General features: G+C 36.5%; 3 protein-coding genes and 1 long non-coding RNA gene across 4 annotated transcripts; 2 read left to right on the top strand and 2 right to left on the bottom strand.

The window, feature by feature from the left end:
- The first annotated feature begins 4985 nt into the window (after positions 1-4985).
- On the top strand, positions 4986-13702 carry LOC117339893 (dual specificity protein phosphatase 1-like). The gene is made up of 4 exons (XM_033901606.1): positions 4986-5554; positions 7976-8100; positions 8552-8771; positions 9428-13702. The coding sequence occupies exons 1-4, from the start codon at positions 5116-5118 to the stop codon at positions 9889-9891; spliced, it is 1248 nt and encodes a 415-aa protein (XP_033757497.1). The 5' UTR covers positions 4986-5115; the 3' UTR covers positions 9892-13702.
- LOC117339894 lies at positions 6022-6712 on the bottom strand. Its single transcript, XR_004535330.1, has 3 exons — positions 6590-6712; positions 6164-6411; positions 6022-6111 (listed from the first exon to the last, which is right to left on the bottom strand). It is a non-coding gene; the product is annotated as an uncharacterized LOC117339894 (long non-coding RNA).
- Positions 13703-22377: 8675 nt separating the features above from the next.
- LOC117339892 lies at positions 22378-31120 on the bottom strand. Its single transcript, XM_033901605.1, has 5 exons — positions 30999-31120; positions 27953-28194; positions 27122-27205; positions 23995-24121; positions 22378-22700 (listed from the first exon to the last, which is right to left on the bottom strand). The coding sequence occupies exons 1-5, from the start codon at positions 31105-31107 to the stop codon at positions 22603-22605; spliced, it is 660 nt and encodes a 219-aa protein (XP_033757496.1). The 5' UTR covers positions 31108-31120; the 3' UTR covers positions 22378-22602.
- Positions 31121-31210: 90 nt separating this feature from the next.
- Positions 31211-52956, top strand: LOC117339891. The gene is made up of 12 exons (XM_033901604.1): positions 31211-31231; positions 32335-32934; positions 33733-34194; positions 39093-39183; positions 42438-42464; positions 43712-43797; positions 44736-44859; positions 45323-45445; positions 47020-47150; positions 47823-47899; positions 48742-48869; positions 50803-52956. Exons 1-12 carry the CDS (start codon positions 31220-31222, stop codon positions 50955-50957), a joined length of 2016 nt encoding a protein of 671 aa, XP_033757495.1. The 5' UTR covers positions 31211-31219; the 3' UTR covers positions 50958-52956.
- Positions 52957-53767: the final 811 nt, after the last annotated feature.

The raw sequence follows: 53767 nt of genomic DNA, 5'->3' as shown, positions 1-53767 counted from the left end.
TATTGACAAATGTTTTAAAAACATGGATTTTAACTACATTAAAATGTTTACACAATATCTAATTTCAAAAAGCTTTCCTATATTTAATAATTGCGTTTTGAAACATTGCAACATGAAAGGCTATTTCCTGAACACAATCTTGAACAAACAAAAACGATATTCAGGTATTGATAGTTGTATGAGTGCAGTGAGAGAACATTGATATTATTATATTTTAATTTTGCTGTCAGAGAACTTTGTAAATCTGCTAGATCTAGTAAAGCACTAACAACTTTGTATTTAAATATTCACATGCCGGTGAAATGTCTTATTACGTATTTAACAAGTTATATATACAACTTTAGTTGAGCCAGTACTTTTTTATGGATGTGGATTATGGGATATAAATAAATACAGAGAGGTTTACTGTCATATTACATAAGGTAAGTAGATATTTTTTTGAGCCTCCCGTTGAGCGAATAATTTAGCACGGGATGGCACTCTTGCAATGTAAATCAGGTTTTAGAAACGATACGTTTATTTTAAGAATCAAATATTGTGATGATAGCAGCCTCATCAAAAAAGTGCATCGGTGGACCGTTAACATGAAGAAATCATGGGATTCTAGAATTAAAAAAAATTGACAACAAAAATTTGAATGAGATTGTAAGCTCAACGTTTTCTATCAAACACAACATTAGACGAGTGAAAGAAAAATTGGTTACCTCAGATGCTGATGATTGGTACAAATCTATATGGAATGATAGAAACAATATGAACGGTAACAAACTGAGAACTTACTGAACTTATAAATCGGAGCTATCTCCAGATCGTATGTAAAACTCGTTAGACAAAAGAGCAAACGAAGTGTACTTTCTAATTTAGATGTGGCTCTCTACCTCTAGCAGTGGAAACTGGCGGATACGTCAAACCTGTGATTCAATTAGAGGGTCGTCATTGATACAAATGTAAAAATATTTGCAAAAGAGGATGAACAACACTTTTTAATTGAATGTAATGTATATAATGACATCAGATCATCCTTGTTTAATGTAGCAAATAGTATAATACATGATTTTAGCAGTTTTGATAACACCGACATTTAAGTTTTTAATGTCTAACGAGGAATTACAATTTCCACTTGTAAATCATTTATATAACGTGTACAGACGACGTAGTAGCCTATGATCATTTTAAATATCTCGTAAGCCATGTTTGGCTGAATATCACATATAATTGCATTTTCTTTAACTTTTTAATAAATTTGAATATGATAATGGGGTAAATCATTTTTTAGTTGATCAGTTAGGTTCGAGTGAATTTAACACACCTCGCTGGTAGGGCTCTCCCTAGCCCGAGTTTCCTCTGGCCCTGACACCATGTCTGGTGTAGACATGGTGTCAGGGCCAGAGGAAACTCGGGCATGTCTGGTGTATAGACATGGTGTCAGGGCCAGAGGAAACTCGGGCATGTCTGTTGTAGACATGGTGTCAGGGCCAGAGGAAACTCGGGTTAGGCTCTCCTCAACCCTTGGGAAACTAAATTTCACTACTATGCAGAGCAAGAAACTTATATTTGTATGCATACTCATATATACATTTAGTGTGCATATTAATTCATTTTATTCAATACTTGTCTTTTAATCATTATGTATATGGCAGTACGATATAGATATATCATTGTAACAGTTCTTTTGATTGATTGATTGATTGATTGATTGATTACGTGGAGGAAGATATTGATAAAGTAATAAGTATTCAGACAAACAACAAAAGCTGATATGATATTGTCCTTCTATGCATTACCTTATATAAAGTTACAGTAATGCCGAAAAATGGGGTAATTTTCAATAGCTCGCTATTAAGGCTAGGTGTATTTGGGCCTATCACATTGTGTATAGCACATCGTCTGAAAAGGGGCCAAGTCCAAATAGCCGAGGTTCTCAAGTCCCTGTGCTCGCTATGAACACTGGTACGCGCGCCGCATTATATACAATGTGGGTTTTATTTTGCGGATTTGTTCTTCTCAACTTTGAAACCAATTGAAGCTTTTGATTTGCGATTATCAGGCTAAAGATTATCCAGAAATAGTCATTCGAACGGGAATCGTAGAGGTTGTAAATTGTGACTGAGCTTATAGTTTATTGTCTGAACTGAGTCATGTAGGCGGAAAACTAAATTAAGCAAATTAAGCACTGCTGTATATCCTAGCTTACGTCAGCATCGGTTTCTCAAATTTTCTAATTAGCAGAGATAGTTTCGTCCATAACTGTAAATTACATATCAGGTCATTCATCATATAAAAACTAGGATTACTGCAGTGATCCTTTGAAATATATGTTGTATATATAGTTTTAATTTCTTCACGTCTTCATAATGAAAATATAAAGAATCTCGTCCCGAGGTTTTCGTTGCATAATTGACATATTCTTTCATTTTTCATAATATTATGCCATCTTCGAGTCTCATTTACTTCTATCTCATCTATTTTTTTTTTTTTTTTTTTTTTTTTAGTATCCATCTAAACGTGTGAGCCCTTAAAAAGTAGCTTTGAGATTAATGTGTATCGTATTCTACCTAGTTTGTTTTCAATTTGTATAAATCTTTTCCAGAAAGACAACAATCTGAATTCGAAATTAATTTCAAGTGGACATTTTTAAGTTCCCCGTAAACCCAAAAAAATGGGAGTGCTATTTCTAATTTTTAATATTCTTCGGAAACCGGATTACGTGGGGGAAAACCCACGTGGTCGGACAAGTAACCCCACACGTTTTACTCAAGGCCACGTTTGCCGAGTGGATAGGGTGCCATAAGGTGCGTTTTATAAGACACTGTTATAAGTGTCCATGGTCAACTGATTATTGGTCGGAGATTTTTCCAAACAATGTTTTAAAACCAGTTTTTTTCTATATGTGTGTCCCATGTTTTCCCTGTGACCTTGTAGATGTCAATTATCGTCTTGTTGACAATGCTATCTTCACGAAGGAAACACCGGAGAAAATTGGTAAAGCTTAAAACAATATATGTATACATGTCCAGTATACAAACTTAAAATGGAGATATTGTAGCAACTGTTTTTGATTGCTCAAAACTTTCTACATTCCTCGAATATATTGAAACATTAACTAAGAAGCTTTTCTCTTGTGCTGATCAAAAATTATTGAAAGATTGTTCAATAAGAAAATTAATGTTTTGGGGTTTTACTTATAAGATTAAAAACACCAATACAAGTTTTATTAATTTCCTTCTGGATAGTGTACGCTTCTGTATTTTTAAAAGGCGGAATTTGTTTATTAATAATGTATCGCATACAAACATCAAGGTATTTTTCTGTTACACTCCCGAGAAGAATTTCGAGTATGTCCATGATTATTATTACACAATGAATGTCCCTGCATGGCTAGGTTCTATATTTGTGTAGGCCCTATATTGGAAACTTGATGAATTTATAACATGCCAAATAGCCCACACCTCACACATATGTAGAATGTACGTTGAATATAATATTGTTTCTACTAAGTAAACCTTTTCCGTAGATTTACTATATATTTTTCTACTTTCTTGATAATTTACTCCAACGTGTGAAAAATAATAACATGATCTGTCCTCCTTGATGAAAATGAAAATGTGTTGTTGTGAAACAGTGCCGTGTATCAACTACAGACACTACTATGATTGTATATTATATTGTAAATGTGTTCTTCTCTATACATCATATCAGTTTGTGAAAAGAGAATAAAATGTATTTGAATTTGTTTATGGCTGCCTGTTAAAATGAATGTTTTTTATTTTATATTTTAAGGACATCAGCCAATTTTTTAACCATCTCTCTCTAAAGTTTTAAAATCTTTGTTAGCCTCACTAATACTACTTTGTAGATTAGGTAAACACTGAACCTTGGGAAACAACGATGTGTTGTAATGCATTCCACAGAAGATTAAGAATAGTGAAAAAAGATGCCCATAAATATCGCACGCGATCAAGCCAGCATTCATTTACTAAAACTGACCATTTACTCTATCAAATTCCTTTGTAAAGTTTATGTTATTTTAATTATTGTTCCGTTTTTAGAACGTCATGTACAGGTGCGAGTTGGGAGTTTATGCCAAATCCTTTGTGCCAAGTCGTTACGTAACTCATGACCTATAAGATTACGGACTTACTCTGGTATAAGCCCGTGATTAAATATAATAAATTAAATATTAATGAGTAATATTACCATCTGGTAAGTATATCTACAGAAAATCTATGGTATAGTTTTTCTCTTTGTAAGTAATTATTTGTGCTGTGGTATGATACACTATCTTTGATATTGATCAGAATTTCTGAAATTACATAAAAGGTACGTATACACGCCATATTGACACGGGCCTATATACGGTCATACTTTAATTAAGAAATATGCACCGTAAAATATAGACGGGTCTGGCTATGAATGAGAAATCTATTATTACCTTACCTAGAATCTCCCACACCACGTAACTCGGGTGTGGGTTTTACGTCTCTGTTAATACTAATACATGTTAGTCACCCGCCTGCGCACACGTTTCAGGAACACACACTTTAAATGTGTGCCATATGATAGGTATGTACACATGCATAAGCCTGACCTAAAGAGATAGCAAACCCGTCCTCAATCATATCCCAAAATAGATTCACCCACTTTCAAAGAATAGTCGCACAGTGATGATTTATCACTGTAGACAGATAGGACTGTCAAAATGTCATTTGTCATGTCACAATAATCACTCGAGTGCATCGAGGCAACGAAAGTAATACCCATGTATGGTTACTATGTTTATAATGGAGGCGTGGCTACTAAGCAAATTATGAATGGGTCTATTTATTGCTACAACCATCCCAACCTTCTGACGTCACCGTAAACAGAAGCGTAGTGATATGCTTAAGTGTTACTCTTTATTTATCTAAAACATCAAAATTTTCTGATACAAAGCTACTATGAATACTACTTTAATTCCGTGTTGTGTGTAAATATTTAAACTTTTGACGTAACGGTTCGTCCCTTGATGCACTATGTTTTTAGCGGACGAGGGAAAAGTAGTGATGAGGTTTTTTGTGAATGAGCGTGATCACGTGATAGTCCGGAAGTATTTCATTGATTAGGCAGGATAAATGCATGCGAATTATATACTCGAGGGATACAGTCACGGCAAACCATTTAAGGGTTATTTTCAAGATGGAAGTGAACCTTGCTAGTGGTGTTACGTGTAATAAGGTCGCAGAATGGCTGGAAGACCGAGCAAGCTGTCGGGAATGTGTTCTCATGTTAGACTGCCGTCCCTTCATGGCGTTCAACGAAGGGCGCATACGAAACTCATTGAACGTACACTGCCCTCCTATTCTGAAAAGGAGGTCTGGAGGATTTGTGGCTTTGGAGAATATTGTACCATGTTCAGAAAAAAGAGAAATGTTGAAATCTGGACAGTTTAGTACAATTGTAGTATATGATAACGACACATCCGATTTGACTCTGTCTTCCAAAGACTCGAATTTATATTCCGTCCTCAAAAGCCTTCGACAGCAAGTGGAAAATTGTCCAGCGGTCTACATTCAAGGTATACATAATGTTTAAATAATGAAAATATGTGTAGTCTTACATACGACGGGGTAATACCGATGTGATCATATTCCAAATAAAATTTGTGAACGTGACCCCAATCGGCCATTTTTATTGCCCTGTTTGTGCCGGAAATAAAATTCACTGATACATTAGTGAATTATAATATTCGAATATATAAAAATAAGAATAGTAGACAAATTTAAATATAAAAACAAGAACAAAAACAACACCAAAACATAATTGTAGCATTGTAATACCAACTCTATTCCAAAACAAATACGTACGCAATAATGTTCATTTTACAATAAAACAATTCCACCATTGCTATATATGTATCCAAATATCACAACGCTATTAATTTCTCTCCATTTCAATTTAGATATCTACCACATTACTTGTTCATAACAGATTCGTTAATATATATTCAAAAAAAGAGGCTAATCATCTTGTCTCTATCCAAACACCATCCTCTCTTTATCCAAACACCATCCCTAACCATCCTCTCTCTATCCAAACACCATCCCTAACCATTCTCTCTATCCAAACACCATCCTCTCTCTATCCAAACACCATCCCTAACCATCTCTCTCTATCCAAACACCACCCTAACCATCATGTCTCTATCCAAACACCATCCCTAACCATCTCTCTCTATCCAAACACCATCCCTAACCATCCTCTCTATCCAAACACCATCCCTAACCATCCTCTCTCTATCCAAACACCATCCCTAACCATTCTCTCTATCCAAACACCACCCCTAACCATCCTCTCTCTATCCAAACACCATCCCTAACCATCCTCTCTCTATCCAGACACCATCCCTAACCATCCTGTCTATCCAAACACCATCTCTCTCTATCCAAACACCATCCCTAACCATCATGTCTCTATCCAAACACCATCCCTAACCATCTCTCTCAATCCAAACACCATCCCTAACCATCCTCTCTCTATCCAAACACCATCCCTAACCATTCTCTCTATCCAAACACCATCCCTAACCATCCTCTCTCTATCCAAACACCACCCCTAACCATCCTGTCTCTATCCAAACACCATCCCTAACCATCTTCTCTCTATCCAAACACCACCCCTAACCATCCTCTCTCTATCCAAACACCATCCCTAACCATTCTCTCTATCCAAACACCATCCTCTCTATCCAAACACCATCCCTAACCATCTCTCTCTATCCAAACACCATCCCTAACCATCATGTCTCTATCCAAACACCATCCCTAACCATCCTGTCTCTATCCAAACACCATCCTCTCTATCCAAACACCATCCCTAACCATCCTCTCTCTATCCAAATACCATCCCTAACCATCCTCTCTATCCAAACACCATCCCTTACCATCCTCTCTATCCAAACACCATCCTCTCTCTATCCAAACACCATCCCTAACCATCCTCTCTCTATCCAAACACCATCCCTAACCATCCTCTCTCTATCCAAACACCATCCCTAACCATTCTCTCTCTATCCAAACACCATCCCTAACCATCCTCTCTCTATCCAAACACCATCCCTAACCATCCTCTCTCTATCCAAACACCATCCATTACCATCCTCTCTCTATCCAAACACCATCCCTAACCATCCTGTCTATCCAAACACCATCTCTCTCTATCCAAACACCATCCCTAACCATCCTCTCTCTATCCAAACACCATCCCTAACCATCCTCTCTCTATCCAAACACCATCCCTAACCATTCTCTCTCTATCCAAACACCACCCCTAACCACCCTCTCTCTATCCAAACACCATCCCAAACCATCCTGTCTCTATCCAAACACCACCCCTAACCATCCTCTCTACCCAAACACCATCCCTAACCATCCTCTCTCTATCCAAACACCATCCCTAACCATCCTGTCTATCCAAACACCACCCCTAACCATCCTCTCTTTATCCAAACACCTATCCCTAACCATCCTGTCTATCCAAACACCATCCCTAACCATCCTGTCTATCCAAACACCATCCCTAACCATCCTCTCTCTATCCAAACACCACCCCTAACCAACCTCTCTCTATCCAAACACCATCCCTAACCATCCTCTGTCTATCCAAACACCACCCCTATAACCATTCTGTCTATCCAAACACCACCCCTAACCATCCTCTCTCTATCCAAACACCACCCCTAACCATCCTCTGTCTATCCAAACACCACCCCTAACCATCCTGTTTTTTATATATCCAAACACCATCCCTTTCCATACTGTTCGTTTCCAAACACAGATGTTTGGTCAGTGAGTCTGGCCAGTAATTTATCTATATATATATATATATAATTGTCATTGTAATATATATATTGTCATTGTAATATATATAATTGTCATTGTAATATATATAATTGTCATTGTAATATATATATTCAGAATTAATTATTTACCTGTTACAGGTGGGTTTGATGAGTTTAGCACCAGTTACCCTCACCTGTGTGATATCCAGCTGCAGGGGTCCATTTGTCGACAGACACTTTGTGTTAACCCAAGCGTACCTTCATCAAAGATGGCGTTTGTACAGGTATGGGAAGACAAAGATCCACAGCTAAACAATTCCAATTCAATCAGTAATTCAGTTTGAGTGTTCTGAAAACATCTGAAAAATTTTTGAAAATGTTTTTAAAAAAATATTTTTAAAAGCATATCAATATCTTAATTTTAAATAATATCTGTAATTTCAGCCTGTTACATTTATATTTTTCTTCAGTTTTTCAGTATACATTACATCATGCAGATGTATGATGTATACATTATGTGTGTATTGTATATATGATTATATAGACATCAGGCATAATGACACATCAATCAAATTGTATGAAAATACTATTTTTAGGCAATCATTTAAATCAGATTATTTTGAATTAAACAGGGAATTTTTATTTTGTTTGTCCCATTTACTGTAACAATATTAAAGTCATATTCTGTACAACAGTAACTGTTAATTATATGCTGTTTTTCATCTTCTGTTGCAGGGGGAACCAGTTGAGATCCTTCCCTATCTTTATCTTGGAAACTCCCAGCATGCATCACAACTTGAACTGTTGGAGAGGCTTGGAATTACCTCCCTTATCAATGTCTCAACCTCATGCAGGAACCATTTTGAAGAGAAGTTTATGTATATGAACATTCCAATTGATGACAATGATACTGCAGATCTTGCGGCCTGGTTTCCCAAAAGCATTACTTTTATAGGTAGGTACCATTTGTATAAAGAAATAAAATTCATTCCCGTCTTTTATGCGTTAGTTTGGCTAGGTCAAATTTGAACTTTCAAGTATACTTAAAGCTTGCAGGTGTCAAATTCAAATCTAATTCAAACACATGATTGCCAACTTCTTGGAATCTCAAAAATTGTGCATATTCAAATTTTCATGCCTCAGAAAAGACATTTATAGACAACTTATTTTAAACTGTTAAACTAATTGGATTTATAGTATTACTGACAATTGAAGTCAGAATTACAGAGGCTTGGCAAGTATGCAAATGTCGATCCTCAGAAGGGCAATGTAAAATTTTATATAATTATGAGTTTGTATTTCATAAAATTCATGTATGAAGTTATGTTTAATGTTATTGTTACTTCTGTCATATGATAGTATTATAGTATGTTTATAATTTTCTTTATTCATTAAAATCATAAGAAGAAAGGGGGTGTTAGTTTGTATAAGAACTTGTCTTTCCATGTTGCAAGGGTTTTGTCTGATTTCTTAGACATCTTGAGGTTGTTGGGTTGTACCTGTTTACGAATAGGAAGTCCTTATTATGTATAATTTGTGCAAGTATTTTCATCCATTTCTAAGTATTATGAAGAGGTATAAAAGAAATGATTTTTCAACCTTTTATTACAGACACAATTAAGGAGCAATCCGGAAAAGTACTCGTACACTGCCATGCGGGTGTAAGTCGCTCGGCAACCATCTGTCTCGCCTACCTCATGTTCACAGCCAAAATCGGACTCGAAGTAGCATTTGAACACGTGCAGTCTCGTCGCAGTGTGATTTCGCCAAATCTGAACTTCATGCGACAGTTAAAGACCTACGAAAGTGAATTAGGTGTGATTTGTTTATCTAATGATTCCTCTGTTACCCCATCCTCATCCGGAGCGACCTCAGCTTCATCAGCGTCCTCCATAGGCAGCTCCGATTCAATGTGTCAGGAAGATATGATCAGCTCCGGATCTCACCCAGGATTTAACTTTGCTCAGTGTCCCGACAGAGAGTTTTCCCATCAACCAAAATGTATGGTTACACCTAGTTCTTTTGACTTTTCGTTTCCATGTCCTCCAAGTGCACCTCTTCTCAGTCCAAGTTAAAGTCCTGAGGTTATTTGAGCTAGGAATTGATATTTACTTAATGATACACCGAAGAGAGAGGAGGGCTGACTTCTTGTAGGCTTCTAAAGCTACCTTATATATTAGGCCTCTTAACTATAACCATGTTGATTAAGTGGATCTCTACTTTGTCATCTTCTGACTAGCTGAGAGAATCTATCAGGCTATCTTATCAACTGCTAGGTAGATCTCTCTTCTTGGCAACAATAACTGACCATCTATTCTGACTAGCTGAGAGAATCTTATCGATCTCACTTATCAAGTAGATCTCGACTCTTGTCAACTTCTGACTAGCTGATGGAATCAATCCATCTCGCTTATCAGCTACTAAGTGGATTTCTGCTCTTGGCAACTATAACTGACTAGTTGAGAGAATCTATTAATCTCGTGTATCAGCTGCTATAAGTTGATTTCTACTCTTGTCAAATACTGATTTGACTAGCTGAAAGAATCTATCGATCACGTGTATCTTGACCAGAGAGATGTAGAGAGCTTCCATACACTGTTAACTACAGACTAACTGACATGCTTTCTGTAGTGACGCTTCTCTCGACGTTGACTGTAATGACCAGCTGTCTATGTACTAAAATCCTGTTATCTACATGATCTATCTTCCCACACACAAATGATAATTAATTAGCCCAATCTATATATATAAATGTTTACTATTTTTTGTTTTTAATGTTTTCTGGGATTAATAGTTTCCATATTGTACAAGACATAATAAGCACCGGTTACCTAGGCTCTTTTAAGAAGATAACTTATTTGCAGAATTTTTCAAAATTGATGAAAGTAGCCATATAAAGCAGACCTTCTTTTAATGGTTGAATTATGATGAATTCGAAAGGAAAGGTTTCTTAACGGACCAGAGATCTGGAGTGCTTATTACGTCAAATATGACATTGATGAATATTCACATTGTAAATTAAATTACACATCACAGATTTTTTTCTTTTTTTTGTTGATTTTTTGTGTGTACATGTCAGTGCTCCGTCTTTATTCTTGAATTGTGCCATCAGACAACTGTTTGTAGTTTAAACTGTTATTTTTTCTTTCACAAACAGGCGTTGAAATCCTTTAATTTATATATATATATGTTCAGATTTTTCCTGATGTAATGTTAATGGCTTGCATCACTCTCACCAGCTGTATATAAATGATATATTACTAAATACCTTTATAATTAACAAAATTTTATGAGAGAATTGTTTTTGTGGTACATCAGATGACTCAAAAATATTCAGGAACATTTAAAGACATAAGATATATGCAGTCAAAGCATCAAGTAGACCCTAAAAAGTATGTTTTTGACTCCCCAAAATAAGATTTTTGACTCTTGGGATTGAAGGAACATGTCTATTTGACATATATCTTGCAATTGACTCTTCAGATTTCTGAGAAATAGTTACTTGACTTCTGAAATTGCTTGAAATTAAGTAGGGGTCAATTTGATGCTCTGGCACAAGTATTTGTTTTCGGTTTTCATCAATCTAAATCCTCAGTTCATTGTTTGAACTATCATCAAATATAGCTATCTATTCTGTTTGTGTATTTGTAGAAGAAACTTTTTGTACAATTTTTTATTGTCTCCAGCAACAATTTTGTTTACAATGTTTGTTTTGCTTGTTGAGATGTGTATAATATTTTTTCTTGCATATACTCGTAGTTGATTGTTGACATGTTGACCAGTTATACATAATTAGTACTATATGCCAAAGAAAATATTTTTGATTTATGTTTATAATACAAGTTATTGAAATGTTGAATAATTATGTGTGTTGAATTTTATATGTGATAGATAGGGATCGATTGAAAGGGGAGGAGGGGGGGCGGGGCACATATATAGTTCTTTGGGAAAAAAATTTAATCCGGTACTGAGTTTTCTTAGTAACACATTTTATTACATATTAATCAGGATTTACTTTGTATATCAATATTGTAATATACGCTGGAACATTTTCATTGGCTACTTCAGTCAGAAATCCATTATATATGATCCCAGTACGATGATGTCATGTCTTCAATTGTGAATAGTACAACAAGACATGACTGTCTCCATTTGATGTAGTAGTTTTCTGAGTTATGTGATATAAACCTGTTTTCATACCAAGGCGAGCATAAGTTAAAACTTTAAGACGAGTTTCATAAAATCTCAAATGAAATGAAAGTTCATTTAAGATCCGGGGGATATCCACTCCAGTGATGTAAGACTCCAGGAACTATGTTATGATTGGCTTTATAGCAATTAATTAGGATGGGCTTATCCACAGTTATAAAGCATCAAATTGGCTATGTTATACTGATACAATGAATCAGTTGTCTGATGAATAAAATGTATGCCAAATTCAAATTTATACTTTTATTGCATACCTTTATATAAGGCCAAGTGGGGCTGCGTTGGCCGAGTGGTTAAGATGTCCCGACACTTTATCACTAGCCCTCCACCTCTGGGTTGCGATTTCAAAACCTACATGGGGCCGTTGCCTGGTACTGACTATAGGCCAGTGGTTTTTCTCCGGGTTTGGCTTTCCTCCACATCCGAAACCTGGCACGTCCTTAAATGACCTTGGCTATTAATTATATAATAGGATGTTAAACAATGTAAACCAAACCAAATGATTAGGTCAGTAAGGTTTTTATTGGTGAATGAAATGTATGCAGAATTCAAATTCATACAGAAATTTAGGTTTTTGTGACATTTGTAGAGGAGTTAATGCATGATTGGATAATGTGGATTTTAGTCCAAATGATCAAGATAGAACCAGGGTTGTCTCCCTTCTATTGCATACATTTAAATCAATTATAGGTCAATGAGGTTTTTACTGAAATGAACAAGCACTACCGAAACTTTCACTAGTAAACTAGTTGAACCTTGTTCTAGTGAACTTGATCAATTATCTTGAGTCCCATCTCAAGAAGTATTGTCACAATTTGTGAATTGTCAATAAAAGGGAGCTATCCTCCTTAATTAAATTCAACAAATGTACAAGACAAAAATAGACATATTTTTTATTTGTAGATAAAACATATTTTGTAGATATGAACCCTTTCATATGGTGCTTGATAAAACTATGATGAAAATAATTTCATTGCTTTAAAAGTTTTGAAGATGAATACAGGAAAATATATACATCCTGCAGTATTATTAGATTATTAGTCCACATTGTTTAGCCCTACTGAAGCACAAACATTTCTGTTACTATAGTTACTCTTCAGTAAGCCCATGACATGATTATCCATGATCGTGACTTAGTAGGGACTTGTTAATTCAAGGACAATGTTTGCTGTTGGTATTTTCTACTGAACTGAAACGGCTACAAGTGGGTAAGTGCTGGTAAGGTCAATCGGCATTCACATAGCAACTGTCAAGTCTCGGTATAGATTATAAAATGTTAATAGCATGGGGAAAAACTTTTTTTTTGTTCTTTAAATTTGTGTGCAATTCTCAAAAATTCTCAAATACTCAAATTGAGAATGAATACTTTAATTATATATAAACAATTGCTCTTACCTTTTTCAGCTATTTTAAAATTTAGACTATGCATCCATTAATGCCATGGCCAGACCAATATAAACTAAGTTGATAATACTTCTGAAAGATTAATTGAGACTAGTTAAGGTTTAATATTGACCGATGAACTAGCAGAGTTACCAAAAATCAATAAAAAGTGGACATACAAGTTATAATTAACTGTGAATAAAATTAGCACAAAGTGCTACAAAGTAATAGTGCAAACTTAAAAAAAAAAAAATGCTTGTAGATACGTAATTGCAGTGAAAAAAAAAGATTATATAATTATGAGTTGTCACTTTAAGTGATTTTCTTGAGAAAAAATTGTTGAAATATCGGAAAATGTATTATATGCAGGTGAGAGTGATATAATTGTCTTCATTATGGTATATATACGTAGTATATTGAGTTCGATATATTACCTGTTGTAAAGTTATCATATTCATCCCCAAATAAGTCCCCTCCGCTAGTGTAAAAGTTAAGTACTGTAATTATCCTCAAATAAGCCCATTCCTTTGTGCAATCTGATTGTACCTAGTGTAGTTTATTGCCATACTTATCCTCAAATCGACCCCCTCCTCTAGTGTAACAATTTGGTGTTGAAGTTTCGGAAGGTTTATTTGTGAAACACTTTTTAAGCTTACTATTTCAAAGTTGATGATTCTGCAAAAAATGAAGAAGAGGCTTATTTGTGGGCAGGGCTTATTGTGAATGAATACGGTATGTAGTAATAATGTTGCTGTACTTTCAGCAACAGACCCAGTCAAGTGCAAAATTTCATTACTGGAAATTAGTACATTAACAGTACATTTCTGTTAATGTCATGCTTCAGAGGAAAGTACCTATCATATAAAGGGGAATGTATTTAAAACAAGACATACTTATAGATAGTGTCACACCATATCTTAAATGTCAGGTTATAAGCTAAATGTTCGATAAGACATTAACAGGCTCATGATCAGTTATTAGTTATCATAATATTCAATGGATCATGAGTTGAAATGTTAAGTACTAGTGAATCATGTTAAATTTAATCTAGATAATAGTCTAATGGTGCATAATATCTTTTAAAAGATATGAATATAATTGTTCAGTTGACTATACTTGGCCAAATACTTTTGACATCACTGTCGTATTCTGATAAGGACAAAATAACATTTTACATTGTCTTGTGTATTGATGACCTTTGAACTTACATATTTAGTATTTGATTATATATGCAGATCAATTGTCCTTGAAAAGTATTTCTATCATCATTGTGATAATGATTAAGTTAATTAATGTGCTACATTTGATTGGGGTAATGCATGTTTTTTTGTTTTGTTTTTTTACTATCAGAGTTGTCTCCCTTAGAATACATTTTCTGAAAGAAAGAAAAATAAATTAAATATCAGTTGTCTCCCTTCGAATACATTTTCTGAAGAAGATATCTCATCCGTTTCCTTAAACAAACAGACTTGAAACAAATTTCTGCTTATTACAATGAAATTCCCAAATCTGGCTCAACTTTAATATTTCGACTGTAATATTGCCTGAGGTCCAATGGAATTGGCTATAAACAAGTTTTACAGGTGCTGTACGCAATTTCTAGTATGTACATGTTAACAGTGTTCTAGGTCGGGTTAGCAGGGCGCGGCGCCCTGCCCCTAATTCAAAGTTAGAAATGCGCCCCGCCCCGTTTCCTGTAGTACTGCCCTTTTTCTAAGTGTCATTGATGCTCATTTTGCCTCGTATACTCTAGATCCGATTTGCTGAAGCCATGCAATATACAGTCAGTCAGTCAGTCAGTCACTAATTGGCCACCTGTAACACCAGTCCCCTTACCTGTAGGCTTAGACCTTTATCCACGGTACTGATGGACGCTGCCCTAGGCAGAGATCGGTCAGCTGGGGATCGAGCTGGTGTTTTAATAGATTCATTTAACCATGACGAGTCGATAGGATCGATTGGTAATCCAATTAAATCATAATCACGAAGGCTTTTTGAAGATGGACAAAGTAATGATAATGGATGGAAATGTTGTTTTACTTATGTAAACAACTTTTGACAAGACCGAAAAGAGCCGCACGTTTGTCGTAAAGTTATCCCATAAGCACGTGTGCAATTGGCAATCGATCTACAGTATATATCTTTGAAATTTTCTTCACATGACAACACGAAATCCTTCTGGTGTAAACCAAGCAACTTTTAAGTAAATAATCATGAGATCACTTTCCAGTGATTTTCCAGTGATCAAAATTAGCTTTCGGTTGATTTTATTTGATGAAGTTTGGCGGGACGCCGGAAATGGTTCGTTGTAAATGCAGATGTCGCAAATTCCTTGTTGGATTGACGGATTTCTATACAAAATGTTTATTTTTCATAAATAAATAAAGGACACATAAAAATATCTGCTCATGTGAATAATGGTTTAGTTTAGTTTATATTGTGTTATTTTCGTATCTGAAATGCCGACTCTGCATTAACTGCGGGTCATGTGATAGCCAAGTGATTACATTTCTACAACACGCGGGGACCGTTTGTTTACGAGAGCAACAGAACAAATGTTTGATCAGAAACTTGCGAATCATGATCGGCCCTAATTCGTTTACCATTTCTTATAATTAATTCAAGAAAATGTTTACTTGCTATAATTTCCTGATTTTAGTTTACCGTTATTTCTAAAGAGTCTAAAGTGAAAGTAGAAATTTACCGCCGCTTACAAGATACATCGTTGTTATTTGGACGAAGTTTATTCAGATATTAAATAATATAATTTCTTTTACTTAATCATTTTTTTCTCGTATATGCTTGATAACCTTTTCTCTTTTGCTCTATAATATCTTCACTTACAACTAGTCGTCTTACAATCACAACGGACAGACTAACTTCTGGTTGAAAATATCGCTCTGTTGACTATAATCTGATAGTAACTTTTTGATTGGTCGTAATTATCGTATATGGATTCTCTCAATACACCCTTAAATTGAAATAATGCTAATATCATTTTATTTTTGAATTATTCTAGGTCATAACTTTTACCATCAAAATTTAAAACAATATTTGAAGAATATAGAGAAGAAAGAAGACATTTTTACACACAAACGAAATAATAAAAAAAAATCAACAGATTTCTATTTGTCTCTTATGAATCAGGTCATATGTAATGCATGGATGTACTTAAATTGTCCTGTAAAATAAGGTATGAGATAGATAGGCCCGGAAAAAATGTCGCGCACAAAAATGCCCTTTTTTTAGGCAGCGCCCTGCCCTTTTCAAATCCTAGCTGGAACACTGATGTAGTTGCATGGCTCTAAAAACTACATATGTAGGTGTCGGAGTTTGTATATTTCAGTCAAGTCCTATTTCATCTGAATAGGTATTTGAAGGAAGTATTAAAAACAACTTTTTATGTACACATAGCCTGCTTGAGAAGTTTTTGAAAATATTAATATTTTAAACATTCATATTTATCTTCAGGAATTTCTCTTATTTTACACGGTTTCTGTTTCCCCCAGCCCCTTCATCCTCACTGTATATAGAAATGGGATGCTACAATGCCAATTGAGACACTCACCGATGTAACTGAAATGCTGATGTACAGGTGACATGGCTGTTGTACAAATGTACGTGTAAGATAAGTTTTCTTCTTATGAATTTTAAGGTTATAGTTGTAACAAAATTTATTTTCCCAAAGTATGAATCTCTGTATGTTTCACACGTATTGTTAGTTTGAATAACCACCGAGGTCTAAATATGTATGCTTGTATAAAAGACAATCAAAACCTCATCTTTGAAATTGTTGATTTTTAGAATGTAATAACATTTATTTAGCTGTTATGTAATTTGTATGTTTTGTATATAGAAAGTTTCTGTTGATCCCCGTATGTAGAGAATTATATTTATGCGAGAAATTTGTTCATAAAGAATTGTCATTTTTTTTATATATATATTGATGTTATAAATTTATTCCGATAAATCTTCAGTGTCGTGATTATTAATTAAAAAGTTATATCATTGCATTCGAGATGAAAATTAAAACAGGTTTGTATAATTACGGTTCAGTGCAGCTAAATAATACAGATTATATGCATATTTATCCTAAAATAAGCCCCTTCCTCTTGTGTAAAATTTTTGTATCTCAGCTCTCTATTTCATAATTGATGATGAAGAGGGCTTATTTGTGAGCAGGGGCATATTTGCAGATACATATGGTATAAAAATCTCTTTTGTTATGTCAAAACAACATTTCAAACTTTTCATACATCAATTCAAATATTTTTCTTGGAAAAAACTTATATTTTTCTCTTTTGACAGATTTGAATTGTCGAGAAAAATTCCAAAAATTCAATTTTAATATACAAAAAAGGGGCCTCAAGGGAGGTAATCTAATAGTCCTTCTGTTGCATATTGCCAATAAGAAAAATATTACAAATGGCAGTCAGGATACTATGTCCATCTATGCAATACATCACAGGGCCCTGTATCTAGACTTGTTTCCCCCAATTTCTAAACTGTACCCCCTCTCCCCCAATCTAGACCTATTGTTATCACTCCTATTTTCTAAAATTTTACAAAACTCCATCACATATCTTTCCCTAGATACATTTTATGATGGCTATTATATATGTACCGCCTACTATTTCATATTTTAATTATTAATTATTAAATTAAGGCACATTTATATTCAAGATCAATTATTTACAATTATATCCTGTATGTTATGGGTATGACAATATATGTTTCATTTTTTGAATTTTCATTTTTTGAACAAGTTATTTGATTTAACCAAAATAGAAATTAACATCATAACACCCTGCCCCTTAACCAAGTACAATATATTAGAACCTATCAACCAAAACTTGAAACCATCAGCCATCCCCCTCCCTCCCCCCCCCCCCCCCCCAAAATATTGATGTAGAGTTGTAACTACCCCCACCCCCTCCCCCCTACCCTACCTCGTTTGAGACAACACAACAAGTCCAGATACTGGATTCAATGAAATAACGATCACAAAATTAGCTGCACTTTATCTCCGAATGACTTGTGGTATATGTTGTAGTTACCTCAACTTTATCGACTCAAAATTATCAAAGTTATGGATTCACCGTGTAAAGAAGAGCAGACCATTCTGTTCTCTTGTTCACAGTTACATAAAAAATGATCAAACTGAAAAATTGTCTTGGTTTTTTATCTCCTCAGAATAAGAGTACTGCCATGACAGGAAGAACCTCAGCTTACCTGATTTTTAGCCCACCATTAGATTAGATTAGATGCATGGTCCGTCCATACTCAGGCAGATATACTTGTGGGTTGAATTCACAATTCATTCTGTGCAAATATCTTTGTCTCCATTATTTATTATACATATACCTCTCAATGGAAAGAGTGGAATGTGAAATCTGTATCAAAGTCAAAAACTTTGGTTGCACCTCACAAGTTGTTGGACAATCCTTGATATCGCTTTTTCTGGAGAAGTATGTAACCAGTAAAACACTTTATTTCCAAAGAAAACAGATGGGTGCATATTGAAAAAGATTGTAGTTTCAATTTGAAATTAATAAAAGAACACAAAACACCTTAATAATTATATATTGCTTTTCATAGCAAAGTAAAGTTGGACAGTTATTTGGAATTGCAAATAACGGTACCCAACTTTACTTTGCTGCCTTTCATTTAACATGTCAGAGAGGTTATAATTGTATAACATTATATTTATCAAAATACCTCCACTCGGGATCTAACCTGGGGCCCCCTACTAGCCAGATTAAGTAACATTCTACCAGTTGAGCAGAAGAAAAATTCATTCTCGTGACTCTGTGAAGGAGTGAAGTCGGCCAAAATGGCATTTCACAAGAGATTAGGCCTGTCTAAAAGATTCCTCAAAAAAAAAGATGCAGCCCGATCCAGAAATTTATAACAGTTTACTTGAAAAAAAGTGAAATGATGAAAGAGAAACATAAAGATATAGCACAAAGAATAGGTACAGTGATTGAGTCTCCTGAGAATCAAACAGCATTCACATTGACTCAGAAGGAATAATTGCCAGCAATAGCTACCCAAATCCAAAGACCTCTTTAACACTGTCTCAAATTCAGAATGTTATGATTCCGGCAGACTTTGCATTCTTGTCCCTGAATACATAATGGAAATTTGACATAATTTGAAAATATTCAATTTATCCATGGATTGTTCTTGTAAAAAGGATTCCTATCACAGGTTTCCATTTGTAAAAGGGCATTATTAGAATACAGAGTAGCATGAGTGTTATTTCTTTGTATGGAGCACTACAACATGTGTAATACTATACAATCCAATATGGCTGACGTCAAAACGTTCCCTTCAAACACTGTACTCAGAAATAGATTTACATATCCCTGGTTAATCCGCAACTTTACTTATGGTATATATTGTCATGAAAAATAGTTTGTCATTAAATTTGCATCCTGATCCCAAATTAATAAAATTACTTTACCAGGTACCTGAAACACAAGTTATGAACTCAAAATACCTTTCTTTGAATTCTTACATCAATATTGAAAACAAAAATCTATTTTTCTCATATAAATTAAGAACTAATCTTGAGCAGTTTTTATTTAAATGACAATTTTGTGAATATGTAGTCTATCTGCAGTCTATTATAAAAGAACGTCTTTGTGACATATTTAGACAAGAATGTTTTGAAAAAATTAAATCTTCTCCGAAAGGAGCATTGTACCAATATGTGTGTAACTTTGGTCTCCAGTATTACTTATCAAAATCTGTAAATATAATTTATTTAAAGCAAATATGTAAAATTCGATTGTCTGCACATAAGCTAAATATCGAGTGTGGCAGATATATCAGAATCGAAAGACAAAACAGATTATGTACATTATGTGACTTGAATGATGTCGAAGATGAGTTCCATTTCATTTTGAAATGCCCCTGTTATATTGACATAAGGATAAAATTGATTAAGAAATATTATGTAAGACATCCAAGCATGTATAAATTAATTCAACTTCTTACGTGTGAGAATTTGTCGGAAATAAGAAATCTTGGCAAGTATTTGTTACAAGCAAACAAAAGGAGATCTGAGCTGATTACTGCGACTTAGTGTTTACTCTCCACTGTATGTGATGGTGTGGGTGGCGGTGTGTGTGTGTGTGTGTGTGTGGCGGTGTGTGCGAGTGTGTGCGTACGCGTGTATAACTGTTGTTGTCTTTGTATTATGTTGTTCTGTATATATGTTATAACTGATAAGTCAGCTGACTTAAAGTAATAAAGAACTTGAACTAGAACTTGAATCTGATTCTTGGTGATTAAATGGAGATACTGTGATTTTTAATGAATTGTGTTCCATAGGCCAATGAAACTCAATATGGTTTTGCATTTGAAAAGGAAGCCAAAAAATAACTACAAGAAATTTGGTTGAAATACTATTTGATTACATTTATATGGGGTACAAGAGACAACTCTTAAGTTATATTGATAATACCCATGAATACTTTCATTTATTTTAAGTATGTGATAGAATTTTATACATTCATTTCCATTGTGTGAATACGAGAACAAACTCGGTAAAATGAAAAATTCTTTGACTCAAACTCATCCCTCCTGCTGGCTACTTGGAACAGGTGCTTCCCTGAAATTGCATCTGGTTATCTTGGAGATGTGCAGTTGTTGCCAAGTTTGTAATTCCTATCAAGGATGTTCCGAGGGATAACGGTGTAAGTAGGGGAGTAGGTCAGTACTGTGGGTAGGGGAGTAGGTCAGTACTGTGGGTAGGGGTGTAGGTCAGTACCTTGGGTAGGGGAGTAGGGCAGTACTGTGGGTAGGGGTGAAGGTCAGTACTGTGGGTAGGGGAGTAGGTCAGTACCTTGTGTAGGGGAGTAGGTCAGTACATTGTGTAGGGGAGTAGGTCAGTACCTTGGGTAGGGGTGTAGGTCAGTACCTTGTGTAGGAGAGTAGGTCAGTACCTTGGGTAGGGGAGTAGGTCAGTACCTTGTGTAGGGGTGTAGGTCAGTACTGTGGGTAGGGGAGTAGGTCAGTACTGTGGGTAGGGGAGTAGGTCAGTACTATGGGTAGGGGAGTAGGTCAGTACCTTGGGTGGGGGTGTAGGTCAGTACTGTAGGTAGGGGAGTAGGTCAGTACCTTGGGTAGGGGAGTAGGTCAGTACTGTGGGTAGGGGAGTAGGTCAGTACCTTGGGTAGGGGAGTAGGTCAGTACCTTGGGTAGGGGAGTAGGTCAGTACCTTGGGTAGGGGAGTAGGTCAGTACCTTGTGTAGGGGTATAGGTCAGTACCATGGGTAGGGGTGTAGGTCAGTACCTTGTGTAGGGGTGTAGGTCAGTACCATGGGTAGGGGTGTAGGTCAGTACCTTGGGTAGGGGAGTAGGTCAGTACCTTGTGTAGGGGAGTAGGTCAGTACTGTGGGTAGGGGTGTAGGTCAGTACCATGGGTAGGGGTGTAGGTCAGTAACTTGGGTAGGGGTGTAGGTCAGTACTGTGGGTAGGGGAGTAGGTCAGTACCTTGGGTAGGGGTGTAGGTCAGTACCTTGTGTAGGGGTGTAGGTCAGTACTGTGGGTAGGGGTGTAGGTCAGTACCTTGTGTAGGGGTGTAGGTCAGTACCATGGGTAGGGGTGTAGGTCAGTACCTTGTGTAGGGGTGTAGGTCAGTACTGTGGGTAGGGGAGTAGGTCAGTACTGTGGGTAGGGGTGTAGGTCAGTACCTTGGGTAGGGGTGTAGGTCAGTACCTTGGGTAGGGGAGTAGGTCAGTACATTGGGTAGGGGAGTAGGTCAGTACTGTGGGTAGGGGAGTAGGTCAGTACATTGGGTAGGGGAGTAGGTCAGTACTGTGGGTAGGGGAGTAGGTCAGTACAGTATTTTTTAACCTTTAAATTCAGACGGATAACACTGATTCTTTTACAACTCAGACAGTTGCTGTAAAAATACTCTTGTCGAGAGTGGCCTCTGATGGTGAAACAATAAACAAATATTAAATGTTTATATGACTTTTATTATAGATAATTTTTTTACAATCAGTATAAAAGAATCCTAAAGCATTCCTGGAAAACTTTTGCTCCACACAACAACATACTGATTATCTTCATTTGTAACATGTATACACCAATGTATTTCACAAGGAAAAATTTCCAGATGTGACACTATTTTCCATCCCACACTTCAAAATTATGTGTTGACTTATTGTGAAAGTTTTTCATCATTTTTTGAAGTTTTCTTTTCTCTGTCTGGCAAATATATCGTAGAGCTTTGGATCATGTATAAAAGATCGATCTCTGTGCATTTTCGGCATGAATCCTGAAACAAGAAAAACGTTTTTAATGCCAACAAAACTAACACAAATCCCTGGCTAGTAAGGGGATGACTAAAGAGTAGACAGCTATCCAATGCAGTGCTATCATCAAAACTACAAAGACCTTTTTATTTACCACAGCAAATACCTCACAAATCCATCTATTTATAGATGTCTTACTGACTCTGATTAACCAAACACAAAAACCTGTTTGACACCTGACTATCTCCATGAAAACTGGGCACTGTCCTTATATGGACCTGACCACCTCTGTGGAGAATGGACACTACCCTTATATGGACCTGACCACCTCTGTGGAGAATGGACACAAACCTTATATGGACCTGACAATCTCTGTGGAGAATGGACACTACCCTTATATGGACCTGACCACCTCTGTGGAGAATGGACACTACCCTTATATGGACCTGACAATCTCTGTGGAGAATGGACACTACCCTTATATGGACCTGACCACCTCTATGGAGAATGGACACTACCCTTATATGGACCTGACCACCTCTATGGAGAATGGACACAAACCTTATATGGACCTGACCATCTCTATGGAGAATGGACACAAACCTTATATGGACCTGACCACCTCTGTGGAGAATGGACACTACACTTATATGGACCTGACAATCTCTATGGAGAATGGACACTACCCTTATATGGACCTGACCACCTCTGTGGAGCATGGACACTACCCTTATATGGACCTGACCACCTCTGTGGAGCATGGACACTACCCTTATATGGACCTGACCATCTCTATGGAGAATGGACACAACCCTTATATGGACCTGACCACCTCTGTGGAGTATGGACACAACCCTTATATGGACCTAACCATCTCTATGGAGAATGGACACTACGCTTATATGGACCTGACCACCTCTGTGGAGAATGGACACTACCCTTATATGGACCTGACCACCTCTGTGGAGAATGGACACTACCTTTATGACGATGCCCCAACCTCAAGTTTACCATCACCTGTCGTATAGTCTAGTACAGATATATACTCACTGAAACTGAAGGCGTCGGCATCTGGTTAGTATTTACAGGATAAAATATCAATCCCTACTCTTACTACACCAACAAGGTGTAACCATTGAAAAGTCGGAAGGTGTGGCTTTTTATTTGGTCAATTTGGTGTTATACCGATCTGGTAGATTCTAAAATTCTACCAAGTCGATGTACGACAAACACTGTGTCACCCTCACCAAAGGTCCATTATTGATCATTATTTCAATATATCCAAGGGAAGTAACCCAATATTACCTGTGTACTTACCAGCATTCTGTGCCCTAATGATGGAAACGGAGATTTTTTTCTGCATGTGAACACATAAGCCTGTTTGGTGTCTACCAAAGATGCGTCCAGTGTAGGGCGACACAAACTGACTCAACAGGCGAACATTCTGTAAATAAAACATTGTAGTTATTCATTTACCCCACGACTTCACATGTATGATACTGTCATTATGACCTTAGCTGTTAATAGGACGTTAAACAAAATAAACCAAACCAAACCAAACTGTCATTGGCTACACAAGTGGTGACTATGTGGTAACAGCTGGAAGATGGGACAACTCAGAAAGTAGTGACTGGAAGGTAAAAAAATTGGGTGGTGTGACAACTGGATATCTGGATAAGAAGAGGCTGGATAGTGGGACAACAAAAATCTGGATTAATAATGACTGGATAGTGGGACAACTAGATATCTGGATTAGCAGAGGCTGGATGGTGGGACAACTAGATATCTGGATTAGTAGAGGCTGGATGGTGGGACAACTAGATATCTGGATTGGCAGAGGCTGGATAGTGGGACAACTAGATATCTGGATTGGCAGAGGCTGGATGGTGGGACAACTAGATATCTGGATTAGTAGAGGCTGGATAGTGGGACAACTAGATATCTGGATTGGCAGAGGCTTGATGGTGGGACAACTAGATATCTGGATTAATGGTGACTGGAAGGCGAGACATCTGGATTAATGGTGACTTGAAGGTGAGACATCTGGATTAATGGTGATTGGGCAGTGGGACAACCAGATTAGTGGCATCTTGGAAGATGAGACAGTATGGGGTTATATTATCATTGATGGTTGGATGGTATTAGTATTGGATAGTGGTTGGATAACTGGATTAGTGGCGGTTGGGTGGTAGAATAACTGCATTTGTGGTGGTTAGGTGGTAGGATAACTGGATTAGTGGTGGTTGGGTGGTAAGATAACTGGATTAGTGGTGGTTGGGTGGTAGAATAACTGGATTAGTGGTGGTTGGGTGGTAAGATAACAGGATTAGTGGTGGTTGGCCTGGGTGGTAAGATAACTGGATTAGTGGTGGTTGGGTGGTAAGATAACTGGATTAGTGGTGGTTGGGTGGTAGGATAACTGGATTAGTGGTGTTTGGGTGGTAAGATAACTGGATTAGTGGTGTTTGGGTGGTAGAATAACTGGATTAGTGGTGGTTTGGTGGTAAGATAACAGGATTCGTGGTGGTTGGATGGTAAGATAACAGGATTAGTGGTGGTTGGGTGGTAAGATAACTGGATTAGTGGTGGTTGGGTGGTAGAATAACTTGATTAGTGGTGGTTGGGAGGTAAGATAACAGGATTAGTGGTGGTTGGGTGGTAGGATAACTGGATTAGTGGTGGTTAGGTGGTGGGATAACTGGATTAGTGGCGGTTGGATTGTAGGATAACTGGATTAGTGGTGGTTGGGTGGTAAAATAAGTGGATTAGTGGTGGTTAGGTGGTGAGATAACTGGATTAGTGGTGGTTAGGTGGTAGGTTGACTGGATTAGTGGTGGTTGGATGGTAGGATAACTGGATTAGTGGTGGTTGGGTGGTAGAATAACTGGATTAGTGGTGGTTGGGTGGTAAGATAACTGGATTTGTGGTGGTTGGATGGTAAGATAACAGGATTAGTGGTGGTTGGGTGGTAGGATAACTGGATTAGTGGTGGTTGGGTGGTAAGATAACTGGATCAGTGGTGGTTGGGTGGTGGGATAACTGGATTAGTGGTAGTTAGGTGGTGAGATAACTGGATTAGTGGTGGTTGGGTGGTGAGATAACTGGATTAGTGGTGGTTGGGTGGTAGGATAACTGGATTAGTGGCGGTTTGGTGGTGGGATAACTAGATTAGTGGTGGTCGGGTGGTAGGATAACTGGATTAGTGGTGGTCGGGTGGTAGGATAACTGTATTAGTGGTGGTTGGGTGGTAGGATAACAGGATCAGTGGTGGTTGGATTGTAGGATAACTGGAATAGTGGCGGTTTGGTGGTGGGATAACTAGATTAGTGGTGACTGGGTGGTAGGATAACTAGATTAGTGGTGACTGGGTGGTGAGATAACTGGATTAGTGGTGGTTAGGTGGTAGGATAACTTGATTAGTGGTGGTTGGGTGGTAGGATAACTGGATTAGTGGTGACTGGGTGGTGAGATAACTGGATTAGTGGTGGTTAGGTGGTAGGATAACTGGATTAGTGGTGGTTGGGTGGTAAGATAACTAGATTAGTGGTGGTTAGGTGGTAGGATAACTGGTTTAGTGGTGGTTGGATGGTGGGATAAATGGATTAGTGGTGACTGGGTGGTAAGATAACTGGTTTAGTGGTGGTTGGGTGGTAGGATAACTGAATTAGTGGTGGTTGGGCAGTAAGATAACTGGATTAATGGTGGTTGGGTGGTAAGATAACTGGATTAGTGGTGGTTGGATGGTGGGATAACTGGATTAGTGGCGGTTGGGTGGTTGGATAACTAGATTAGTGGTGACTGGGTGGTAGGATAACTGGATTAGTGGTGGTTGGGTGGTAGGATAACTTCATTAGTGGTGGTTAGGTGGTAGGATAACAGGATTAGTGGTGGTTGGGTGGTAAGATAACTGGATTAGTGGTGGTTGGGTGGTAGGATAACAGGATTAGTGGTGGTTGGGTGGTAAGATAACTGGATTAGTGGTGGTTGGGTGGTAGGATAACTGGATTAGTGGTGGTTGGGTGGTAAGATCACTGGATTAGTGGCGGTTTGGTGGTGGGATAACTGGATTAGTGGTGGTTGGGTGGTAAGATAACTGGATAAGTGGTGGTTGGGTGGTAAGATAACTGGATTAGTGGTGGTTGGATGGTAGGACAGCTGGATCAGTGGTGGCTGGAAGCTAGAACTGGGTTAGTGACTGCTGAATATACCTATTCTTTATTCCCTCAATTTATATTAATTAGGAATTTAACACTTGATTAAATGTTAACATTGAGTTTTACTCAGGTACAGGTGATAATGTCAGCAGTGATATTTACAACTTCAAAAAAATTAAAAGTTTCAATGTTACAGTAATGCCATTCCTCAAACTTGGAAAATCTCTAACAAGGAAGAGTAGGAGAGTTGGAGTAAGGTAGGGTCCTGGAAAACAACTGTACCCTCTTACTTTGTAGTCAACTGGAACATCTGCTTTACAAAGTATGCACTTCCTTTGTTCTGGTTCATATGGGTCAATTCTCATCTTTGCAGGCTGAAAACAGAGAAAATAATAGAGAAAAAAAGGAAATTCAGCAAAACACACATTAATGAATTATCTGCCCAAATTTTCTCTCCCAATTCAAATACATTTTTGTGCATTATGAAGTAACCCTAATAAAGAATGTGGTAAAACATGATGCATCAATCCTTTGTGGTTTAAAGGTCATTGTCCATTGTACAGGGATGGTCATCTGTTCATTATAGAGTAGGCAAGTGGTCATATTCATTATAGACAGGTGATCGTCTGTTCATTGTAGACAGGTTTTTCTGATTTCAAGGTGAACAGGTTCATTGACTTATAGTCCTATTATAATATACATTATATACAAAGGTTCCCATCATGACTTTTGTTTGAGGTTCAATCTACAACAGAAATGTTTAATATTTGATAGTAACCATTAATAAACAAACATTAATGTTCGTTTAAAGATCATGCCATGAACCTTTGACATCCCTGACGTTTCCAAGCAGCATAATGCAGGCTTAGATCTATAACTCAACAGGTATCTAATGCTCAATTCTAATCATTTAAAGAATTAACTTGAAAATATTTTTTATCTTACCGGGTATGTTAAAATAAATAATAAATAAATAAATAAATAAATAAATAATGAAGAGGTTTATGATGTGAAAGGTTGTTTTTCTTCCACTTCTTTCTAGATCTCCAGCAGAAAATACTATTCTTTTAACTCCCAAGGTAATGACATTTCATTTCATGCCCTTTATATCTATGACTTACTTTATCACTTTTAAAAGATTGTTTTTCTTCCATTTCTGCAAGTAGTTTCTCTAAATCTCTAGTAGAAAATACCGCTCTTCGGCGGTAATGACGTCTATTAGACAAGTTGTATGGTAGGACTGGACCATTTCTCCTTTCATATCTAGCTTTCAGGGTCATCTCGGTCTCAGAATCGGAGTTTGAGGGTTTCTTGGATCCATCAACAGAGTCACAGTACTTCCTCAAGATAAGAGGTTGGTAACCTACAGCAGAAGATAGTTAAAAAGGTTTCTTAAGTTTTACAGTATGAAGGTCGGGAGTGTACAAATCCACTAGCCCGATGTCCGGGACTACCAAATTTTCATCTTGGGCTGGTGAAAATTACAGCCATACTATGCTTGCCTGGGACTAGACATTTCCTAATGACGTTTCAGCAGATAGAAAAACATTCAAATTCAATTCTATTCATTGGGGTGTCCAAAACACACTTTAGAACTTTAAAATTCTTGGCAATAACCTTAATTAAGTATATTAAATCTATATAATATGGAGTCATTTGTGTCGAATTGATCATGAATTGATCAAGAAGTTTTGAACATATGGACATGGAAACTTTCCTAGCAATTACAAGGCCCTCATTTGATCTCAAGTAGGGTAGGCCAGTTCTGCATGGAATCCATTGGACTTATAACAGAAGTACTGCCGTTATGATCGGTGTACCATCCGTACAATGTTTGCTTTATATTATATATCACCTATATATACCTCACTAGAGCTAGGGATGAGTTCTCCAACTGGAAACTATATTGTAATATATGCACATACACTGACATTTTAACAGAAAAACATTGCAATATGTAAAGGTAAAATAGACATAGCTTTGAATTAGGTTTTGAGTTGTAGAAAGCATTGGAATTATCATTATGTAGCGCGAAAACCCCCGGCAAACACAACAACCGTGTTACAGTTCCGGAGTCACTCGGCAATGCCCTCAGTGGTAGCGTCGGGCACTCGCTACAATGTCTGAGTTTTGAATAGTTTAGTATAAGAAGGGCTGTTGAGAACATCACAAAACAACACCGTCTCTCGGTTTCAGACTCTTGTATTCAGTATCAGCAACATGTATAACAGTTACACAGTTTGAGGTAAATCCTTCTCAAACAGATCCGGCACAATCCAACATAGCAACACCTAGGCACCTCGAATTGGAACTCCCCAAGCCCTCTATCTCGCTCTTCCTTATATACTAAAGCCTGTCAGGGCAACTATTGCCCGATTGGGCAAACGGGTCCTGAACTGACCTTCTAACATATAACTTGACCAAATCCTGTCGGAGCAGTCGGGCAAACTGCCGGAGCAGTCCGGCAAACTGTCTGAGCAGGTGGTCCATTGACCTAGATATATGGATACACATAAACATTTAGATGGTAATTAGGGATGAGTATATGATGACCATAGGTAATATAGACAGAGACACTATAAAGAACCCCTAGAGTGAGCTCCCGAACCATGGGCTAATAAATCCCAAACAGTGTCAAATGTTGACCAGTAGCCACGGATCAAGGTAATTAAAACATTATCAGTGAATGACCGGTGTATTCCGCTGCCTAAAATCTCATGGTCAGCATGTACATAATTAAGTCGGGCAATGTAGGGCAAATAGGGCACCCCATCTAATTACTCATGGTCAACATAAACCTGAACTACTAAAACTACTAACTATAGTACAACATTTCTAACTTAATACTATATATAGAATAACGAAATATACTACAATTATTATGAAACATATTGGACTTGAGGAAATAATAGTTAGCGCCAGCAGCAATGTAACCCTTAAACCAAATATTATAACCCTAGTACAATTATAAAGGAGTTCACTTCACCAAAACCTTAACATTACATTTGATACAAAAATCACTTCACCAAAACCTTAACATTACATTTGATACAAAATCACTTCACCAAAACCTTAACCTTACATTTGATACAAAAAGTAAGTCTAAAATGTTTTTGTTTTTTGAAATAGACTTTTTCCCCAAAAGAATTATTCACTCCAACTCCGATTGTAACAGTCCCCACAGCAACCCTAACACTAAATTTTAGAACTCTAGTACAATTACATAGCAGTTTAGAGTACTGATGCCTCTCAAAATTTCACCAAAAGATTAACATAAAAATCAACACTGACACTGGGATGACACCCCCCTCCCCCTCTTCAAGAAGCATGCTTAACAGGAAATTGTCGTAATAGAAAGTATCCAAAGCTCTAAGTACTACTATACTAGTAAAGGAAATATGAAACCTATCTTACAGTGAGTGGTTTAAACAACTAGGTATATAGCTATCCACACTACAAAACAGGAGGAAAAGAAACAATCCAAACATACAGAATTCTACATGATGACGTCAAAGTCCACAAAGAATCATTCTTTGACATACGTATACATGTACATGTAGTTTCAGGTGTAGATGATAGAGCAAGAACTAGGGTCACTCTCACAAATTGAGAAAAAGAAATATAGCAGACTAAACTGCAAGAAAAACTGCTTCTCCAATAGCTATAGGGTATACATACACAACAGGAACAGCGCTAGCCTGCCTGATAAATTAGAGTGCAATGCAGGAAACATCAGTATTTTCAAGACCCAGACAAACAACTTCTGTACAAATATTCCTTTAAAGCTTATACCCGACTGTTGTTGGAGTAGATTATATTAGTTATAGTAGAGTACCCTTCTGTCATTAGCACCTTAATTAATTTAAGGACTGGCATGGCCTGCTATTTAAAATAATGTATTAATTATTTAATCGCTGAACGTCCGATTCACTGGCAATCTCCTTTTTATAGCTATCATGCAGGGGATAAGAAACACATAATGTATATATATCTGGCATTTAGCCAACATAGGGTATGATGTATAAAATCGGCCTAAAATATAAAATCATCTCTTCGTATCTTATATTGTAGATACAGCAGTCGGTGTGACCTTACATCAAGCCTTCAGAAGTCAGTACTTGTGTGACAACCGCGTGCTTTTCGTGAACGACATCAGATAAAGCTTACATGTATAGCTCGTTGTTCGCAGTGCAGATATGTGAGGTTCTGCATACACAGCTTGCTGACATATTCTTTTTGTAGCTGACCAAAGACGTCCCCATGCATGGAGTGCCATGTTGCTTTTTTCCACAAAATGAGGGTCTTACAAACGTTTGTATCAGATTGCGGTTTATGTGACAACATTACAAACATAAAAAAGACGTTGACCATTAAGGATTTGTTTGAAAATGGCTGCCTCTGTAAGTTATTTGCCTATAAAAATACATGAAAACAGTTATCTGCTTCAACTAATCGTGCTTTCTAATTTAATATGTCAAAAAGTATTTAGCAGATACAAATAAGTGACTAGCTATCATATGTTTTGGAAGTTTTAAACTTTCCTTTGTATTTTTATTTATTCTATTTGTATCTGGGAACGGCCACTTGATGTTATCCAGATAATAATTTATGCGTGAAGATAGATCTAGTTGGATGTAATATATATATTTTTTTTGGGGGGGGGGGGGGGGGGGGAATTTTCATGGTGCGTAATGAACTTAATGACAACATTAACAAAGTAAAAACCGTTTAAATTACGCTTTTAAAGGATTTCCCCCCCCCCTTCAAAATATGGTGGACTAGTTTCAAGTAACAATTTGCATAATCACATACTAAACAGTAACATGTATATGGTATATAAACTGTAATATATGTACATGTCTTAATGCAGAACAAGTAGGAACAAAATATTGGATGTAAATCCTCCAACATATTATGCATATGGAGAGTTGACTCCTAACTACAAGTATCAGAAACCTTTGGATGTAATTATAACAACATATAAATGTATTTCCACATGTTATATTAAATAAATAAAGATCATTGGAATTTCTTTGTCATTCATCTTTTTCTAATAAGTTGGCAACTATGCTTTAGATAAGGTTCAATGTCCCATCAGATGGATTTGTTTATAGGATCATGTTTTTTTATTAGATTTTTAATATTTCAAATTTCATATGTGAAATACATGTAAATCAATGTATATAATTTATAAATCGCAGATTACTGGTACTTTAAATTATGCCTAATCAGACATACTCATTAAAATAACTGTCAATATAATATGGGTTTTTTTTGCTGCTGATATGGGGAACATTGGCTTAACCATTTTACCAGGAACTTTTAGGAAAGAAAGCATTTCACTATATATGTTGCAATGTAAATTTCACTGTGTTGCAATATAAGACGTGTTCATTTGTAAAGGATTGAGTCAAAGGCTATAAACAATATACTTTATTAAAACCTTATTCTCATTAATTGTCATGTGATTATTTATTTTTGGATTTGTTTTAATATTTTGTAGCAAAGTGAGGATCCCATTGGTGGCTCAATAATAGAAGGCCTTGTGGTACAAGATCATGGTGATCAACAATTTGAATTTGAACTAAAAATTGACAACTCAGCAGATTTTGACATTGAAAGTCAACCTGATAAATCATTACCTATAAACTCGGAAGAAAATGAATCTATATTGTCTGAGGGAGAAAATAAACTATTAAGTTCTATGGCAGAAATTGGAGTGGATGTTTCCTCTAATAATGGAAGTTCACACTCATCGCACGGGAACTGCATTACAGATGAAAACCTGGCAAATGAGGATGGCATTGAACTGCAGTTAACCTCAGACCTAGATCTCATAAAAATTGACGCACAGGAAACTCCACTTGAGCAAGAATTCTCTAACTTGGACATAGTACCTCAAGATAATGATATAAGTAATGTTGTGTCTAGACCGGATGTTGTACCTAATGATGAAGCAGTTCATTTGTTGTCAGAAAACACAACATGTGAGCCTGTTTCAACCAAAGAAACACATATTCCAAAGTTAGAGCTTGACAAACTTGATGTTATACGAGAAAACGAAATGATTTCTGTTGATAGTATTGAAATAAACGAAAAACAGGTAAGTTAATGTATGTACACTGTATGGTGACAGTATGGTTTTTTTTATTCTCCACAGTGGTCCTTTAAATTGTGTATTAGGTATATAATGAATCTTTTTGTTGGTTTTTAGCCCACCTTCACGGTCACCACGGTCACCAGATGATGATCTGTTTAAATTCCTCTATCTGTGGTCCGTTTTCAGTTCATGACATCTATCCAATAAGTTTAGGTTTAGTATTGTTTTAACATCCTATCCACAGTTCCGGTAAATTAAGGATTGTTTCACCTGTGTGTTAGATGCATGTATGCAGTGTTTGTTTTTGGTTTAATGTCCTATTAACAGCCAGGGTCACTTAAGGACGTGCCAGGTTTTTGGAGGTGGAGGAAAGCCGGAGTACCCGGAGAAAAACCACCGGCCTGCGGTCAGTATCTGGCAACTGCCCCACTTAGGTTTCGAACTCACAACCCAGAGGTGGAGGGCTAGTGATAAAGTGTCGGGACACCTTAACCTCTCGGCCACCGCGGCCCCGCATGCAGTGTAATACTGTATGTATGTGTGTTATGGGCCACTGCAGTATGGTTGTATTCGTCTCCTGATGCCAACTTCATAGTGCTACTTCACATAAGTATGCTGACGAAGACACCCTGCTGGACACCCTACCCAGTCACATTATTCTGACATTAGTTATTAGTTACATTACTAAGTACTCTTTGTGAAAAAAAATTTAATATCAGTGTTTTCATTCAAATTTTGATATACACATGTTTTAACATTAAAAGCATGTGTTTGATTTTTGTTTTTTATTTCCTTAAACAGCCAGACGAGACAGAAAACATTTCTTTAGTCGACTTAATGAAAAAGCAGGATGAGGATGATTCATCTGGATCAGAATTTGATTTTGATTTACCTCCTGCGACCAAACAATCAGCCGATGTGAAAGAAAAATCTTTGTCACCCGATAAAAAATCCAAAGCTCCGGCACCTCCTCCGCCAGCTGTATCACTTCCTCCTGCCTTACCTCCTACCACAGAACAGACACTGCCTGTCACAGCCAAAAGGACTGACCAACCGGTCAGTAATCTCCCATCAGATCCAGGTCAGGAATCCAAAGTCCAGACCGAGACTGGTGAAGGCAACAAGGAACGCTTTACTTCTGGCAGTTTCCCGGTCAGTTTTAAGCAGGCCTCACTGACCTCCAATATATCACTGGTAACGAAAGTTCCAGAGGATGAAAATGTTTCTGTGGTATCTGGTGAGAACCATCAGAAGGAAGAGGAGGTGAGAAATGTATATTTACTTTTGAAAGAGAACATTTTTAGCCAACCATCATCAGATGGTGGGCTATTCAAATCGCCCTGCGTCCGTACGTGGTCCGTCGTCCGTCCATCCCTGCATCTGTAAACAATTCTTGCTATCGCTATTTCTCCGAAAGTACTGAAGGGATCTTTCTCAAATTTCATATGTAGGTGTCCCTTGGTGCCTAGTTATGCATATTGCATTTTTAGACCAATCATAAAACAACATGGCCGACAGGCAGCCATCTTGGATTTTGACAATTGAAGTTTGTTATCGCTATTTCTCAGAAAGTACTGAAGGGATCTTTCTCAAATTTCATATGTAGGTTCCCCTTGGTCCCTAGTTATGCATATTGCATTTTGGGAGCAGTTGGAAAACAACATGGCAGACAGGCAGCCATCTTGGATTTTGACAATTGAAGTTTGTTATCGCTATTTCTCAGAAATAACTGAAGGGATCTTTCTCAAATTTCATATGTAGGTTCCCCACTCGGTCCATAGTTATGCATATTGCATTTTGGGACCAGTTGGAAAACAACATGGCAAACAGGCAGCCATCTTGGATTTTGACAATTGAAGTTTGTTATCGCTATTTCCCAGAAAGTGCTGAAGGGATCTTTCTGAAATTTCATATGTAGGTTCCCCTCGGTCCCTGGTTACGCATATTTCATTTCGGGACCAGTCGGAAAACAACATGGCCAACAGATAGCCATCTTGGATTTTGACAATTGAAGTTTGTTATCGCTATTTCCCAGAAAGTACTGAAGGGATCTTTCTCAAATTTCATATGTAGGTTTCCCTTGGTCCCTGGTATTGCGTTGTTTGAAAAGTACTGGAGGGATGTTTCTCAATTTACACAGATTAGTAAGAGCTAAAGAGGAAGGGGAAAATAGAGAGAAGATCAATCTGACACGGAACTTATAAAGATCATTCAATGGTGGGCGCCAAGATCCCTCTGGTTTTTGAAAGGCAGAAATATCCACAGAGATGCTACTTTTCACAGGCTTTCTTTTTAATCTCAGTGCATCATTATGTATATGGCAATTTTCTTATTGCTTTCTTCATTTTAACCATAAAAATTCCAAAAATGAACAAATGTAAAAAAAAAAGATATATAGATGGAGCTGGAACTACATTATATAGCAGGGTGTCCAGTAACCCTTGACAGTATGTTTTTGACTCCCAAAAATGGAAATTGACTCTGGAGATTGAATAGACATGTCTATTTGACATATGTTTTGACTCTTCACATTTCTGGGAAATAGTGATTTGACTTCTGAAATTTCTAAAAAGAATGGATGCCCGAATGTGGGTAAATTCATAGTTAGAAATATACATACAGGGGCAACATGAGGATTACATTCAAAGACATAGGAATACTTGGTACATACACACAGACCACATAGGGATACTTGGTATATACACAGAGACCACATAGGGATACTTGGTACATACACAGACCACATAGGGATATTTGGTACATACACAGAGACCACAAAGGGATACTTGGTACATACATATATATACAGACCACATAGGGATACTTGGTACATACACACAGACCACAAAGGGATACTTGGTACATACACACACAGACCACATAGGGATACATGGTACATATATAGAGACCACATAGGGATACTTGGTATATACACAGACCACATAGGGATATTTGGTACATACACAGAGACCACAAAGGGATACTTGGTACATATACAGAGACCACATGGGGATACTTGGTACATACATACATATACAGACCACATAGGGATACTTGGTACATACACACAGACCACATGGGGATACTTGGTACATACACAGAGACCACATAGGAATACTTGGTACATATACAGAGACCACATGGGGATACTTGGTACATACACAGAGACCACATAGGGATACTTGGTACATACATACATATACAGACCACATAGGGATACTTGGTACATACACACAGACCACATAGGGATACTTGGTACATACACAGACCACATAGGGATACTTGGTACATACACAGAGACCACATAGGGATACTTGGTACATACACACAGACCACATAGAGATACTTGGTACATATACAGATACCACATGGGGATACTTGGTACATACACACAGACCACATAGGGATACTTGGTACATACACACAGACCACATGGGGATACTTTGTACATATACACAGACCACATAGGGATACTTGGTACATACACACAGACCACATAGGGATACTTGGTACATACATACAGAGACCACATAGGGATACTTGGTACATATACACAGACCACATAGGGATACTTGGTACATATACAGAGACCACATAGGGATACTTGGTACATACACACAGACCACATAGGGATACTTGGTACATACACAGAGACCACATAGGGATACTTGGTACATACACACAGACCACATAGGGATACTTGGTACATACACACACAGACCACATAGGGATATTTGGTACATACACACAGACCACATATGGATATTTGGTACATACACACAGACCACAAAGGGATACTTGGTACATACACAGAGACCACATAGGGATACTTGGTACATACACAGATACCACATGGGGATACTTGGTACATACACAGAGACCACATAGTGATACTTGGTACATACACACAGACCACATGGGGATACTTGGTACATACACTCAGACCACAAAGGGATACTTGGTACATACAGAGACCACAAAGGGATACTTGGTACATACATATATATACAGAGACCACATAGGGATACTTGGTACACACACAGAGACCACATAGGGATACTTGGTACATACACACAGACCACATAGGAATACTTGGTACATATACACAGACCACAAAGGGATACTTGGTACATACTTGGTACATACACACAGACCACATAGGGATACTTGGTACATACACAGATACCACATGGGGATACTTGGTACATACACAGAGACCACAAAGGGATACTTGGTACATACACAGAGACCACATAGGGATACTTGGTACATATACAGAGACCACATAGGGATACTTGGTACATACACAGAGACCACATAGGGATACTTGGTACATACACACAGACCACATAGGGATACTTGGTACATACACACAGACCACATAGGGATACTTGGTACATACACACAGACCACATAGGGATACTTGGTACATTCACAGAGACCACATAGGGATACTTGGTACATATACACAGACCACATAGGGATACTTGGTACATACACAGAGACCACATGGGGATACTTGGTACATATACAGAGACCACATGGGGATACTTGGTACATACACAGATACCACATAGGGATACTTGGTACATATACATAGACCATATAGGGATACTTGGTACATACACAGAGACCACATAGGGATACTTGGTACATACACACAGACCACATAGGGATACTTGGTACACATATACAGACCACATAGGGATACTTGGTACATACACAGAGACCACATGGGGATACTTGGTACATACACACAGACCACATGGGGATACTTGGTACATACACAGAGACCACATAAGGATACTTGGTACATATATACAGACCACATAGGGATACTTGGTACATATACACAGACCACATAGGGATACTTGGTACATATACAGAGACCACATAGGGATACTTGGTACATATACACAGACCACATAGGGATACTTGGTACATATACAGAGACCACATAGGGATACTTGGTACATACACAGAGACCACATAGGGATATTTGGTACATACACACAGACCACAAAGGGATACTTGGTACATACACAGAGACCACATAGGGATACTTGGTACATACACAGAGACCACATGGGGATACTTGGTACATACACAGAGACCACATGGGGATACTTGGTACATAAACACAGACCACATAGGGATACTTGGTACATACACACAGACCACATAGGGATACTTGGTACATACATACAGAGACCACATGGGGATACTTGGTACATATACAGAGACCACATAGGGATATTTGGTACATATACAGAGACCACATAGGGATACTTGGTACATACACACAGACCATATAGGGATACTTGGTACATACACACAGAGACCACATAGGGATACTTGGTACATATACACAGACCACATAGGGATATTTGGTACATATACAGAGACCACATAGGGATACTTAGTACATACACAGATACCACATGGGGATACTTGGTACATATACAGAGACCACAAAGGGATACTTGGTACATATACAGAGACCACATGGGGGAACTTGGTACATATACAGAGACCACATAGGAATACTTGGTACATACACAGAGACCACATAGGGATATTTGGTACATATACAGAAATCATAGAGGGATACTTGGTACATACAGACCACATAGGGATACTTGGTACATACACACAGACCACAAAGAGATACTTGGTACATACACAGATACCACATGGGGATACTTGGTACATACACAGAGACCACAAAGGGATACTTGGTACATACACACAGACCACATAGGGATACTTGGTTCATACACAGAGACCACATGGGGATACTTGGTACATATACAGAGACCACATAGGGATACTTGGTACATACACAGAGACCACAAAGGGATACTTGGTACATACAGCGGACTGTAGATTTCCTCTCCATCTGTCATGTACGTATTAAAGTAGAGATAAGGTTTGTCAGCGCTCCAGTGGTTTTATTCCTTGAGGGATTTTTTTCAAACTTCACACAATGATAAGGGACCATAATATCTCAAACAAGTTTGAGTTTCAGGGTTTTGGGGTCAAGGTCAAGGTCACTTTTCCCATTTTTTAGCAAGGGCTGGGGAAGGGGACATTTACTTATTTAGAAATACCCATTGTTCTTGTTAACTTCTGATATACAGTTGAATTGTTTTATTTTACAGCATAATGAAACAGATCCTGCACATCAGAAAGGTCTATTGGCCCGTTCTCACGCTCAGAATGAATGGGACAATGTTCAAACCATTGAAGCAGGTAATTTATACTATTTTATACTATAAAAGAAGGACAGATGATAAAATTTCCTCAGGCTTTTTGCACATTAATAAATTTAATCTGATTTTATAGAATTGATGATGAGTTTGAAGGAATGATGAGCCTGATGTTGATGATTTTAGAGTTTTTGGTGATTTTATTTTTAAAATTAATTACACTGTTTATTTTTAAGGATGTATGATACCTTACCATATAATATGTTTTATCTCTAAAAAGTTACTAAGAATCAACTTCTCCTCAGAGTAGCCATATTAACTTTACCAGTAATTTTTCTGATAATGGTGAAACAGTATAGTCACTGAAATACCACACTTAAATCCTACACTGGTTGTGATATACCACTCACATTGCTCATGGAAACTAATATCTCCAATATTACTTTAACTGAGAATACTGTGACACTTTATCACTAGCCCTCCACCTCTGGGTTGCGAGTTTGATACCAACATGGGGCAGTTGCCAGGTACTGACCGTAGGCCGGTGGTTTTTCTCTGGGTACTCCGGCCTTCCTCCACCTCCAAAACCTGGCACGTCCTTAAATGACCCGGCCTGGCTGTTAATAGGACATTAAATAAAATAAACCAAACCAAGATGGATTCAATATCCAGTTAAGCTATTTAGGGCTTTGGACCTCTTCAATAAGAAATGTTTAATGTGTATCTGTTGTACATTTGTAAAACCCATTTTGGCCAATCTAATTAAAATCAGATGTTCACTATCCACTCCGTAAACTCCATATGAACATGTTCATACTCAGTTTACGGAGTGGATAGTGAACATCTGATTTTAATTAGATTGCATTTGGGCATCCCTCTAAGGAGACTATTGATGCCCCAACTATTGTCTCATCCTTTGTTTTAGACTGGCCACCAGAACCAATCTTAATTCTAATACTAGATTATCTCCCCTAGTTTGAAACTTGGGATTAGACATATCCTTGGGACCAAAATCATCAAGCTCATTTTTATCTATAATTGTAATATTATTGAGACAGGGGGCCAGTCTACCTTTGTTTAAACTGTAAGTGGGTTATGAAACTTGCATTATGAAAAAAACATAAGAGTGAACATCAAAACAAAAACATTTATGTGTATACATATGAAAATTTGTAAACACAAGTTTCCTCATTTCCTAGAGAAATTATAAATATCTGTATAAACAGGGGGGATGTTCAGAGGTAAGACTTGAAATCGGTTCTCTTTCAGAATCTATAATAGGAAACTGGAAATTGATTGATTTTCGATTATAACCAGTTTTCTAAATTTAGCATAGAATTGCCCTTTTGTAGATCTCAAGTACATTTATTACACATCCTAGGCTTTGTTATCACTGTTTTTTTTATACTGAACACAGCAAAGTATTTAACGGCTGTTAATTTATTTAAATCTCCTTAATCGCTTGTAAATGACCAATGAATATACAAGTGTAAATCTGTAAAATACAAGATCAATTCTTGGTTCAGTGACATTACAAAAATCTACAGAGCCGAAGATTTACAAACACTTCTAGAAATTTCTGATAAATTGCCGTTTCAAAATCGTCATTGTTGACCGTTTATTTTTTTTTGTTTTTTTTTTCATCTATTTTTGACTTATTTTCTGTTATTATTGATCACTCCAGACTCCCACCAACTTCCCCTTTCTTTCTGATTTAGGGAGAAGGCTTCTTTGAGTCTAATAGGGAATGACATGACAAGTTTTACCATAATTGACAATAATAAGCACACTGTGCACTTACAAAAATACAAGGTTTAATGTTTTTCTTGTGAAATCTGGGTGGAAAAAGTAATCTTTTTTTTCAAATTGCACATCTTTATGTAGAGAAAACAATCTTTTGTTAAAAGACTGAAGATTATAGTAAAAGGTAAGTGAGGAAAGGAAACTTTTAAATGTTTCAAATTAGCACACTCAACCCTGAAAAAAATGTGAGCACTTTCCTAATGACAAGTATGAATATGCTAATTAGGTCAAATACAGTATATTTAAGGTGGGTATATCCATAACATTTTTTTGTATGTTTTTTGTTTGTTTTTTTGGGGGTTTTTTGGACACTTTTATGCACTATAACTATATCGTTCTGATTTTAATGTATTTATAGGTATTACCAGCATGACATACTAAGTACACATGTACTTGTAAATTTTTGGTGCAAATATCAAAACCTCACATTCAATTTTTCAGAGAATTACTGATTTTTCCCTGTCATATCTTCCACATTCAAGGGTTAAGTTATCAATGTACATTGCTTGTAGCGTTATTACGATAAATCATATTTGATTAATGATTAGTCCTATTGCTTCTGACTAAGACTAATTGATTATGATTTTCTATGATCAATCATGGTTTGCTATAACATGCAAACTTTCAGGAGTAATTCAGGAGTTATTGCCCTTTGTTAAAATTTTGTGTCTGGAGCATAAATTTGCTTGCATTTAAACAAGGTTAATGAAACTTGGCATATATATATTAGTCTTCCTAATATGATATGCAGTGGACCAAAATCAGGGCCCACAAGACCTTATTTACAGAGTTATTGCCCTTCATTAAAATATAATGTCTGGAACATAACTTTGCTTTCATTTAAAGTAGGTAAATGAAACTTGATGTATATATTGGTCTACCTTAGATGATATGCAGTGTACCAAAGTCAGGGCCTGAAAGACCTTATTTACGGAGTTATTGCCCTTCTTAAAAAAAAATTTCTAGAACATAACAATACATGTATGTAACATGTTAATACATTATCGTTTCCTCTTCCATACTCTCTATTAGCATATTTTTACATATACGGTGAAACCTGGCTTTACCGACCACTGTCTTTAATGATATACTGTAACATCCCACCATATCCACTAGACAATAATTGATCCACTGTCATTGCTGAAACTTAATCGATACACTGTCGTTTCCAACACATTGAATCTGTCCAAAGATGTTATAGTCAGGTCCCACTGTATGCGTTATTAATATTACTAGATACAAAATTCACAGGCAGGAAATGCTCTGATATAATTGTTTTCTGAGAGCAGGGTATACTCTTGTTTCCAATGCCAAATATAGGTATTGGTAACCAGGGGTTGTAAAGTCTGTTTTGAAGTATTTCAAAAGAAACAATAAATTTTGCACTTTCTAAACCAGAAGTTATATTGCTATCAAATAGCAGTTCTTCTAACAAATGGATTCAGAGGCTGTGATGACAATTTTTCACATGTGATAAATGGTTTCATTTTTCAGGTTTCACAGATCCCAATCTCACTAAAGGTATGATTTCTTTTTTTATATTTTCAAGCACTTTTTGATTCTTTGAAGTCTAACCCATTTATGCTTGTTTATGCTTGTAAACAATATACATTCACAACACCTTTGGATGTTTCCATCCTTAAATTACCTGTAAATAGGACTTTAAACAAGACAAAATTAAAGCCAAAATTTTGGATATAATATCCATTTAATTTATCAGCGTCAGAAAATTGTATGTTTATTTTATAGCGTATATAACATGTTCAGTGTACAATTTGGATGGTCAATTTTATAAAGATCAATATTAAGTGAAATAAAACTGTGTCATCATTAGTCTGGTTTCAGATCTTTGTGTAGCCAAGGATGTAGCTAAAACAGCTATTATAGTATTGACTTGAATTTACTTGATCTGTGACCTTCAAAGTCCTTGAATATGCTGTTCAGTTTTTCATTATTTTAGTAAAAAGAGACAGTGTTAGGAAATTGTACATATACTTTCAATCCTAATTAGAAAAGTGACTTTTTTAAAAACCTTGTGCACTTAAATCCAAAGGTAACAGTTCAAAGAAAGATGCCCACTGTATTTTTTGTATCAAACCTTAAGAAAATTAGTGAATATGTGCTGAAATTATGTATGAAAAGTGTGAAGTATCAGATATAGCAATGCTGATTATATTTAGTGTAAAATGTCTTTTGTTTTGTATGAAATGTTCTTTGAAAAATCTAACATGGCCTTGAATTTGGTTTGAATTTATCCTGTAGCCTGAGTTTTAGTATACCATGGACAAGTTGGCGAAGGGATTTAGGGATCATATTGAGTCTGTACATCAATAACCAAATGACATCATCAGTCTACTGACTTCATTTAAACCACCTAGGGTTATAAATGAGGTCATTGTTACTGCAAATAGATTTTTGATGTCCTGGCTCTAACAACTTAATTAATTATTTGATTGCCTGAAAACTTTATACACTTTGGTGAAACAGACAGTTTTATTAGGTTTTGAGAATTGACCAGAACTTCTTCAAAAGTAAATTAACATGAAGTTTTGAATACCTTTCAGTGATAAGCTCACAAAACTAAAAAATCTTGTTTCATAAAATCTCATATTAATTGAAAGCTCATTTAAAATTGTATATGTATTACAATACTTTATTGTGTAATTAAATATAAACCCAATTTGTTTTTATGTATCTCTCCTGCCTTTGACATGGGCTGAACCTTTTCCCCTTAAATGACGATGTAAGATTAGACGATTTACTTACAGGACCTGGAGGGGCTAAGATGACCCCACTCATGCCTTATATGGAGTTGGAGGAAACCCTTAGGCCAATGGATTACTCCAATGCTATGGTACGTAGACCACTTGATCTGAACATTATTTATAAAAAAATAAATCAATTTGTAACAATTTATCCTGGCAATGAAAATTCTGATTTTGATACCCTTGCATTTTAGAGATGTGTCCCTATGCATAACCCTTCCTGCCAAGAAAATCATGTTTTAGGTGTATCTCTTATACCGGTATATACTTACTATTTCACGTTTTATTTCCAAGATTAGTGTGTGATTACTGGTTAGATACCAGGAGTACATCACAAGTAACCATAAGTAGGTCACTATGACTTATATTTTTATATTTGACCTTTGTAAAGCAAAAATTGTTTCTGGGGCAGTAGTACAGTAAATTTGTGTACCTACTCTTTCATATGCATATATGATCTGTAATTTGTTTCAGTACATCTAGGGGAGGGGTGGGGTGGCACAGTGTGTGTTGCATACCATGTTGCTATGGTAATGTATGTACTGGTGATGATTTATGAAACCAGTTCAACTAAGGTTCAGTATTGTGTATTAATGGTCATACATGTGATAGGTTATCATAACCAAATGGACTGATTTAGTTGGGTTTAGGTGAAATACAACATTCATGTTGGTTATTTATGTCATTAACTGACATATAAACTACATTGTATAAGCTTTATTTTACATGTGACCTTTGCCTTTATTTTATCCAACATTTGACCTTGGTTTACCTGTAACATTTGAAATTTATTTTACCTGTAACCTTTGATCCATATTTTACCTGTGACCTTTGACCTTTATTTTACCTGTAACCTTTGATCAATATTTTACCTGTGACCTTTGACCTTTATTTTACCTGTAACCTTTGATCTATATTATACTTTGACCTTTATTTTACCTGTAACCTTTGATCTATAGTTTACCTGTGACCTTTGACCTTCATAAGAAAAAAATGTGTAAAGCTATAAGATTTATTTGGTTTTCAGGCAAATATCCGCCAGAGTGTCAACAGACGTGGGTTTTCAGCACTGAAACACATTCTATTTGGACCTCCAAAATTACATAGAAATCTGCTTAAAGAAAAGGAATTTGTTTTTTGCATAGCTGCAAGTTAGTAACTGTTTCATTTCATATAACTATTGTGTGGTCTTATATAATTACTTTAATTAAGAAAGAAGGGCATACCTTGGCCAATTTCAAAAGAAATTTCACCCATATTAAATTGCAATCAAATTTTTTCTACTTTGGAAAATTGACCTTTTAACCTAACTGGACTAGGTGTGTTCCTGTCTCTGTTATGAAGAAAAATGTATTGGAAATGTGGCAGGTGTTTGTTTCTGCTGACAGTTAAAACTGTTACAACTGATAACAAGTCATGTTTTATACCATGCACCTGGAATTTTGATCAATTTCAATGCATGGGACAGTTATTTGCAGCTTGACAGCTAAAAATATCTAAAAAAAATCTGTCAATGTCATGTTAAGCTTAATATGATCACATTTTTCATTGAATGATGACATACAAACTACAGACTAGATGTAAGTACTTACTCTAACTATGTTTACATTGTAGCATCATTGGACAACAATACCATTGTACACACCCGTGCCCTTCAGACCATCTATAGGTGTCTCACTGGCTCGCGGTTTGACTGTGGTAGGTTTGGATCCCACTGGGAGGAAATAGGATTTCAAGGTCAGTAAAACTCTTTGCAGCATCAGTGATTTGTGTTTTGGCACAGGATTATTAAAACTGAATTTTTTGTAAATTCATGCATGAAATAACAAAACTGGTAGTAATGAAGATTGTTAACATTAAGAATTAATTTGTAGATGGCAGAACTTTGAAAGCAAAATTTGGTTAACGGTATTACTAGTTGTACGAAGTTCATGGTGATAGGATTTTTTCTTGTCACTGGCAGATGCGAGATTACCATTTATTCACTCTGACAGTTAATCAGGCTGTCTGTGTGTCACTGTCCATCACTCTCTTCATCCATACATATGTGTCTCTTTGTCCATCTCTCTCTCTCTCAGTCTGTCCATGTGTTACTTTGTCCATCACTCTCTCAATATACTATGTGTCACTTTGTCCATAACTCTCTCAGTCTGTCTGTGTCACTTTGTCCATCACTCTCTCAATCTACCTTGTGTCACTTTGTCCATAATTCTCTGAGTCTGTCCATGTGTCACCTTGTCCATCACTCTCTGTCTGTCCATGTGTCACCTTGTCCATCACTCTCTGTCTGTCCATGTGTCACACTGTCCATAACTATCTCTGTCTGTCCATGTGTCACTTTGTCCATAATTCTCTGAGTCTGTCTATGTGTCACTTTGTCCATCACTCTCTCAATCTACCTTGTGTCACTTTGTCCATAATTCTCTGAGTCTGTCCATGTGTCACCTTGTCCATCACTCTCTGTCTGTCCATGTGTCACCTTGTCCATCACTCTCTGTCTGTCCATGTGTCACACTGTCCATAACTATCTCTGTCTGTCCATGTGTCACTTTGTCCATTACTCTCTCAGTCTGTCCATGTGTCACTTTGTCCACCACTCTCTCAATTTGTCCATGTGTCACTTTGTCCATCACTCTCTCAGTCTGTCCATGTGTCACTTTGTCCATCTCTCTGTCTGTCCATTTGTCACTTTGTCCATCACTCTCAGTATGTCCTTGTCTATCACTCACACAGTCTGTCCATGTGTCACTTTGTCCATCACTCTCTCAATCTGTCCATGTGTCACTTTGTCCATCACTCTCTCAATCTGTCCATGTGTCACTTTGTCCATCACTCTCTCAATCTGTCCATGTGTCACTTTGTCCATCACTCTCTCAATCTGTCCATGTGTCACTTTGTCCATCACTCTCTCAATCATCCATCAATCTGTGTATCAGTTTTCAATCACTCCATCAGACATTCAGTCTAGATTTTTAATCTATCACTTTATCCATCACCCAATCAGACAAACAGTTTGGTTTCACTTTGTCCATCACTTTGTCAGACAATCATTCTATCCATGTTTCTCTTACCTGGCCACCTTCAGTTGCCCATTTTTGAGTACAGTGAATACCTCTTGGAATTTCACACTACAATAAAGACTAATGCCACACAATATACAGAGTGATGGCCCTTACTATGTGTCATTTTATGTCCTATTTATCCAGGTATTATATAAACCCACGTCTGTTAATAAGCCCACCTCTATTGGAGTTCAGTGAGAGCGATACCAACTGTAACTTGTGTTACTGTATCTGTACTTTATATTTTAGGTAACGACCCATCAACTGACCTGAGAGGGACGGGTATTCTAGGATTACTGAATCTTGTACATTTATTAAGAAATCCTAAACGACAATCTTTAGCACAGGACATTTATAAACTCTCTCTCCATCCTACCCAAGTAAGATTTATATAGATTTGTGTATGTTTGTCTTAAAATGTATTGAATTTCAAATTTTGGTTAGATAATTGCATTCTAAGATACATGTAATTCATTTCACATTTTCTTGTAATACCAGGAAATGAAAGATCTATTCTATTCTAATACATAGTTAAAGTTGTGATTTTTGCTTTAAAATATTTTTTGAATTTCTGTGACTTTTCAATATCAATACAATTTCTATGATGTTTTTAATAAAAAAAAAAAAAAAAAAAAAATTATTTTGACAAAATTTCCAAAAAGTTTATTTGGAGGGAAGATAAATCAGTATTAGTTCCAAAATTTTTTTTTTTTAATTTTTTGTTCTCTTAATTCTGCTTCATGTTTAGGTCCATTTCAGTTAGAGTGATTGTGGATATTATTTTGTTTTACAAACATTGTCAAATTTTTGTGAATGACACTTTTAAATGGTAATGGTATCAATCAGATTTTAGAATTTTATTTTATTTTGACACAAGATTTCTGAAACCTAACAAAGATTTTACTTTTATATGATAATTGTTTACGTGGCTGAAAAAATCATTCTGACTTGTTCATTTTTATAAATTTACAACAACTTATTGTAAACATTTCCATTAGAACTATTGATTAATTCTCTATTTTTGTATATTTTTTGTATGTCTTTTCCCCCAGAATTTCCCTTTTTGTGTGATGGGAATCAACATGTCGAGGATAGTGATACAGGCACTTAGAGAAGACTGTCTTAACAGGTACAATCTTACTCGAAAGATGAAACTCTTATCAAAATTCACAGCAGAAGAAAATATTAGAAATTTTAATTTTACTATTTTTTAAATTTATATACAAAATGTATATACATTATGAATATATGAAAGCCGGTTGGGACCATTTTCGTTGAAGAAAATAATATTTGTTTGCGTTATTACGCGAAACTAACGCGTTTTTATCGCGAAACTTACGGGTTAAATTGTGAAACTTTCGCGTTATTAGGTGAAATTAACGCGAAACTAACACTGTTATTATTAGACTGTGATTTTTTCCCTTTCCTGAGGGCCAATTTTAAACATTCTCACTTTGCTCAAATATTATATCAACCCCGAATACGTGCTACAGAGTGATATAACCACCCAATAACTCGAGTTTGTACCCAAATATAATAACAAGGGACATTCCCGCAATCCGTGACGTCAAATCCATGGTGACATAACAATCCAACAAGGCAAGCCTCGTGTTTGGGAATTTAACAATCTCCCCCCTCAGGTTGAGATTCCCCTATCTCATCCTAAAAAGGGGTGAATGATTATTTTTCTCTTATCCTGTTTCCCAATCGCAGTGTGAACTAAATCCAAATGTATGTAAACAACAACACCCAACATCCAATAGGATTTTATCAGGATGATATTTATTATTATTTACCCACTTTAAATTTAAGATACGTTTTGGGGAGGGCTCAATTGTTATCCATTTTAGCTAACTTTTGTAAAATTGAGGATTCTGCAAAAATGAGGAAGAGAGCTTATTTGTTGGCTTGGGCTTATTATCTTTATAGTGTTGTTGCTATGTACTAGAAATATCTTTGGTTTCCCTCCAGGGAATGTAATAAAAGGGAGGATGTGTTAGGAGTGGTGAATGACTTCTATGCTGCCCTGTACCTGGATTTGTACCAGACCTGGAAATCTAAGGGAAAGACCATCACAGACTCAGGAAATGTTATCAAAGGTTGGTGTGAGATCTCCTGACACGATGGTCAACATCCTGTCCTAGACATTACAGATCACCTGACTCGATGGTCAACATTCTGTCCTAAACATTACAGATCACCTGACACAATGGTCAACATTCTGTCCTAAACATTACAGATCACCTGACTCGATGGTCAACATTCTGTCCTAAACATTACAGATCACCTGACTCGATGGTCAACATTCTGTCCTAAACATTACAGATCACCTGACTCGATGGTCAACATCCTGTCCTAAACATTACAGATCACCTGACACAATGGTCAACATCCTGTCATAAACATTACAGATCACCAGACACAATGGTCAACATCCTGTCCTAAACATTACAGATCACCTGACTCGATGGTCAACATCCTGTCCTAAACATTACAGATCACCTGACACAATGGTCAACATCCTGTCCTAAACATTACAGATCACCTGACACAATGGTCAACATCCTGTCCTAAAAAATTACAGATCACCTGAGACGATGGTCAATATCCTGTCCTAAATGTTTAAGATCATCTGACATGATGGTCAACATTCTGTCATAAATGTTTAAGATCATCTGACACGATGGTCAACATCCTGTCCTAAACATTACAGAGCACCTGACACGATGGTCAACATCCTGTCCTAAATGTTTAAGATCATCTGACACGATGGTCAACATCCTGTCCTAAACATTACAGATCACCTGACTCGATGGTCCACATCCTGTCCTAAACATTACAGATCATGTGAATCGATGGTCAACATCCTGTCCTAAACATTACAGATCACCTGACACGATGGTCAACATCCTGTCCTAAACATTACCGATCACCTTACACGATGGTCAACATCCTGTCCTAAACATTACAGATCACCTGACTCGATGGTCAACACCCTGTCCTAAACATTACAGATCACCTGACTCGATGGTCAACATCCTGTCCTAAACATTACAGATCACCTGACTCGATGGTCAACATCCTGTCCTAAACATTACAGATCACCTGACACGATGGTCAACATCCTGTCCTAAATGTTTCAGATCACCAGACACAATGGTCAACATCCTGTCCTAAATGTTACAGATCACATGACACGATGGTCAACATCCTGTCCTTAATCTTTCAGATCATCTGACAAGATGTCCACATCCTGACTTAAATGCCATCTGTTAATCAAGAGTAAAATAATGACCTGAAAGACAAGTGATAAATTAACAGCTGTTTCAGTTATCTTTCAATTATAGACTCTCGTTACCAATTGTAGAGTTATATAAATGTTTTAGCTGTCATTGCACCTTAGGCTTGGTGTCCATTTGTATGTTAGATAAGGTTAATTGGTGACCTCTACAGACAAAGCAAACAGATCGGCAACTTTATTTGTAGCCCGAGTTTCCTCTGGCCCTGACACCATGTCCTACACGGTAACACCAGACATGGTGTCAGGGCCAGAGGAAACTCTGGCTACTTTATTTGATGCCAATTTTCACCTGATAATTGATTAGTTCATTAATTGTCATGAAAAGGTGTATTGAAAGTAGTAACCAGTCAGTTCCATTGTAAACCTCTGAGCTTGGTACATGTCTATGATAACCTTCTTATACAAAAATAATACCAGTTGATTGGAGTTTATTGTTTGTATAGTATATGGAAAAGTGAGGGTAACTTCATCTATCCATTTGTTTATATTTATGGCATTTCGACATAGTGGTCAGGAAGTTAAGACTCATGCACTTTATGAGAATGTAATGCCATGCCCCATAGATACAGAGTTGTGGCACTTGATTATATGTGATATTAAATTGTTGAATTATAAATGTAGCCTTTGCATGTAATTTTGAATCAATGTTTATTGATAGATATAACCATTAAGTTGCTAAGAATGTATTTTTTGATATCTTTTATTCAATCATAAAATTGATTATCTTTCAGCTCTCGAGTCAAATGCTAAGAAAAATCCTCAGCGTTTGATCAAGAATATGGAGGAATACATTGAACGCAAAAAAAGCTCCGTAAATCTGGACAATATGGACGTCGGTGGGGAAAACTTTCTCAGTGTTTGTGACACAGAGGCAGGACAGTACTGATAACAGTTTCGACCAGAAATCACACATTCCACGGGAAAAAAATTCTTTCAATGGACTATAAAATATTTGAAGATCAATTTGTTACGTAGCAAGCACATCAAACTGGAATTAAATAACAATATATAAAATATATTTCAAAGTCCAGAAAAGAGAGTTTTGAAGGAAATTAGATCTGTTACACATTATGAGGAAGATGAGGCAGAACGTTTGTCTCTGTATGATGACTTGAATCATGGGTAAGGAGCCACGTATAATGATGGACCTATGATATGTAAAGTAATTGTATGTACATCGCATAATATGAACATTGTTATCAAAACGGCTAATGAATATTGTACTATTGAATATTATCATATTGAAAGCTTCTATGTTTTTGTAATACACATGTATATGAATAATGACAAAATTACAAAAATTTATTGAAAGAAATATACCCTAAGGATGATATTATGAGAATCAATACTGTTGTTCATGATTGTAATTAAAACCAGGAAACTACCAACTGATTGTAGGGAAATCTCTGATGCTGTGAAAATATGTCATGCAGGCATGCACAAACTGGATTGTTTTGAAAAATGGTGGACTGAAGAAGCCTAATGTCGACCAGTATCAGATTTTATATGCTAATTACCAAATTCATTAATGTATGAGTACATAGTTATATCTCTCCTTCGAATCAAGTGCTACATTTTGTATTTAGTAGTACTGGACACAGGGTCAAAGGTCAAATTAGTACAAATTTTACAAAATTTCTTGTCCAGGCAATTCCTTCTTAACCATTGAAGATATGATAATGAAACTTGCAGCATAGTTTCAAATGCTAAAGACAATATGCATTGCATTGCTGTTAGATCAGCGTGACCTTGACCCTCAACATCAAAGGTCGAATAAGGGTATATGTTCCAATAATTTCTTGTCTGTACCATAACTACTAAATTGTTGAAGATATTTTTATGAAACTTAGAGCATACACGAATCAATGAAACCTGATTTAAGTGCAATGCAGTAACTTCACTGTGACCTTGACCTCAAGGTCAAACAAATGCAAATTTCTCACCAATTTCTTGTCCTGGTTAAACTTTTCTTGCTTTTGAAGATATGTTGATGAAACTTGTAGCATACTAGCATCCTCTAAAGAGGATGTCTATTGCACTACTGTGGGTCACTATAACATTGACCTCGAGATCAAAGGTCAAATAAGTGCGAATTTTCCAATAATTCTTGTCCCTGCGTTAACTTTTTAACCTTTAATAACATCTCAATGAAAATTGAAAATTGCTGTATACCTTAATAACTCACTGACAAAGGGCATTACACTGTCATAGGATCACTATGACCTTGACCTCAAGGTCAAGTAAGTGCATATCTTGATAAAACTTGCAGTATATGTACAGTGTACTTACTACTTGCTTAAAGTTAATATGATCCTTAAAGATAAAAGTTTTTGGGTTGTATGTTTTGTTTTGTGGGTGGATTAGGGAAATTACAGTACAATATTTCCCCAAAACAACCAAGTGATTTTTGAAGAGGGGTGCTTATTATGGTAAATTTGTTAATATTTTTATACATTTAGTTATGATAACAGTTTATTTCAAATTCAAATCCTCATATTTAATTTATTTAGAATCGAAACTGAACTACAATACTTATCAGAGGAAATGCTGATCAATCTATTTTTTTTTTGTATCTTCTTACTTGACGCTCACAATCTAGATTTACAGGAAATGCAATAACAGAAACTTAATACAAAAAGGTTAATGGATGTACTATGGTACTTTTAACTCTAAAATCTGTTATCTTTTTCCTGGGTTTCTTATTTAAGGTATTTAGTTCCCCTACTCAAAGGGAAAGTGAGTTATGGTGTCTGTCATCTGGCTGGCCAGTATCAACTTTTCATTGTAACAATTTATTTTTTCTTAATAACAAAGAAGTGCCCAGAGACCTGATATTGGGACTGTATCATTCTGGGTTGAAGGGCTACCAAGTTTGTTCAAATAAATGACCTTGACCTTCATTCAAGATGACAAGGGTAAAATATGCTTAAATCTTTAAATGATGCTTCTTCTCAATAACCAAGAAACCCAGAGACCTGATATTATGCCAGGACAAAGGGCTACCAAGTTTGTCCAAGTTAATGACTTCTACCTACATTTATGGTCACAGGGGTCAAATATAAAAGATTGATATCTTTAAACAACTTCTTCTCAATAACCAAGAGGCCCAGAGACCTGGTATTGGGCCAAAGGTATGCTGGAATAAAGGGCTACAAATTTACATAATGAACAAACTTTCCCTACCAGTATTGAACAAAGTGGTAATCTGCTAGGCATCAACATAAACTACCAACATAACTTCAAAGTTGCATTAGAATCAGGTGAGAGATACAGGCCCACTGGGCCTCTTGTTAAAGGTACTGTATTTTTTATGTTTTGTATTTATTTTGTACTGTTATTTATGTACAATGCAATGAATTATCTAGTTTCAGGGTTTCTACTAACTCCTTAGTTTGTAGTACATTGTATAATTATAGAATTAGATTTTTTCTTTTTTGTAATTTATTCAGAAAAGTTGTTCACATAACATACTAGTTTTTGTTTTCAAAAAATGTAAGAATGACACTTTATTTCATTATTTTTCATATACAAGAATTTATATTTACTTATCATTGATAAAGTATTTTGCAAAAGTTTTATTTTATCTAAGAAAATATATATATTAATGTCGCCCTAACATTTATCTGTCTCCCAAATTTTATTCATATTGAGTGTATAAACCTTGATTGAATAATCCATTTAAGGCGTAATAAATTA

The sequence above is a fragment of the Pecten maximus genome, chromosome 12 (genome assembly GCF_902652985.1).
Source record: "Pecten maximus chromosome 12, xPecMax1.1, whole genome shotgun sequence".
Lineage (NCBI taxonomy): Eukaryota > Metazoa > Mollusca > Bivalvia > Pectinida > Pectinidae > Pecten > Pecten maximus.
The sequence above is the reverse complement of the archived record's forward strand: the minus strand, read 5'-3'. Positions and strand labels throughout refer to the sequence as shown.

What these genes read in the sequence shown, in the direction of transcription:
- LOC117339893 (XM_033901606.1), top strand. Translation starts at nt 5,116, where the DNA reads ATGCGAATTATATACTCGAGGGATACAGTCACGGCAAACCATTTAAGG. An exon ending in CAAAGATGGCGTTTGTACAG is followed by an intron (nt 8,101 to 8,551) that starts GTATGGGAAGAC and finishes CTTCTGTTGCAG; the next exon opens with GGGGAACCAGTTGAGATCCT. An exon ending in CAAAAGCATTACTTTTATAG is followed by an intron (nt 8,772 to 9,427) that starts GTAGGTACCATT and finishes CTTTTATTACAG; the next exon opens with ACACAATTAAGGAGCAATCC.
- LOC117339892 (XM_033901605.1), bottom strand. Translation starts at nt 31,107, where the DNA reads ATGGCACTCCATGCATGGGGACGTCTTTGGTCAGCTACAAAAAGAATA. An exon ending in GCGAACAACGAGCTATACAT is followed by an intron (nt 28,195 to 30,998) that starts GTAAGCTTTATC and finishes CTTCTGCTGTAG; the next exon opens with GTTACCAACCTCTTATCTTG. An exon ending in ATGTTCCAGTTGACTACAAA is followed by an intron (nt 24,122 to 27,121) that starts GTAAGAGGGTAC and finishes TTTTATTTACAG; the next exon opens with AATGTTCGCCTGTTGAGTCA.
- LOC117339891 (XM_033901604.1), top strand. An exon ending in TTGAAATAAACGAAAAACAG is followed by an intron (nt 32,935 to 33,732) that starts GTAAGTTAATGT and finishes TTCCTTAAACAG; the next exon opens with CCAGACGAGACAGAAAACAT. An exon ending in GGAGGAAATAGGATTTCAAG is followed by an intron (nt 45,446 to 47,019) that starts GTCAGTAAAACT and finishes TTTATATTTTAG; the next exon opens with GTAACGACCCATCAACTGAC.